The sequence below is a fragment of the Molothrus ater genome, chromosome 14, assembly GCF_012460135.2.
Source record: "Molothrus ater isolate BHLD 08-10-18 breed brown headed cowbird chromosome 14, BPBGC_Mater_1.1, whole genome shotgun sequence".
Lineage (NCBI taxonomy): Eukaryota > Metazoa > Chordata > Aves > Passeriformes > Icteridae > Molothrus > Molothrus ater.
In genome coordinates, this window is record NC_050491.2 from 3,404,476 (window position 1) to 3,476,564 (window position 72,089).

The 72,089-nt window shown below is 43.1% G+C and overlaps 1 long non-coding RNA gene across 1 annotated transcript; it reads left to right on the forward strand.

Moving 5' to 3' along the window:
- The first annotated feature begins 8,986 nt into the window (after positions 1–8,986).
- Positions 8,987–44,043, forward strand: LOC118698737 (uncharacterized). Its single transcript, XR_008508622.1, has 8 exons — positions 8,987–9,107; positions 9,920–10,083; positions 10,540–10,596; positions 29,131–29,226; positions 31,354–31,476; positions 37,374–37,469; positions 41,837–41,941; positions 43,778–44,043. It is a non-coding gene; the product is annotated as an uncharacterized LOC118698737 (long non-coding RNA).
- The last annotated feature ends 28,046 nt before the right edge of the window (positions 44,044–72,089 follow it).

The window sequence follows — 72,089 nt, forward strand, 5'->3', positions numbered from 1 at the left end:
TGCTTTGTTTAGCAAACACAAAAAAAGCTTTGTTTGTTGCTGGGTCTTTTTTAAGCTTTGCATAAAACAGTTTAAAGTGCCGTAATGCTGTGTACCTGTGATCACCTTCAGGGTCAAAATCAGTTTACAACAGATTAACCTATTTCTCTTCCCCCCACCTCACCCCTGGCTTATGATTTGCACAAATACAAATTGTTGTTGGGATGAGCACAGTCTTCCTACTTTATTCTGAACTCTGACTTTGCAAGAATCCCTAACTCTGCGGATTTCCCTGGGAGCAGTTTTCTAGAAGGCAGCACATGTGTGCCTGCCTTTCTTTGCTGCCGTTGTCCTGCTGTGTTTCAGCATTCTGAGCAAGAAGAAAACTGGTCACATGGAATTTGTAGGAGTTTGGGTAGCACTGGTGCAATTATTTTGCTTGCCCTAATGGTTAGCATTAAAAATGTGTGTGCTTAATTTAATTTTTTTATTAGGTGAAAGGCTTACAAATACAGTGTTATAGATTCTATTCTATTTCTATCTCCCTCTAAAACAAACCAAAAACCTTATTCTCTGTGATATTTCCCCATCTGCCCACTGCTTTGGGGTGGATCATACCTAAGTCTTGAAGTGAGAAATGCTCACTGAGCACTGCACTTCTTTAATAGTGAAGATCAATGAAATAACTCATTAGCAGAACAGATTCTGCATTACCTGCATTCTTTAAACTCACTGCCCGTGGAAAAGGTCACTGTCCATGGGAATATAAACATGTATTTATTCATGAATTATTATTTTATTAACCTGGAAGTAGCAGTGCAGGCAATGCAGTGCACACCCAGCCCCCCAGCGAGTGTGAGCACACATTTAACAAACCCAGGAGCTGAGTGGCTCCCCAAAACTGCTGAGGAGGTGTAGGGGAAAGACTGTCTGGTGCTGTCTTGTCACATCACACCCCAAGTCACCCAAGAAGCTCCTGAGAGTCCCATCAGGTGAAATTGTGGAGTGATGCATCACCTGGGAGAATTTGGTGTTTGGGCAGGTGATGACCCTACAGGCTCCTTTGTAAACTATTTGTAGGTTTCCCATAAGGGAGTTTTCAAAATCCTAATTGAGCAGATCATACCTGGAATCCTCAGGTGCTGAACTCAAACCAGTTCTTTTCCAAAAAGAAAAAGCTGTCTCCTCTACTCCAGGAGCCCCTTATGAAATTCTTTTGCTAAAAAGGACAGAAGAGCCAGAGTCCTGTGCCAACCTTTTAGTATTTCTGGGCTGTTTTTCTGTAGGACACTGATCCCAAAGCACTGCAAGGTCCCAGGAGCACGGGCTGAGAACTGGTGCTGTGCAGAGCTTGGGAACTGGTGCCAAGAGCTGCCTTTTCTGAGCAGGCCAGGCAGGAGCTGGGGTGGTGCCACGTTCCCTCAGCCAAGCCCCAGGCTACTGCCAGCCCTGGAAAGAGCTCTTTGGGATGGGCTGATCCTAATGGACTCACTGGCTGTTATTGATCCCTGTCCTATTTCCCAGAGCTGCTGAGCCTAAGGGAAACTCCTGAAGTGGGTCAGGCCTCCTTTCTTAGGCTGACAGGGTGAGCCCTTCCCAGCTCTGGCTGATGCTCAGAGTTGAGCCTTTTCTGAGGGCACAGGCCCTGGATGTAAGAGGAGGGTGTTGATTTTTATTCTGTGCCTGCAGCTCTGCAGTCCTGGCACTTACTGTCCCAAGGGGGCTGCCTTGGGTACAAAAGTGATGCACCAAAAGGCAGGGGGTGACTGAATTAACTGTGCTCTGAGCATGAGCATAATAACGAGCACAGACGATGGGGGCTGGCTGTGAGAGAGAACAGGAGCAGGGATTTTGGGATATAGAACCAGCAGGTCTCAGATTGGCTCAGCCATCTTTGGCTGTCTTCTGCACAATCACATTTCTCTCAAGTGTGAAGAGAGTGGGAGAATTGGTGAAACAAATAAAGACAAAGAGCCAGCAGCTCACGAGCTCCATGAATTTACTGCCTCTCCCGTGCCACCCATTAGCAGCAGGATTCCTTGGCTGCCCTTATGCTAAATCCAGTTTGGCAGGGCTGAGGCTGGAGTAAGCTCAGCTGAAGACTTTAGGGAGGTAAATGTGAGGTTAAGATGGGGAAGGTGTGTGAGAAATGATACTCACTTCCAAAAATTTAAAAGGTTTATTAAGACCTTATGAAAAATACTACAGAAGACTGAATAGAGAAAATATTATGGCACCACTGGGAGCAGAGGATTTTTCCCATCATGAGCTCATCCACACAGTGGAGGTTTTGCCTTTTAACCCTTTAGCTCCTCCAAAGTTCTGTCCATCGACTCCTCCTCCCTGTCCAGTGGTGGAGATCACTTCTTTAAACCTTGATTGGAGCTCAGGTGCTGCCATAGTAATGTCCCAAATGTCTCCCAAATGTCCCAAACCCAGGCCACCCCATAATAACAACACAAGGAGGGTACAGCATAACTATAAACCTATAAAAATTCTCTTAACATGTATTAAACATGATATAATACATTTTAATTGTCAAAGTCAGCCATGGCATCCCTCATCTGTCACAGGTGGGACTGGGGCAGGGCACTGTGCTCTGTTTGAACCTCTGGCTGCTGCAGGTGCCTCCAGCCAGGCCAGTGAATTTCCCTCTGCTCCCAGAGGTGCCCATTCCCTCTGGCCAGGGTGACCTGTGCATTCCTGACCTCCTGAGCATTCAGCAGGGCCACACAGCCCCAGACCTCCAGCACAAAGGCTGCAATCAGCTCCCCTGCTTAGCAACCATCAGCACATCAGCCTGGCCTCCTGCTCTGAGCTCCAGAGCTCAGTTCAAGGTCTCTGCCTCACCTCTCCAAGCCCTTGGCTTGGTCGTTCCCCCAGGACAGCTCTGCTGATAAAATGGGATAAATGATGATAAATACTGATTGGGAATCCTCTGTGGGAATTTCAGGGCTCTGGGAGCAAGGCAGGTTGAGCTCCTCTCTGTGCCATTCACATTCTCCAAAAAATCCCTTCACCCAGGATTTTTCTCCTGGGAAGCTGAGAGGCTTCAGAGAAAAGGAAAACAATTCTTATCTCATTTGCTTCTCCTGTGTTGTGCTCACATGTGGAATGTGTTTGGAGATTGTTTACCCACAGGTGATTGTTCCATTGCATTCTGCTGTGAGTTATTTTCACTCTTTGGCCAATCAGGGCCAAGCTGTGTTGGGACTCTGGAGAGAGTCAGGAGTTTTCATTATTATCTTTTAAGCATTCTGTAAGTGTCCTTTCTGTATTCTTTAGTATAGTATAGTATTCTTTAATATAAAATAATAAATTAGCCTTCTGAGAACATGGAGTCAGATTCATCATTCCTCCCTACCACAGGGGTCCCTGCAAATACAATACCTGTCCATGTGTAAATGGATTTTCTTGAGCATTTCTTCTTGGGCTCTGTCTTTTGCTCATATACATACAGACACGGTGGAAAAAATTTTAAATCTGCCCCAGGTATTGCTAGTATTAAAGAAAAAATGGTGCTTTTGTTTCAGTCTGTAGGTGTTTCTAAAGTATTTTAGTGCAACTGGAATAGGGCAATAAAAGCACCTAAGGAGATCTCAAGAAGCCCAAAGTTTAAGGGCTGAATCTAAGTCTGGGAATGATCCATAAAGCAAAATGCTCCAACCAGCCCCTTTGGAAAAAAATCATCCTGTAAAGCAACATTCAAACCTGCAGACTGTGACAAAGAAATAAAAAAAATATCCAAAATCCCATGTGACTAAGCAAGAGATCATCTGAGATCAAAGCCTGACTTTCAACTGGTCTGAATCCAGTTTTTATTTGGGAATGAGTTCCTAGTTCAAACATTATTATAGACCAGTCTTAGGAGGAAAAAGAAATTTAATACCAAATTGTTCTAGGAGTTCTTGCAGAAGGAAAAGTAACATAACCACCGCAGTGAATTTTGCTGCTTGGTGTCATCTTCTAGAAAAAAAAAATGGTTCCTAGCATTACTGGCTTGAATTTTGTTGGATGAAATGGAAGAGGATATTTCCTAATGATCTAAAATTACCAAAGAGGATAAGATATCGATTAGAGAATTGCACTGGTAGTTTCTAGTTTATGGTAAAGGGCTACAATAATTAAGATATCAGGTGTCATTCACAGATACCATGTTTGAAGCCCTTCAGTCTCATGCTGGTGTCAGTTTTTAACTGTGGCCCACAGCTCAGTGGCTTTTTGCTCTTTAGAGAAGAAAAAGATGAGAGAAATTCACCATCATCTGTGATGAGCTGTGAGAACAGAGCTAAGTAAGTTTTAACAATTGAAATCAGAGGGAAATGTGGTAGAGAGTGACTCTCCTCTCTTTCTTTCAGAAATCTGGTGGAAAATATGATCAATCTCTGTAGCCTCAGAGGGAATCAATTTACCTTACATAATTTCACTGTATTTCACCATTTGTGGACCATGTCTGATGTAGAACAGTCACTAAGTTTTGGGGAATTCTCTGGCACTTTCACATATAATTTCTTCCTTAATATTGTGTTTCAGATTGATCAATTAAGGTCATCTAGAAAAGAAATAAGGTTATGCAGACATGGGTCAAAGAATTGCACTTTCCTCTTTCCAGGAAAAGGTTTGAAAGCCACATCATCCTCTCCCTGTGCTGCTGTAACAATTTTGGCAACTGTGAAGAGCTGCTCCATTATATTTGTGATATAATTTGTGATAGATTATAATTTTTGATAATTTGGGGTATATTATATTTGCTCCATAATTTGTGATATAATTCTCTTTGAATAATTATCAGCAGCTTCCTCAAACACCTGACACTGGTGATTTGTAGGGCTCCAGGAATTTGTGTGTGCATTGTGAGCATGAGCTTTATTTTTATCTGGGATTTTGGGTAATTCAGGAAATTTGCCTGAACTGAAAAGCCAGATTTAATTTTTAACATCCATATAATGATTCTTGTTATGCTTTAGGCTGTAATAATGTTCTCAGGCTTTCATTTTGGTAGAAGCAAATACTTTATTCCTGAATTGGTGTGTGGGTCTCATTTATGCCCAGACTGTGATTTGATGACACAATTGGAACTGTGGATTAAGGCTTGGCATTAATTAGGATTTTTTCCTACCCATTTTTGCATCGAGGGTGTCCTGAAGGGCTGTGTCCCCTCTTTGAGTACCATGAATTCTCCCCTGTTTATTTTTCATTCACACTCCTCTGTCCTGTGCTGGAAACCAGGAATGAAGTTCCTGCAGTGTGAACTTTTTACTCTGTGTTAGGAGCTTTGGGATTTGTCCAAAAAACTGTGACCAGCTGGCTGAGGGCAGCTTGCAGAGTACTGGATACTGCTGGTGGGAACACAGCAAGGATAAAATTCTGGGGGCAGAGTGAATTTCCCCAAAGGGAAGGAAGCAGCAGCCAGCATTGCCATCATTATTATTGTTTCTGAAAACATTGAAAATGGTGAGTTTGACATTCAAGGGCCCAGTTCAGCTCCTGCCATTCAGTGCCCCAAAATTCAGCTTTTTTCCTTGGGTACCTCAGATGTGTTCATCAGAGCTCTGAAAGAGGACTTTCTAAAATCAAGGTGGCATTCTAAAAACTTCTTCTGCAGAAAACAAATTTTCACATGGTTATTGCAGGTTGGGTTGGGGTTTTCTGCCCCACCACAAACTGCTGCTGGTTCAGTCTATTTCAAAAGTATTTCATTTCTGGCAAAATATTTGCAGAGAGCAGCTCATTGCTTCAGCTGTCTAAATGGAATTTTGCATTCATTTTGTCTCACAGAATTTACAGGAGGTTATATTGTTAAAATTATTTTCTCTTCTTAAGCTGTCATTGCCCCTTTCCTTCAAAGGTTTATCTTGTGAAATACAAGTTTCCATGGAGATTTTATTTAAATATCTCCTAGCTACTGTTTAGTTCATAAATCAGAAATGTATAAACTACACTTCTTTCTTCTTTAAATGTGCAAGGAAATTTTTTTTTTTTTGAAAGAGGATGCTGTTCATTGGCTTGTCAGTCAAATGTGTATTTGCAAACACTGGGGCTGGGGTCTGGCAGAGAACAAACTCCTGGTTTGAACAGATTTAGTTTATTCATCAAAAAAGTTGGAAGTTTCTGACTGACAACACCATACTAAACAAAATATAGATCAGGTGATTTCAAACCACCAGAAATGCTTTTTTTCCCCTCCCAAAAAAGTTTTTCCATAGTTGGTTTGTGTGATATATCATGTTTTAAGAAGAAAATCTTCTATTTTAACCTAAATGAATGGAAGTCTCAGGCAGATTTGAAAAACATGAATGTAGCAAACAAAATAATCTCCTGCATATTTCTAATATGGTGAGAATATTTCTAATAATGGATAAGAATCAGCAGGAGAAACCTTTGCTTAATTAATGTCTCTATTAAACACAGGCACTGATAGAAGCCAATTTTATTAAATGATATTTGGCTATTTTATGGCATTTTGCCCCTAGTTTTAGGTCTGTCAGGGAGGAAAGGGAAGCAATGCTGTGTCCAGGTTTTTGACTCTTTGGATCAGCCCTTGCCAGCTCTCTGCCCCAGCTCATTCCACTTTTTCTGCAGTTTCCCAGACTGGCCAAATGTCTAAATTGACAAAACAGGACCAGATAATTTATCCAAAGCACCCCAGACTTCCAGTGCTTTCCCAGCAAAGAGGTGGGCAGGGAAGTGAAGGAATTTATGGCAGAAAGGAAAATCTGACCTTAGTGGGGCAGCAGAGGAGCCAGACCTGTGTAACACTCACACAGCGAGGCTTGGGCACTAAATAAATAACATTTACTCAGGGCAGTAAATAAAAAATCAGGTCTATTTTCAGCTGAAAGAAGGGAATAAAGACAAGGAGAGAGAGGATGATGAGGAATTGCTGTAATCCCTGCAGTAACCTGAGCCCAGGGATGGGATCTTGGAGCACAGTGGCAGCACCACCAGGGAAAAGAGGGGAATGCCAGGGGGTATTTCATACAGACAGCACAGGTTAGGGCTGGGTTTGGCAGCTCTTCAGGAAAATCCTGCCACTAAAACGATATTTCTGGGCAGCACTGTGCCTTTTGGAGAGAAACATCCTCTGTGAGCATTGCTGGTGTGTCCTGAGCCACAAACTCCTCTTTGAGAGCATCCTAATCCTGGCGTGGCTCATCAGAGTGTTCAGTATCCTCCCCCAGCAGCACCACAATAAATCTCTGCACAGCTTTTCCCTCCATTTCTGCCATGGGATGAGAGAGGAGAATACAACTGTGTTTTAGCAGTGAGATATTATTGCAGAGGAGTGCTGGGGAGGTAGGAAATGCCAGCTCAGGGCAGGCATTTGCTCCATCAGTTGAACAGTTGTCCCAAATGATGGCTAATCAGAGATAAAGCAGGCACCAGCAGTGCAGTTTCAGTAGTGCAGCTCCAGCAGATTTGCAAGGGAAATTCAGGTCGACAGGTGGTCCTTACCTTTGGCAGAAGGTCAAAAGAACATCACAACTTTCTTATCTCCCTGTTTTATCTGCTGAAGGTGGGGGGAACTGGGGAAGATATCTGAGTTTTTCTAACCTTGTCCATTTAAATGGAGACACACCATTGCAGGGCCTGAATGATGCTTTCAAGATTTTAAGGATGGCAAAATTAAACTTTTTTTTTTTTCCCCCACAGTACAGGGCTGCAGTTTAGAGGCTTGTTCTCTCCATGGAAAAGCTATGAATCCTGATATTCAACTCCATGAATATCTGTTTATATCTGTTTAAAAGTTACTGTGGCATTATTTTTGACAGCTTTTTTTTTTTTTTTTTGCAGAAGGAAAAGGGGTTTTAAACTATAAATTTTATTGATTCTCCTCTTCTGTATGATTTTTCCTTTATTCAAACCCTACAAAAATCTTTGTTGCACTGAATAACCTCAGTGGCTCAGGTAGGATAATGCTATAATGATTATATGAGATAATTATTGATCCACACAACCCTCAATGCCAGGTCATTGCTGGATGCCCGGGTCAGGATTTCTCACCCTCCTGCTCCCTAGGGTGGAGGTTTGGAGCACCAAAGCAGCTCCTCAGCAACATCCCTGATCATCAGCTGCAGATTTCTCCAGTCTGAGCTGTCTTTGGTGTATTGCAATATCCAGGTGTCATTCCTGGGGGATCTGTGAGCATGGGAGAAGTTTTGACCTGGTGCCAAAGTATTTGCAGGTATTTTTTCCATCAAACCACATCCACTCAGGTGGTTTTCTGTGCTCTGGGGCAGGCTGGAAGTGGGTACAGAAATCTCCAGCTGTTTTTCTGCCACCTTCTGCCACGCAGCTGGAACTGTGTGGGTAATAAAGTGGCTGCACAGCCTCTTAAAAATAATATTTTAAATGTAATTGAAGGGAAAATAATGAGAAAATTCTCAGTTGAAGAGCCAGAAAGTGCTTTGTAGAAAATGATTTGTTGTGTTCAATGATGAGCCACATAACAGCTAAATAAAAATTATAAATGTCCCTTTTCTTTTTGCAAGAGTAAAAAGTTCTGGCTCATTCATAGCATTGTTGCACAGATGGACAAGGAGGACACAAATTAAAGGTGATTAATTAAAAGAAGAGGAAGAAATAGAGGGTCAGGAGAGGCAAGTTGATGTGAAAGACAAGGAAATTTGTACTCTCTGTGCTGTGTAATTGTAATAAGTGTTCCAGCTGAATTTGTTATTTGAAATAAATGCCACAATTGTTTATCCCATGGCACAGCTACCTTGGGCTGCCAGCTGAATTTCTGATTCTAAGATAAAAACTTGTGTTTGGTCTTCCTAAATGCTGAACATCCCCTGTTCCTGTGAGCTTCAGAGACCCAACAGCCTCATCACTGTCTGCTGCTGCTTCTGGCTGAGTTTAAAGTTTAATTTTCTCCCTCTGATGGTGTTGCTGTTTCTTCCTTGGGAAATTTTGGAATACCTTTAGGTATCTTTGGATCTGCTCCTATGATAATTCTTTGAAGGCAAATATGGCTTTCAAACCATTGTTTAAAAGAACAGGAAGGTTCATTTTAAGTGTTTGATTTCCTAGTGAAGAGACTCAGCTTTGTTTTTAGAGCAGATCTATGGATCTGTGGGCAGACAAGATACGCTTGAGTTCCAGTTTACCAAGTTGGAGCAGAGCAGGTAAATCTTTGGTTCACATCTCTCACTCTTTTTTGCCTTTTTTTTTTTTTTTTAAGGAAACCTAATGAAGGTAATTGACATTTAGCAATCAGGTTTTAGGATCTTGACAGTTCTGCAATGTGGTTTCTGTCACTGCTCTGGGAAAGCAGCACTGAGGAGGAAATGGGAGCTATCATGTCGTGGGGATGAGTAACTGGCTCAGACAGAGCTTCCTTTGTGTCAGTGCTTGAAGTCACACTGCTGTCTTATTACAGCCTGTGGCTATTGCAATAAAAAGCAGGTGCAGGGGAGAAATAGGGGGAATGGGAAGGTTTTGAAAAATTCCACTTTTTTAATATATTAACACTCATTTTTTAAAAACTAACTGTAAGTCTTGGGATATGTTTGAATTCTTCAAATTTCAGTACAAAACCGACAAAATAGATTTTGTCTGCAGTGTAATAATTTACTTTATCAGCAATCTCAGCCTGAAGCAGATTTTTAGCAGTCACTCTTGGCTGTTTGTATCACTTTAATCCCACACAGGTAAATGTTGAGTTCTTAAAAAAATGTATCACTTGTCTTAAGTGCTTGTAGCTAAATATTTATGTTCTTTAACCAAATAATAAGAAACAATACCCAAGTTAAATGCTTGCCATATTCTACATCATAATTTGCTTTTGAAGAACAGTATTAAAACTAAGTACAGAGAACTGAAATGCATTCACCAATTCTCCCCGCTAATAATTTGGCCAAGTAAAAATCCTTCAGATGCTTGGCTTTCTGTGTTCAGCTTCTCATTCAATTCCTGTTTGCTGTTTGTTTTATTTAAGCTCCTTTATTTCCTTGCTGGGAAGGACTCAGCAGAACAGCCCTGGGAATTAATTACAGGCTCAGGAGTGGTGCCCCTCAGATGTCTGCACAGCTTCTCAGGCACCAGGGAAGTACAAAAGGTTCTTTTGCAGCATCTGCCCTGTCCTGCAGCAGAAAATTTCAGGTAGTTGTGTAAGTTGCTGTTGAGAGTCTGTAATTGCATTTTGCCTGGTTTGTAAATTAATTAATCAATTTGGAATTGATTAATTAATTTAAAATGAATTAAATTTAAAAAAATCTATTTAGGAGCAGCAGTCTGTGTATCCTCACAGAGAGCAATTCTAACTTCAGGCCAGTGAGCAGACCTGGCTGGGTTTGTTGTGACAGGTGACTGCTCCATTCCTGCAAAGCTGCTTTAGAGAATTGATCATCTCAGCCTTCCCTGCCTTCCCTGGGACAGCACCCTGGGTGCAGCAGGGCCAATAGGGGTGGTGGCAATTCTTTAGGGCCCTCTGACATTGATAAAGATCACTCAGCTTCTCAGCAGCAGCCCTAGGAAAGATTAAAATTAAGATTCAAACTCTCCAGGAGAGCTGGTTTGGGCAAGCATGGCTCAGCTGCTGTGGGTTTATTCCTGCAGGGTGTCATGACCGGGCTGTGGGGGCTGAGTTATCTCAGGCTGGCCAAAACCATCAAGGTGAGTTTTCCCAACGCCCCTGCTGTATCTCCATGCCTGTGTTTGCATTGCCATGCTCTGCTCTGCTGGGCTTTGGGAGCTCTCTGCAGGTGCAGCAGAATTTCCTGCAGCCCTGAGCACTCAGCTTGGGGACTCCCCATCCCTGGAGTGTCCAAGGCCAGGCTGGGCAGGGCTTGGAGCAACCTGGGATGGTGGGAGGTGTCCCTGCCCATGGCAGAGGATGGAATAGGATGAGATTTAAGGTCTCTTCCAGCCCAAACCATTCTGGGATCCTGTGCCAGGATGTCAGCTCTGGGCAGAGACACCAATGCATTTCTAAAATTCCTAAGCTTTCCTGTAGTAACTGGTGAACAAGCTTAAAATTAGTTAAATAATTATGAAACAAAAGGAATTGCCTGTGGCTTTAAATTGTCTCAGCTGAGCTTATGTGAAAAAATGTGTTAACCCTGTAAACTGAAAAATCAGGAGTTCCCTTCCCTGTGGGGTATTTAAACCTGTCTCATGCTGGGGAATACAGATGAGAAAGGCAGATATCAGCATATTTGAAATGACTGTACTTGCACCAGCCCTGGAATCAACTCTGCTTTCTATACAAGTAAAAACCTTGGATCTTTTTATTATTATTATTATTATTATTATTATTATTATTATTATTATTATTATTATTATTATTATTATTATTATTATTATTATTATTATTATTATCATCATCATCATCATCATTATTATTATTACTATGACTTCTTCTTCTTCTTCTTCTTTTTCTTCTTCTTCTTATTATTATTATACAATGCTAAAAATGTTTTGAATTGCACTAAGTTTTTCAGGGAAATAGTTTTTCATCTCATTTGCCTCTGGCACTGTTTTGAAAAGGAGTACTAACAAAAGTTTATTGCATGTACCTTGTTATCAATCTATATGAAAATGCTTCCATTCTCCCAGATTTTCCCTCTCTGGTACCACTTGTAAGATTTGTTTCTCTCTTGTATCAATGCCACCTCATTTATGTGCCTGGCATTCTGGAACTAATAGAAAGATCACAGTTAAGGTAAAAAAAAAAAAAAAAACAAACCAAAAAATCAAAGTAAGCCCTGTTTCCTTGTGCTTAAACATGTCCCACAGTCTTGACAGGTGTGAAAATTAGAGGTGTGTTGCCAATAGGTTAAATCATGGAATGGAGTGAAGATCACTGATTTTAATGTTGAAATAGTCTCAGCACTGCTTGGGAATAGCTGCTATATATCAATTACATACATAGTAGGAAGTTTGGAGACAACTGGTACTGCTAGAAATTCTGCCTGTCAAATTTGTCATAGTTTATTTAATTACAAGTATGAAGAAGAAACAACATGGTAGCTTTTCCCAGTCTCCCCCCCAAGGGCAGATGGGTATTAAAGCCAATTCAGTCTGTTTCCTGATTGCTCCAGGCTACAGAAAATTGTTCCCCAGGGAGGAGAAGTAAATCAGTTATGATCTTTAGTCTCTCAGAGGGAGATTAGAGCCACCACACTGGTGAAACAGCAGTAGGCTTCCTCTGTGTAACTGATTTCACCTTTAATCCTGCCATTGATTGAATATTGCTAAGAACACTGCCATGCATTTTAAGGTCAAACCCATGATGAACACCCCAGGGAAAGGAAGTTATTTACACAGAAAGGTAAAGACAAGCCTGGAGCTTTACTGTTTCAAAAAAGCAGTAAAACATCTCCTTTGGGGGAAAAAAAAAAAAAGAAATTATTCCAATTTCAGCCATCAACCTTGCCCACGTTTTTGTAGGGCTGCTTATCACAGTGGTATCTGATCATCTTCCAGGTAATGTGGAATAGTGAAGGCTTTTGTGGGCTTCACTGAATGTATCACTCATCTTTCTTTTCCAGGTAAGGGTTGTCCTTAATGTGAGGCTTTTACTCTTTATCTGTTGCTGTTAATTTTCCTCTTGGATTAAGTAGAGTTAGGACAAAAAGTGACATGAAAGTTGCAAGAGTGATTTTATGGCAGAAGGTGCTTTTACTGGGAGAAAAAAGGTTTTCTAAAACCTCCTGAATTTTCTGCTACTGCTGAACCTTCTCTCTTAGTCTGTCATTTCATTTTTCATATCACAGCATGGTTTTTTGTTTTTTTTTTTTTCCTTGAGCTATTATTTGTTTTTAATCAGTAAAAGAGGATTCTTCTGTCTCTGCTGGACTGGGAAGCACAAAATGTTCCTCACAGGAAAGCTTTGTGAGGTTGTATGCAAAACCTGTGTGCACAGAGCTGTGAGCATTACTGAGTACTGACCATGAAAAATGGGCACAGTGTCGTGATAGGGCTGCAGGTGAGATCTGCCACAGAGAGCTTCTCTCTTGATTTTATATTGCTGCTGGGAAACACTGATTGCTCATTGAGAGACTCATCTGCCTTTTAATGAGGATGCACCTACCCCTGGAAGGACATTGAGGGTAATTTCTTCTGCCCTGGCTGTTCAGGTAGGGCTTGTGGAGCTGCTTCTGTGACATGACACTTGATTAGGTCTGCAGATGTTAGTCTGCTGAGGATCTATAAAGATAAATCTCTTCCTTTTTCTCTGATTCTTTTGTGATTTCATATATCCAGCTGGAGCATGATTTGTTTCCAGTCCTTCACACTTGCAAAGAGCCTCCCTGGTTTTCCATCAGAGAGGTTTCCCTCTAGAGTGAGAACTTGTACTACATCTCATCATTATGAGTTCCTGTCTCTGGAATGCAGATCTGATCTCCTGGGTGATCTTGGACTCCTGTTCTATCCAAGTGTTCTTCTTACTTATACTGAACATTGTTGGGGGCAGAAATTTAGAGCCAGCTCTTAGAAGAACTTCAAAACTTTTGGGAATTCTGATAATGATATATTTAAGACCATACAAACCAGAGTGAGACCTAGAAATCCATGCAGGATAGGTACTTGGAGATAAATGACTGGACTGAACCAAAGTTGAGAAAACTTAAATTAAATGAGAGGCAGCCCTTTTTTCAAACTGCTTTATGTTTGGGACAAAATCCTGCCTTCTTCATGTGATCCCAGAATTTCTGAGGAGACTTTGGCTGGCTTAGGCCCCCCTGTGTCTGTTTGTTGCTCCCTGCCCAGGACCCATCCCACGTGATGCTGCTGGGTGCCAAATGTCCTTTATCTGCAGTTTGGGTCTGTGCCCTTTGCTGCCTCTTAATCCCAGCACTGTGGGAACCCTGTCAGGGAATTCTGGCTGTGGGACATGATTCCATCAGTGCCCACAGAGCTCCATGCTGAGCTCTGGCTGTGCCTCCCTGGTGGCTGCCCTGGGCAAGGAGGTGACCCAGCCACCTCCCCGTGGTGTCACCACACCAGGGCCTGGCCACAGCTGCAAACCAGCAGGTGCCTGGCAAATCTGGGGCTGCTCAGGACCTGCCACCTGTGGCATTCACATTCTCTGAAAAATTCCTTTGTCCAGGATTGTTCTCCTGGGAAGCTGAGAAACCTCAGAGAAAAAGGAAAACAATTCTGATCTCATTTGCTTCTCCTGTGTTGTGCTCACATGTGGAATGTGTTTGGAGATTGTTTACCCACAGGTGATTGTTTCATTGGATTCTGCTGGGAGTTGTTTTGATTCTTTGGCCAATCAGGGCCAAGCTGTGTTGGGGCTCTGGAAAGAGTCAGGAGTTTTCATTATTTTTTAGCATTCTGTAAGTATCCTTTCTGTATTCTTTAGTATAGTTTAGTATAGTGTTCTTTAATACAATATAGTATCATAAAATAATAAATTAGCCTTCTGAGAGCATGGAGTCAGATGCATCATTCCTCCCTTCATTGGGGCACCACACAAATACAACAGCCACCCCCACCTGGGCTGGTAGGGGAGGCTGAGGAGAGACTCCAGCCCATCTCCAGGGGCAGGGGCAGCAGCCATTTGGGGTGTCCCCAGCACCATCAGCACTGCAGGGCCTGCAGTGCCTCTGGGAAGGGCTGCAGAGAGGGGGCTGCTCTGCAGGTCAGAGCTTTTCCTGACCACAAACTGACCCCTGGGCTCAGGCTGACCTTCTCCTCTGAGGGCAAGGACAGCACCCAGCAAAGCTGGCCATGCTCTCAGGGGCTCTGGGTAGCACCCTGCAAAGCTGGCCATGCTCTCAGGAACTCTGGGTACCCAGCAAAGCTGGCCATGCTCTCAGGGACTCTGGGTACCCTGCAAAGCTGGCCATGCTCTCAGGGGCTCTGGGTAGCACCCAGCAAAGCTGGCCATGCTCTCAGGGACTGTGGGTAGCACCCAGCAAAGCTGGCCATGCTCTCAGGAACTCTGGGTAGCACCCAGCAAAGCTGGCCATGCTCTCAGGAACTCTGGGTACCCAGCAAAGCTGGCCATGCTCTCAGGGACTCTGGGTACCCAGCAAAGCTGGCCATGCTCTCAGGGGCTCTGGGTAGCACCCAGCAAAGCTGGCCATGCTCTCAGGGGCTCTGTGGGTAGCCCAGCAAAGCTGGCCATGCTCTCAGGGGCTCTGGGTACCCAGCAAAGCTGGCCATGCTCTCAGGGGCTCTGGGTACCCAGCAAAGCTGGCCATGCTCTCAGGGGCTCTGGGTACCCAGCAAAGCTGGCCATGCTCTCAGGGACTCTGGGTAGCAGGTCAAACCTGGCCCCTTCCTGCCCCTCACACAGGGATTTGCCTTTTAGATGGATTTTCCACCCTGTCCCCTTCTCCTGCCTGCTGCTGGGAGGAGGTTTAGGGCCAGGACTCCTGTTTGCATCCCAGGGCTCTCTGAGGGGCTGGGGGCAGCAGGCAGAGGTTGTGCCCTCCTTGGCAAGGAAGGGTCTGCAGAGTTGCACCATTTTTTGCAGCCCTCACTGTGGCAGGAGGGATTTCCTCTTCTTTTCTTGATATTTTCCTGGCTTCCTTCATGCTGGTTGCTATTCCCAAGCACTTCTCTGGCTTAGCCACAAGGTGCCATCAGCAGACACTGCTACACCAGTACTCGGGGGCTGGAGACAGAGAGAGAGAGCCAGGCAAGAACACCCTGATACTACAGAGAGGGAAAAGCTAATTAATAAAAACCATAAGCAGAAGGAGATCAAAACACAAAGGAAAACACACCAAGGACAGGCAGCTGCACCTCTGTGTCCCTTGCAGGTTTTTTGCTGCTGCACTACCAATCTCAGTTCAGATTTGGGATTTTTTGTTAAACTGGGTTCAATCCTTCTTGCCCCTAATGCCAGTGGCATCAAGCAGGGTCCCTGTGGCCCCGGTGCTGGCTGCTGGCAGAGCACAAACCACAGGGTGTGGCCCCTGCCTCCCAGGCTGACCATCTGATCCACGGCAATGAGCACATCAAGGGGAAATAATTGGAAAAGGGAGAGCAAGAATAGGCTTGGATACCATTTATTTGACTTCTTCAAATCCAGAAAAGCCATTCTCAACCTGCTTGGTCTGTTTGCTGGTAGGCAATTGGCCAATAGCACAAAATGTCTCTCCAGATCTTTCATGATTTGGTATCAATCCCACTGAGGAATGTGGTGTCTGGACCAAATTGCTCCCTGAAGCACCCTATGAACTTCAGGAATTGGAAATCCTTGGCTCAGTGAAAATAGATTTTTGCATAATATTTGATTTCCCTGGGTCAAAACAAAATAAAGACAAAATTACAACTGTCACTGCAAATCACGCCTTGTGCAAAAATGTGACATTTTGGTGCAATCCTGAAGAGCATCTTCCTGAATGTGAGAGAGAAAAGAGAATTTCCTGGTGAGATTTTGCAGTGCCCCTCTCAGGTGTCAGCTCCACACAGGCAGAGGTCTGGCAGGGCAGGTGACAGTGAATTTACAGAGCAGCTCTGGAAGGAACAGCAAACAGGAAGGGAAACCCAGGACCTACCTGAGATCCCAGCAGCAGCTCTGGTGGAGAAAGGTGTTGTTTACAGAGCAGGGCAAATTGAAGTCTTTTCAAGTGTGTGAAGCCTCTGCAGATTGTACAGTTGTTTTCTGACAGGCTGAATTTTGGAAATTGGGATGGAGGTCCTGGAAAAGCAGGTTATACTCCCTGGGGAAGGAGAGGACACAAAGATTTTCCCAACAGGAATTATTATAGTTCTGCTGGGAGCAAAAATTGGGTGGTAGGGGCTGATTGCCACTGGTCTGGAAAGGAACAGCCAGGACAGGAGTAGGTGAGAGTGGAAGAAGTGAGGAGGAGGATGAGGATGATTTTGGAGGAACTGCCGTGCCCAAAAGCACAGCACCAGTGCCAGAGCAAGGGGGTGGGTGGGAAAGCTTGGGAGGAATGTGGGGCAAGGAAGGTGAGGCATGTGCTGCCTTCCTGGATGTGAGGAACTTCTCCCTAATTGCATCTCCGAGTGCCTCTGACACAGCCTGGCTTGTTTGCCCAGTTTCCTTTTTGGCTCCTTTTACAAATTGACCCATTTGCTTCACTTTGTGTATTTTTAATTTTCCTTTGCAAAATAGCCACACTTTGGGCTCATTTGGTAAATTAATATTAGTGCTTCAATAAAGCTGCTATCAGTCCTTATTTTACACTAAATCTTTCCTACAAGTTTTTCTTTCTCCCTCCTCCTCTCTATGACTAATAGATATAATTTCAACAGTTTGACTAACTGCCGTGTTATAGAAAAGGCAGTAATTTATACTGATGTAATGGCTGTGATAAAAATCATTTGTGTGCTGATTTTATAAATTAGGTAGGAAATGTGAGTGCCTCTGAAAAATGAAGTGCTACCACATGAATTCCAGTGTTGTTAATGCTTCATACCTTTCTGCTTCATTAAACCAATTTCACGGGGAGATGAGTTAGAGGAGGAAGCTGTGCTGCTTAAGAGAGGCAACAATGGTTTATTGAAAGAAATGGGGATAAGATTAAATTAAGTGCTACTTGAGAAATATGGAAATACAAAAATATTCAAGCTTAGAGATGGTGAATTCAAAAATATGATAAGTTGGCTCTTTCATACCCAAAGAACTGTCTCATCATAATTGCATAGGCTGAATTCACAGGCTACTAATTAATATTGAAGAGTTTCTTGAACCACTCTTATAAATGAATCAGAGTGCCCTAGAACTAATTTATAACTATTTCCTTTTGGAAATCAAGACAACTTAAAATGCTGCTTTCTGTGCATTCCTATCTTAGCTGCTAAATCCTTTGAAATTATTTCTGCCGTATATCTTATATTTATTTATAATTTCACATATTCCATTTATCAGCTGAATTTAAAGGGAAGACTGAAAAAAAAAGGTGTAAGATTAAGAAGCCTTCAGGTCTGGTAAGATCCTTCTAATTTAGGATAGTGATCTGGAGCAGCCTAAAATAACTTTTCTGGCCACTTTTTGATCTGAATTTAGCTGCATTAAAACCAATGTGTTTCCGTTAGATTTATAGCAGAATTTTTTTTTTCTGATTGAAAATAAGTAATATTTTCAATATTATGTATTGTATATAGAATATGTACCTTAAGAAAGAATATGTTACTTAAGAAGAATATGTTTATGTCCACAGAAGGCCTTGGAGATCAGGTATGATCTACAACTCAGAGGCTAATTGATTTTTTACCACTTCCATAAAATAGCTGCAGCTATTTTATTCCCCCCCTGTCCCTTGAGGACGAGAAGTTTTCATTCTCAAACCACTAAACCCTATTTGTCCTGTGGATGGTGGAACATGTAAATACAAAGGGAGTCATTCATTAAATAAGAGGCTTATGCATACACAAGTTTTAAAAAATGCATAGTTTCAAAGCCCAACTGCGAGGCTGCCATTTTCCCCCAGCTCACAATGAGAACCCTGTGTACAAGTGACCCAAGTGCTGGGATTTGGGCCAGCTCCCAGATTAGCACAGAAAACACGTCCAGGCTCCATCCCCTCCTCCCCCTGATGCTAATGGGGGCTCAAACTGTGCCCATGGGGGGATCTCAGGGACAGCAGCACTGCCCTGCTTTCCCTCTGTGCTCTGGGGGTGCTGCCCACAGGATCTGCTTTGAAATAACTGGTGGTAGTTGAGACACAGACAATACAAAGCAGCTCTCCATTTGCCGGTTTCAAACTGGTTTCTTTACAGCATGCATGCTTTTTATACATTTTAACAAAACTCATCAGTTTACGCTTTACTCATTGGTCACTAGAAACAAACAAAGTGCTCATTGGAACAGGCAGTTGCAGGTTTCTCTTATTTATCCTTCTTTTTTTCTTGGTTTCTTTGTCAACTGTTGGAGTTCTGGATGCTGAGAATTTCAGGCTTTCTCTACAGACAGCCTCTGACTCCCAGGAGAGCACTGCATTTGACCTGAGGCTGTGGAAAAGGCTTCCACAATTGATTGATAGCACTAAGATTACAAGTGTGTAGTTGGTTAGAAGTGTGCAATATCACAAAGTAGAAAACTTAGAGTTTGGGCTTTTAGAATATAGTAATATATAATCAACAAGATGGAAGTTTTAGAGCAGAGGCAGGTTATTCTTCTTTACCTTCTTCTTCATTCTTCTTCATGACCTTGGTAGAAAATTCTTTCAGGGGTAAATGTGGATCCTCTTATCAAACACAGATCCTTTTATCAAACTTCTCTCTGGCTGACAGAAATTGCTGTAAAACCTCTTCCCCCATAACTCACCCCACAAAAGGGGATAATGTGCCAGGCAGCTCTGAGGCTGCATCCTGCCAAGTGCTCTCCATTCCCCAGCAGGAGGAACCAGCACTGAGGATGCTCAGCCCTTCCCTGGAGCAGCTCTGGGCTGTCACAGCACAGCTCAAGGCTCCTGCCAAGGGTCTGCCCACCAAAGTGCTGGGCACCATCCACTCCTGGTGCTGCTGGATGGCTCCAGTGGGGTCTGGCACTGGCCTGGGAGGTGTAATTCACCATTCAGCTCATCTGCAAGCACAGTGCACAGCACTCTTAGCACTCTCTTACTGCTCTTCCTCTCTTTCTTCAAAATCTGTGGAAGGAAGGAGGGAATAGGATAGCAATAAAAATGGATTTCCTGCCAGTGCAAAAATACTGAGAGTCCAAATCCTTTGGCACTGCACATAACAAAAAGTTATAATCTTGGAATTCGAAATGATGAGATTTTCTAAAAATAGCCATTTGCTTTTACCTTATAGAAATAGCATGTTTTGACAATTTTTTTCAGAAAAACAAAAGGAACCTGTATGTCCCCATTAGGATTTTTAGTATAGACATCAATTTCTAAGGAAAAAAGTGCTTTGAAGCAGCCATAATTGCACAGGATGCATATGGCTTATCTTTGAATGACTCATTCAGTGAGGTTCTCCCTCCTAACTGTACCAGAATAACATTTTTCATTATCCTATAGAGATACCAGGACATTTTCTCTGCACTTTGGTGAGTTTTCAGAGGTTTGACTATGGCATTCCTTTCTCTGTGTAAGGTTGTTCCTGCCCATTTGCAGCCAATCCTTCCTTACCCTGCCTGGATGCTGAGGATGGAGCCCAGACTGGTGTGGGTGTGGTGAGCTCCTGCCTGTGGCACTGGTGTCACTGCTGGTGGTTGTCACCCAGGCTGCCAGACATCAGCTCCTGGTCCCTCTGAGCAGTCATGGGAGCTCTGCTTGCTCCTGGCAGCCTGTCACAAGTCTGAGTTTATTTTTACAAATTCAATTTCTTTCTCTCTTTGATCACATATTTGATTTTCTCCTTCTTTCTCTTTTGAATAGTGTTTTTATCCCCTCTAAGTTTGTTTTCTTTTTTTGGTCTCTTATTTTTTTCCTTACTCTTTCCCTGCCCCTTTACTTTTTCATCTCTGTACTCTGCCTTTTATCCTGCCTAAGTGAATGCAGCTTGTTTTGAGTCCAGGAATAGAAATGCTTGCCACTTTCCCTTTGCTCTGCTCCAGGCATGTGTGTAAAGCAGCAGATAAATGTTGACAGCATTTTGTCTTTGTACAAGTTGGGCTTACTGCAGGCATTGAGTGCAAATTGCAGGATAAATTCACGTGCTGAATGCTGGAGAAGAATTACTTCAAAGATCTAATAATGGGCAACTGAAGCTGCCCACAGTTGCTAAAGCATTTAGCTTAGTGAGACACTTATAAAAGGTAAACATAAGCACAGAAAAGAGCTCTGTAGTTTGCCTGTATAGATTCTTGAACTCCATTCTTTTTTGTATCAATGTGCATTTTGAATCAGTTCATTAGAAGAGAATGAAAGATAGAGGTTGGTTTACAGTGGCCACAAGATTTTGGCACATCATGAGATATCTCACTCTTTTAAACACTGAGTTGTACAAGAAAATCTCATTTTTTCTACCCCAATTGTATTATTGCCCTGGTTGGTTTTAATTTGGAGGCTTTCTAGCCTCCACATGGAAGAACTGCATGCTTGCTTTTATTAGAAACTGCTTGTGCATCTTGGGACCAGCTTTGCTGTTTAAATTAGAAGTGTTATGGGTTTTGTTTCTATATTTTAGATAATCTGAATTAATTTTAGAGATGTCATGGTAATGGGTCACTATATCCAGAAGCAGAGCTTTGTAACAAAAGTGTGGAATTCCCTGGCTTGAAGCTCTTGACCTGCACAGTTTGGGTCAGTTTTCCACAAGTCTTGCTGCTGCTGCTTCCAAATTTCCTTCTCATTGAAACCATGGCCAGACAGGAGAAGGGTCTGAAATATTCTTTATCTTGTCATAAATTAGTTCTTCTCTGTCCTTCCCAGCTGCTCTCAGCTCTACCAAGTGAATAGTTTGTGCACAGGTGTGAGATTTAAATTCTCCTCTCTTATTCCCACTGTCACATCGATGATTTCCCACCCTCAGAACTGCTGGTGCCAACACCAGGGATTGATTTGTTTTGCACAGTGGAAATGGCAGGGCTTGGTATGCTCAGCCCATGGAAAATGTGGACACAATGAAATGCTTTACTGGCTCATCTCTAGGTGAGTCTCATGCACATCTCTTGCAGGGTTATGAAACCAAACTCTCCAGAGTGCAAAACAAAAGTCTGAATAGTTCTGTGGCCCTGCTCATCAGCTGGCCAAAAATCATCAGCTCATTGGGGCTGGATGCCTCATGCTGTACATGGCACTTTCTGGAATGTTTTATTCACTCACTGAGCATTTTGAGCCGTGGAAGTGACTCATGAGCACAAATCCCAGTACATTTAGCCTTTTTCACTTTAGGATGTGTGTTTCCAGAATCAATCATTAGTTGGATTTTCCTGTCAGAATAGCACCCTCCAAATGTGTAAACTTGGTGCCAGCATCAGAACAGACTGGTAGAAAATCCTGTCTGATATCAGAATGGGGAAAATACCAAATACCTTTATTTTCTATCCCCCACTGAGATGCAAGTTGAGACTTTTGAAAACAGCATTTAAACTTTTATATATTGTTTGATTTCATAGCCAAGACATCAGTCAGAAACTTTTGGGGGCTTTTAGTGCAGCTTTTCTCCTTTAATGAAGTTGAGCCTTGCTTGTTCACCACCAGCTTTAATTAGCTCCTCACCACCCCTGTGCTTACCAAGCTGATGATGCCACTGATAAAGTAGATATAAAATTTACTCACCAAAGTTTTTTACTCATTAAAGTCTAAGCATCAATCATTTTTAAACAGCAGTGACAATCCTTGGTTAGCAGAAATGTCAAGGAGTGGGTGGAACATTCAGAACAAGGAGCTATCATGATAGCTGGGATAGAATGGGAGGGAAAACATGATCACAGCAGGGATCAGTGATCAATGATCAATGATCAATACCATTTGCAGGCAGAAAGAGGCCCCCCATTGACTCCCCCAGCCATGGGCCTGGGGTTTTCATGCTTTCTTATCTGTTGACATCAATGTTTCTCTCACGTTATTGACCTGCAGGATGGTGCTGAGAGGAAATTCTGGAGCTGGCAATAAAGTGCACAGCTCCAGAAAGGTGAGAGGAGACATGAAACTGGGATCTCAGCAGTGAGGAGGAAGAGGTGAGTGAGCAGAGCTGCCCTGACAAGCAGAACAAAGCAGTGCCATAGGAAGCAGTGCTTCTCTTGAGGGGTTTTTTCAGGAGGTTGCTGCTCTTTGCCTGTAGAAGTCCTTTTACTGTTGTTGCATACTGCAAAAGTAATATTTCTTGATGTTCTTTGGGTAGAATGATAAGTGCTTGCCTAATTCTTGCATATAAATTGGAAGACTTTTTCCTCTGTTTCCAAGGTCAATATTTTTCTGCCACAGAACTTGTTCCTTTTATAGTGTATTAGGCACATATATTGTTTCTTGGCTGTTTCCCTAATGGAGATCTATCTTGAAGCAAAATTTGTATCTTTTCAAATCATGTGGTTTTTGAAACAGGTGTGTGGCTCCCAATCTTTCTTGTATGAGGTTCTTGTTATAGTTAATATGAGGGCCTATACAATCATGGTTGTTGCCATCAGTCTCATGAGTCTGGTTTGCCTCTGTGGCTGTGACTCAAACGTGTGTGTTTGCCTTTCTCTGAAGGTGCTGCTCTTATTTTCCCTAAATGTGCCATAGTAAAAAAAAAAACAACAAACAACATGACATGGAACAATGATGACTTGTCCTGCCTTTATCCCTGTGTTTCCTTTCTGCTAGGAGAAATGCTGCACTTGAAAGTCTTGTGGTTGATGACTTAACAGAGTTTGGCATCTTCTGGCACAGCTAAATATATTTTAATGCCAGGAAAACATTTCATAGAACAATGGGCCTTCAACCCTCTGTTGGAACATTAAAAAAAAGTGTTATAAGTTAATTTTAATATTCAGCTTCTCTGTCTGTTGTGGAACTATGACTCTCCTTCCCTCTTTAAGAATTTCTAAATCAAATTATGACCTACGTAGCCTATTATACAGACCTCATAAATGGAAATAGAGCCAAAATAGGCCATCAGGAAGGTGCTGCTATAATTAGTGCTCTTGCAGAGAAAGAGAGAAAAGTATTCTGAGGTTTCTTCTTCTTTCTATGGATAAGAAATATAATAATATATTGCCTGATGATAGCATGATTCCCATGCAAATGGCAGGGGCTGGTGGCTTATTTAACAGGCCTGGCCTGTAGCAAGCCTCCCTTCCCCGCTTCAGTTCAAAATTGATTATTTTAATACAGAATTCCTGAATGAAAGAGGTTCTTGGCCTTTTCCTGGGCTGTTGAATAATGTATGTGGGAGAAAGCAAATAGAAGCAGAGGGTCTCAGCTGCTGGAACAATGGGCTGAGCACAGAGCTGAGGGGGCACATTAGTTTATCATTGCCTTGTCAATCCTCATAGGCTGGGAATCGTGGGATAGCCTGGAAAGAAGCAGCTGCTGAACGTGTGGTAAACTGACCGGGGCACTTTGGAGAGACCACTGCATTTACACATCTGAAAACAAGATATTGATTTTCCCCACAAAGCTGGGCAGAAATAGCCATCCTGGAAAAAAAAAAAAATATATATATATCTGGATCGTGGCTCGTTTGCAAAGCCCTGGCGCTTTCCTGGCTGTGCCCAGGGCTGGGAGCTTCCTCGTGATGGGGCTTGCAAATCTAAAAATAGTCTCTGCATAAACTTTGCTTTTCCTCCTCGTTGATTGACTGCCCTCCTAATCCTTTTAGTGATTCAGTACAAGTAAAATGTAAATGCAAGCGAGCTTTGTGAATGTTCACAAAAATATTTTCCCTCGATTAGTGGATTTCTCTTCTTTTTTTTTTTAATTTTTAAAGTTACATATTCCCTTTTGTGGAAGCATTTGATTGATCTTGAAGATGCCTTTGTGTGATATGCCTGATATCACAGCTCTGCCCTTTCTAGTGGAAGTGGGATTCACTTCTGAGAACCAGTTTGGGTTTAGGACACATCCTCAGGCACAAGAGTTTCTTTCAGAAGTGACAAAAATAAGAAAGTGAAGCAATGCTTGACACGGGCAGAGTGGGATGATTAATCGCTTTAAACGAGGAAAGGTTTAAGGCAGAGATGAGCACACATTTCCTGGTGATTAATATTCAGTAAGATGCTGATGTCTTGCTCTAGGCCCAGCTATCAGGATGCTTTTATGTGGCTTTATTGCCACATGTTGATGATGATTACTTTAGCTATCAGAAATCCTGTTTATGACTCAGGATTTTCTCTGCTGGGTGCATACAAGAACATGCTCACAGTGTGAATCACAACAGGTTAAGAAGTTTCAAGTGAAAATAAGTGGCCTGTCAGAGGGGACACATTTTTTGTCTGTGTAGGTCTAATTGTGGATCCAGATTCTCCACAGGGGTCATGAGCTGGTTTGTCCTCATCTCTGCAGCTTGAAGGACACAGCAAACGTGAAAAACTCTGGGGTTTATCAGCTGCTCTTATGATTCTGTCTGTCAAAAAGCAGCTGCCTCATCACTCAGCTGGTGTAAACATTGCATTTTAGCAAATGTTGTAAAAGAAATGAATATTTTGATATGGGATATCGTCCATAGGCAAAAGGAGTCCCAAAAGCAGGACAAAAGGAAGGCATGAATTTGTGCAGGGAATTTCCAGATTGTTACAAGGTTTTCCATCTGCACAGATATAGGAAATCAGGATCCTCATTGCCTTCTGGTCTGATATTGTGATGAGAGCAAGAGAAGAACTAGAACAGGATAAAAAGGTTTTTCTGCACCTTTTTAAAGTCAAGGAGTGTTTAACACCTTTAGTGTGGTTGGATTCCTCTATCAGTGAGCTGTATCACAAAATATGATCACTTCAAATCAGGGTTCTAAGTCTGCATCTGATAAATGAATAAATGCTCAGTTTTCCTGGTGCTCAGAGAAGCCAGATCCTCCTGCTGATTGTAATGAGAACTCAGTGATTTTAAAAACAGTTAATTTCATTCAGATCTGGACTCAGCACTCTGGGTATAGGCAAGTATTATCTTAATTCATTATTTCTGAGTAGGGAATCAAGGCAGATTTTGCTCTCAGATGTGATCAAGCTTAACCTATTAGGAATTCACAGATTGCGCTGTGTGGTTTCCTGACATCTCTGGGCTCTGGTTTGAGCTGGTCCCTGTGAATACCCTCCCAGCAATAACCACATCCAGAAAATGTGAGAGGAGACACTTAAATTCTGTGGTGAGAATCTCCTGACTAAGCAGCAAGGAGAAAAGGCTGAATGACATCAGCCAAAGACCAAATCTATCATTTACTGGAACTCCACATTCTATTTGCTTCAGAGATCTTCTTTTGAACAATAACAAGCTCAAAGTGCCTGATCTTTCATCCCTTTCCCTGTGACTTCAATTTTGCACTGGGTGAGCCAGAAAGGATCCTCTTAAACTGAAACAGAGGAAGGGTTGTTTCTCCTATACATTAATATAATCCTACAAAATTTACTTGAATTAATTGCACAGGCAGGAAGCAGTAACAGAACAAGATGAAATCTTGATCAAAAAGCTGCAGTTTCAGTGTCCTTCCTTGGTGAAACAAATGCCAATAATTTATAAGTCAAGAAAGCATTGGTGGAGTTTTACTGAGCACTTTTAAGACCAGCCACAGACTCTAGATTCATTAAAATCCATTAAAATTCATGACTTATAGAGTGATGTGCCTGTCAGCTTGGCTCAGTTTCCATTCTGGTGGCACAATCATGCCACTTATCCATGGGATAATCTCAGCAACATGTCCCAGGTTATATCTATTTGAATGCCTTAAATTCAAAGCAAGAACTACCCTAGAAGTGAGTATAATGAGGGAATATACAAATATAGGCAAGTGGGGTTGTAGATCCCAGACAAACCTAAAAAATCCCAGTGGAAATGATGAGCTACAACACCCTCAAATAAAAAGCCCTTGCAGAATTCCTTGTAGATGCCACCTTACTCCTCTCCCAGCTGGACAAGCCCTTGGTTCCTCTCCTGCCCTCCCTCCCTGGCCATGCCAAACCCTGCTGTGCTGGCTGTGCTACCCCACAATCTCCTTTCCCCTCTTCCCACTGCAGCTCAGGGAATTTTGTGCCTCCTTTTCCGCCAGCCTGGCCCTGGATTGCCAAGCTCCTGCAGCACCCCTTGCTCCTGGCTGCTCCCATCAGAGCCCAGCACCTTCCCCTGTGACCAGCAATGTCCTTTCCTTGTTTTGGTTCCCATTTCCCCTGTCCCAGTTTACAAAGCACTCTGCAAAGTTAAACATCAATCTGCCCTCAGCTCCCAGCCCCAGAAAAGTGCCACCCTGCTCTGAGTCCTGCCTTGCTAACAAGGCCTCTATTACAAGAAGAATAGCAATATTAAAGTAATTTTCCCAAAACATTTTCTTCTGTGCCTGTGTGGTGTGGGGGAGAAGCAAGAAGGAATACCTGCATTTTCTTCCAGAGTAAATGCTTTTCAAATTACTCATTCTGCACAGCAGCTAAATGCCTTTCATATTCCCCTAAAATTTCCTGTTAAAATAGAGGCTGATGGGTATTCTTCCATTTCAAAAGATTTTTGAAATATATGAAAAGTTTTGTTAGAGAATAATTAGTCTTGCTTTGTTTCCACTGATGTTACAAAAACATTTAGCTATTTTCCCAGAACAAGGATGCTTCATAGAATAAAGTTTTAGAAAATGTAATCCATGTGTTTTGTTTCAGACGACAGAAATAAGATTAATCAGAGCTATCTGTAGTGTAAAAGTAGTTAAATTTAACTTTAAACAGTGAGGGAGTACAGAAAGACTTTTAATGTGCTCATTCCTTCTTGCCCACAGTGTTTTGCACTGGATGCAGTCTTTCACATCAATTTTTTTAATAAAACTGGCTCAAGACATCCTGTCTTTGAAACTGTTGGTGAAAGTGCAGGGAGTGAAACATTTGATTGGGAATCTGAGTTGAGCATCCTTTTCTTTTATTTGTGTCAAATTTGTTGCTTCTGTGCCCTTCCTGCTGCGTTCACCTGCAGGTAGAGGAACCCTGGGGCCTTGTGCTCCTCCTCTCCCTGGGTCCTGGCTCTAAACCAGTGATCTCCTTCACCTGGGTCCCTTTGTCTGCTCACAGATAAGGCTTGGTCAGAAGTTAAACTTCTCTCTTCCAACTGGCTCACTGTGGTTTATCACCTTTTATTGTTCAGAGAATTGTCCCAAGTGAGTGCAATGTCACAGAGCAGCCTTTGCTACCAGAGTGCCTCTTGGCTGGTTGTTTTTAGCCCACTGCATTTTCTTGGTTGGTTCTTTTCAGTCCACTGCATTTTCTTACTGTTCCACCATGAGTTCATTTGCCAGCTGGTGATTTCCACTCCACCTCTCTTCCCTGGAGAAGTTTCTTTCCCTTGCTGGCAGCTGCAGGATGCTGGCTGTGGAAACAGGACTGTCTTCCACTCCTGGAAAGGTCACCTCACACTGGGAGGGTGAGGAGGGGCATTTGTGAGTGCTGTCCCTCTGCATTCAGAGCTGTAAATGTGTCACTTTTCCCTCAGACTGAAAATGGAGCTGGTGAAATAGAAATCCAGTTTAATGTCATCTGATGGAGCAGGATCTGCATTACTCTGGGATATCTGCCAATGCATCTTGTTGCCACACCTGAGGGCTTCATCTCAACAAGGCATTCATCAAATTCACCAATTCTTTTCATGCAGGATCAAGTATCTCCAGATGTGGCCGAGCAGTGGCTGCAGGTCCTCTCTGCACTCAGACAGGCCCACAGGGAAGAGGCTCCTTGACCTCACCTGTGGGGTGGGAGTTAAGAAATACAAACCATTTCCAGGTAATCTGGAAATTCCTCTGTTACATTCTGCACTTTTTGCTATTTTCCTGTGTGAGCCAGGCTGAAATCAAAGGCAGCTGCAGTTGAAGGTAATCAGGGGTAACTTTCTGTCAAACCTTGCTGCAGGATGTACAGCCAGAAATCAGCCTGTTCTCCGCAACCCCAGCCCTGCCACACTGTCAGGGACAAACACACCACTGGAAGTACTCACTGCAGCTTTTCCTTCATAGGGAAGGCAAACAACCTCTCTGATGGGTGAGACCTTTATACAGGTGCCCATACAAAAGTGTGGGATTCACATTCTCTGAACCTGAGAGAAGCAGAGAAAAGAACGATCAGAACAATTCTTATCTCATTTGCTGCTGCTGTGTTGTGCCAAAGCAGAATGCAATATGGAGATTGTTTACCCACAGTGATGGGGTTTTGTTTCCTTGGCCTGTCAGGGCCAAGTGTGTGTGCAGACTGTGGGTCAGCAGACAGACACAAGATTTGTTCAGTCAGTTGAGTGCTTGTGCAGTTTCAGTTTAGATGTAGTGTAATATAATATAGAATAATATAGTGTAATAAAGTAATTAATGAACCTTCCAATATCAATGGAGTCTTCCTCATAATTTTTTCCTGCACACTGGGTGCCCTGCTTTACAATCCAAAATTTCACAGCAGCTGATCTATTTAGTGAGATGACATCCCCCCCCAAATAATGCTGCAGAGGCTGTGGGTGTGCAAAGTTGTCTGTGGTTATTTGGCCAGTGAAAATGTATTTATGTGCTTGGCAGATGTTTAATGTCATCTGTCTTCAGATAAATCTGAACATCAGTAAGAGAAGATTCAGGCAGGAACATTGTCTTCCTCCATTCTCCAAAGATCTTCAGAGGTTTTGAAGGTCTGTTTGACTTTGCTTAGTTTAAGGTTCTAATGAGGAGTGACTTTTTCTATCTCCACAGCATCAGGAAACTCCTGTCCCTTGTGGTGGACAGGGATCTAAATCAGAAAGTTCATCTGGAGGCTCAGCCCTGCTCTGGTGCTGGTGCCACTCACAGGTAAGATCTGCAGGAGAGCAGAACTCTCCAGGTAACCCTTTCATAATTTTATTCTGCACAATCCAGGGGCTGCAGAACCATTTCTGATGTCCCTGGGGAGAGTGAGCCTCCTGCTCTGCTGCTGCAGCACAGACCTGAACGTGCTCAGTGTGGGGAGCCCAGAATGGGACTGTGTGCTCTGGCCCAAAAGAGTATTTATTAATGCATTAATGTGCATTAAAATAGTAATGCATCTCAACTTCTCCTGGTCAAAATGTATAGTCTGATATGGCACTATAAGAGGAGAGGTGAAAGGAAAACTCAGTCCCCATGAGGGAAAGAATTTTTACATTGACAAAGCAAAGAAAATCTCAAGAACACAAATGTTTCATATTGTTTATTGCTTCACTGATTGCTAAACCATGGAAAGAAAATTCCTGACCATTTTCTTAGAGGTCACTCCAGTTTCCCCAGTTAAGTTTTAGATTGCCTAAAATGCTAACATTTTCAATTTAATCCCTGAAATAAATACAGAGTGAAAATATTCAATTAATGGGGAAAAAAAGAGTTTAAAGCAAATTGTGGGCAACTTCTATGTAAGCTCATCTTCTGAAGGATCTCTTTATCCCAGATCTCCCTTACATTTTTTAAACTCACAGCCTAGAGCATATTTTCTTTTCCCAGCACTGCTAGAATTCAAGCTGCATCTTTAGCTGGTTTAATGGAGCCACAAGGCATCACATTAGACAGCTTTTTCCTAGTTCACAGAGGTCATATTGACATGTAACTCGTGGCATTTCCTTGTTTCCAAGATAAGATAAAGCAGAAGGGAAGTGTTCAGTTCCAGGTGAGTGGGAGAGGGCACAAGGAATGGGAAGAAGATAAGAGTGTTTGATGCAGGTGGGAATTTATCATGCAGGGTCTTTTTCCTCTCAGGTTGCAGTTGCAGAGGAGGCAGCAGCACCTCAGTCCTGCCTGAGGAATGCAAGCAAATAAAGGAATGATCCAGTGGAGGGATGAACTGTTGGTCACTCAGTGTCTCCTTTCAAATCTCATAAGGCTGCAGCAGGTTTTACCTGAGATGGAATAACTTCTGCTATTCTCTCATGCCAGAATAGCAAAATAAATGCAAGTAAAGCCTTTTAGTGGGTGGTTTTCAATCCTGTCCTCCCAGCAGAACCCAATAAATTCCACAGCTATAAAAAACTGGATTGGACTTTATCAACAGAATGCAACTTCTTTTCAGCAAAGAGATTTCTAAATCTTCTCCTTTTCTCTGTAAAGAGTTTTCTGCTCTCTTCTACACCAGTGCAGCCTCGATGGGCAGTGATGGCAGTGCAGTGTTTGCTGCTGTCCTTGCTGAGTGCAGCTGATCAATAGCACAAGGCTGGCAGATTCCCTGGCTCCAGGATCCCCCTTCCCACTGGGAACAACTGCTCTGAGCCTTTTGTGCAGCTCTTGTAGAGGTGAAGATGTTCTCTCAGTCTTTTCCTTAGGATTTTTGTAGCATTTCTTGGGCACCAGGAGGAATTTCCTCACAGAAAGTGCTGTTAAACTTTGGGACAGGCTGCCCATGGAAGTTTGGGGTCCCCATCCCTGGAGTTGTCCAAGGAACCCCTGAATGTGTCCATGAATCCCTGGAGGTGTCCAAGGAACCCCTGGATGTGTCCAAGGTGTCCATGAATCCCTGGAGGTGTCCAAGGAACCCCTGAATGTGTTCAAGGTGTCCATGAATCCCTGGAGGTGTCCAAGGAACCCCTGAATGTGTCCAAGGTGTCCATGAATCCCTGGAGGTGTCCAAGGAACCCCTGGATGTGTCCAAGGTGTCCATGAATCCCTGGAAGTGTCCAAGGAACCCCTGGATGTGTCCAAGGTGTCCATGAATCCCTGGAGGTGTCCAAGGAACCCCTGGATGTGGCACTCAGTGCCCTGGGCTGGGTGACAAAGGTGGTGGCTGGTCACAGGTTGGGCTTGATGACCTTGAAGGTCTTTGCCAACCTAAATTATTCTGTTATTTTGGGGTTTTTTGCCAACTTGTGGCTGTAAGGGACAAACTGAAGTTCATGATCAATAGATTGCACACAGATTTTTCTAATAGTGGGGTTTTTGTGCAGTTATCTTGAATATGAGCATTATTTATTCTTCCAGACTTGGGGCCCACTCTTCAGTGGATGCCATGGATTTGAAAAGCACTGGGGACAATTGTGGGCATCAAACTTCATTTCCTGAATGGCCTAAGCAGTGCACTCCCCTGTGAACTGCTGCTGCAAGGTCAGTATATCAGTAGAATATCATCTTTAAAAATGCCTTTTACTCATTCATGTGCCTTTTCTCTCGACCCTTGGATTCTCTGGTATCATTTTTTTTCTGTAAATGTCAGATTTTAGGAACAGCAGCAGCAGTTCTGAGGGTAAGGGTGAAACTCCTGCTGTTCCTGTAGCTTCTGCTGCTTGTGTGCCCCAAGCTCTCATGGCCCCTTGCTCCTTTATTGTGCAGGACACTGATTTTCATCCACAGCCCCACAGATTTTTTTTCCAAAGCTTCCAGTCCCCCAGGCAGCTTCCTCAGCCTGCTCTTGTGGCCTGCACACTTCATTTCCAGGTTTGTGATTTTTACCTTTGGCCCTCCTGACACGTGGATTTGCTCATATTTGTGCATAATTTACCAAGCCATCCAACTCACCTTGCATTGCTGGTCCAGCCTTTTTAGTTAACATTTCCCCACTCTCTGTTCTTTATCAGTGATGTTTTTATGTTTGCTTTTTCCCTGAGTCATTGATAGAAATATGAAGCAGCAGAGAACAGACCCTTGGGGACTGCACTTGAACCAGATGCTAAACATAATTTCTATTTAGCAGCATGTAGAAATGCATTATTTAACCAGAATTTAATCCACCCAGTGACACAATTTCAGGGTTTGTTGGTCTGGTTTATTAATCAAGATGTCTCCTATAAACATCACAGACATACAAACACTTTTCATCAACATCTGGCCATAAAACTGTTGGTTTTGGGTTGGTCTGACAGTGCAAGTTGTAGAGAAACCTTTGCTGATCAGCTTTGGGCCTTCCTTGTTCTCCTGTCTGTCTTTAGTTGGGGATGTGTTGTTTCATTCTCCTGGGATAATTTCCTACTCATTTTTAGACACCTCCTGATTTCACATATCCAGACATAGCTAATGAAACTCTAAAAATAATATCATTACAACCAAGAAAATAGCCATTCTCTGTACTGATGGATTACTTTCAAATAGGTAAAACAGCTGAAATGAAGATTGTCCAGATAAACAGTGTGTGGTTTGGGGTTTTTTTTGACATCTAATCATCATGCAAAGCAAGAAGATAATATTACTTTATGATATGGTCACAGGTAATGTTGAAATGTGTTAATGACTATGGGTAAAACATTGCATTAGAGTAATGCAGCACAATTATTTCTGTGTTGTTAGGTCGTATCTAAGTAGGTATCTGGAGCAGCCTTTGTTCAAGAAAGCAGAAATCTGTGAGGAATAATACCATGTGTATATTGCCTGAATATAATAAGCAGTAAATTATCCTAAAAATCTGCTGGGAGAAGTTTCTCCTCAAAAAGCACATCTCAGAGCAGCTCTGTCTCATCAATGTGCTTAAATAAAAGGGGGAAATGACCCTAATGTGGCCTGCTCCCAAGTTTTTCATCATCCAGTTAATATTTTACTAAACCATCATATTTAGGCAGAAAAAACACTTTGGTAAAACCATACTAAGTTGTTTTTCCATGAACTGCCTGCTGCTGTTTCAGTTATAGATCCTCAGTAGCTGCAGATGCAAATGAGCATTGCCAGTAACTCCTCAACAGAAAATGCAATGTATGACCTGGATACTCAATTCTGCACGCTGGAAAACTGGATAAATGATACAAATAATCCTATCTGTTCCATGGGAATTTTGATCAAAATATTTATTTTTAAAATTTATATTTAAACATTCATAAAGAATATATTATAATATATATATCTTCTATATAATTTTAAATAATTGTAATTATGAATTAAATATAGTTTTTATAATTATATATTAATTTATATATGATATAAATATAATTATAATACTATATAATACAGATATATTATAAAACATGATAGTACAATTATAATATCCATATAATATATAGTTGAAATATAATTTTAATATTTTTATATAAAAATTCTATTTAAATAAATAAATAAAATATTTATATATAAACATTATATAAAAATATAATGTATATTTATATATTTATATAATTTTTACATTATTAAATTAATTTGCTATATAATAATTTTAATTATTGAATTATTATATAACAAAGTCTTAATACATTAATATATTAATAATATATTATAATCTATATTATATACAATATATTAATAATATATTGTATATAATGTAATATAATATAATTTATATCATACAATATATTATTAATATATATAATATATAATAATATTATATTAATATAATAACAAATTACTATATTAATAATTGGTTATATATAATTAAAATTAAATTATTAGTGATTTAATTTTTATTTATTATTTAAAATATTATATATATTTATATCTATATTATATAGATATATATAATTATTTATATATATATATATATATATGTAATTTATAGAAAAATGAAGACTTTAACGGGTTTTTATAACGGGTGTTGAGCCACTGTCTTTTGTGTTAATACCAAGTTAAAAACTCACTTCTGTAAAGCCAGTGCTGATTTTTCTGCCCTTGGGGTGGGTGGTGACCCTGTGGTGGCACTCGAGGTGCAGCTGGCTCTGAGCAGGAAGGGTAGCTTTTGGAAGTGCATTCCCAAATTGGAGATTCCCAGCTGGGCTGAGCTCACCGAGGTGCAGCAGCCCCAGAGCCACCAAATCAGCTCTGACTGCCACTCTCGGACATGACAAGTCACCCAGTAAAGTGCAGCAGGACAAAAACCATATTTTTCTGAAAATCTCTGGTTAAAATGCTGCATTTCCCCAGTTTGGTTTTACATCCTGTGCTTGATAATGAGCAGGGAGAGGCAGAACACATGTGGGCACAATAAAACTCTGGCAGAGAGTGGGTTTTGCAGCCTTTTCACGGGGGAAGCCCTTGGGAAGATGATTTCTGTTGGGTGTGAGGAGCTGAAGGCACATCAAGGATGCTTTTGTGATGTAAGAACAAACACACATTGCACACAGGAGGGCTTCAGATAGGAGCCACAAAAGAAATCACACACTTGTGTATCTTTGTATCTGTTTGAAAGTACAGTTCTGGCCAAAAAACCCCTGAAAAATGCAAACCCCTGGGTTTCACACACCTAAGGAGAAAGGCTCCTCTCACAGCAGAGTTGTTCCCTCTACTTCTGGCTCAGTGCCATGCTCAGGACATGATACACAACATTTCCACAGGGATTCCAAAGTTGTTCTCAGGCTGAACCCCAGCCTTCTTCCATGCCTGAGCATCCACACACAAGGATTGCAGCAAAAACTCCTTGTAAATCTTGATACACCTGCTTGGAGTAGGGATGTGTTTCACTTTCCTTGGAGTGCTGGATAATTAGAAATGTCCAACAAGTTTATGCAGAGAAGAGTTCAGCTGCAGCTGCTTTTGCAAGGCTATTTTCCTTTTTTTTTTTTTTAAATAATTGATGGCTTTATTTAAAAATATATTTATATATGTAGTTTGGACATTGTGAGAGTCCTGTAGGAGAAATGATTGAAAGACGTCTTTGAGAATTCAAACAAGGCAAGATATAATAGTAAAAATAGCTGAAGAATATTCCAGTCTTAAGCAAATTATCCCATAATTAAGTTTTCTATGTTTTTCTGTTTAGCCATCTTATTCTTGTAGCCTTTTCTCATTCTTTCTCAGTGCAGTTAAGCAGGCAACAACTTATATGCAGGAAAATCAAAAGGAGTAATGTATATGTACATAATGGTATAAAGTTCAGGATTTTACAGCCAGGCAATGAGAAATCAACATTTAAAAAAATGAAGGCATTTGCTTTTTTTTTGTTGTTGCATGAATGTGGATTTAGGAGTTTAATTGTAAGTCCCTGAGTTGGTGTTTTGTGCCATGCAACAACCAGATCCATGCTGTGATAAAGTGGCTTCTCAAGAAGCAAGAAACTGAGGTTATCAGCTTTCAAGAAGCTGCCTTTTCTCTTACTTCTGCAGTATTTATCCCCTAAGCCTCTTGCCAAGCACAGGAGGAGAAGCAGCTGTTTAAAATTAGAGCAGTACACATGTTAACAAGTGCCTGTACATCCCCTGGCAGAGGCATGGGAATACACTGGAAAATAGCAGGCTTCTAAAGCTGCTTTTCTGCACTGCAAACTGGTGTATCTGAGAGCTCCAGGTTTCTAGGTGTGCCCTGTTTTCCAAGCAGGGCTCCTCAGCTGCCTGCACATTTTCTGTAAACCTGTCAGGGAGCTGGGCAAACGTGGAATAGGTAAAATTGGCAGAATATCCCAATTTTTTGGGCAGGATTCTGTTTTAGAGGAGTTTCTGTGATGGAAGCGCTGCTCCCATGAATGTAACATTGGGAAACTCCAATTTCTTACACAGAGGAGTTTTTATATTCAGCCAAGCACAAATGAGGGTGCTGAGCTGGTGCATGGGAATACACTGGAAAATAGCAGGCTTTTAAAGCTGCTTTACTGCACTGAGAGCTCCAGGTTTCTAGGTGTGCCCTGTTTTCCAGGCAGGGCTCCTCAGCTGCCTGCACATTTTCTGTAAACCTGCCAGGGAATAGGCAAAATTGGTGGAATATCCCAATTTTTTGGTAGGATTCTGCTTTAGAGGAGTTTCTGTGATGGAAGCGTTGCTCCCATGAATGTAACATTGGGAACCTCCAATTTCCTACACAGAGGAGTTTTTATATTCAGCCAAGCACAAATGAGGGTGCTGAGCTGGTGCCTGTGAGTGTCAGGTTCTTCTCACTGGTAGTGAGTGGCAACGTAGGAGGAAACAGCCCCAGGTTGTGCCAGGGGAGGTTTCAGTTGAAAATTAGGAAAAATTTCATTGTGCAAAGGGTTGAACAGGGAGTTCAGTGGAGTCACCATCCCTGGAAGTGTCCAAAGAACGTGTGGAGGTGGCACCTGAGGACAGTGCTGGTGCTGGGCTGATGGTTGGACTTGGTTATTTCAGAGCTCGTTCCCAGCTTGAGCAATTCCAGGTTTCCACATCTGTGATTTAGGAGCTCGGTGGGGGCAGCTTGGCCCAGTGCTCCTTCATTTTGGGCTGATTTTGCTCTCGCTGAGAGCAGGGAGAGCATCACTCACCCTTCCCCTTGCCCTGCCCCGGATGAGTTTGGACAGCTCCACACCCACCTCTGCTGCCCCTTCCCAGCTCCCAGGGCTGCCTTGTCCTCAGCAAGACCCTCTGAGCCTCCTCTCCCCCAGGGGACTGGAAACCTGAGCCTGTGAGCCTGCAGCTCCCCGGGGAAGAGCACCACATTAGCCTGGAATGATGACCTGGCCAGCAGTGTTTCCCCTGGGGTCTCTCACAAGATATTATTTCAAACCTGGGATCACCTTCCCAGAGCCTCAGGACTGAGTGTCAGCAACATCCCCTCTGTGTTTCCACACCTCTTCCACTCTATCCTTCTGTTCTCCTTTTCTTTCCCCCCTGCTCTCCTTTTCCCTTCTCAGCAGCTCTGTGTCTGGGTGAATATCTGAATATTCTTGGGCTAAATTGGTTACTGTTTGTATTCTGTAAACCCCACTCTTCCAAAAACATGGATTATTGAGGTTCTTAAATACAGGTACATTGCACTTCCCAACTGATGGTTAAGGTTTTAAAAAGTTAAAAGTTTTTAAACATTTTGCATGTTTAAAAACTTCATCCTTTTCCAAGTCCACCTAAATAAAAATCAAACAAAACACTGTAAGGTGCAAGTAATCGAGTTTTTGAAGGTGACAGTTGAAACCCATCTGTGAGAATGAATCTGTTTTACTTTTGGTTAAATCACATGGAAATTAAGGTTTTATTTTAGGCAAGTCCTTGGCTACTCCTAAGAAGCACTGTAGTATCAAAAAGCGTCTTTCCAAAGTGCTTTGGTTATGTTGCTTGTTACTCTGACAAGAGGTTGCAGAAAAAATTTAGGTTAAATTTTATGTTGCTCTCCCAGTTTCCTTAAAATTCTGTTTTTCATGTGTGATACAGCCATTAACATCTGGATGAACAAATCCATCTTGCAGAAGTGCTTCTGAATATTTAAATCCCAGCTTAATATATTGAAGGAGGAAACTTAATTATGCTGTAAGTATGCAAAAATAATTATTTCTGTTCTCAAAAAAATAGATCTTTCTGAAACAATTTGTATATAAACCTTTTTTCAGAGAGGATTGTTTAATTCCTGTTTACAAGTGTTTGGCTTTTGTAACTATGGTTTTGCTCTAAGTTTCCCCCCCTTTTCCCCTCTATTTTGCTCATTAGAAAGCCATGCTTCAACCTATTTGTTCAAACAAAGATGTTTCCTCTCAATAAATCATCAGATGAGCTATTGGCTTCATCATCTTTACTTAAACCCAAAAATATCCACATGGGTGCACAGCATTTGGCTAATTAATTTCTGATAATTTGCAGTGTTCGCAGCCAGCTGCCAGGGGCTCCTGTGAGTGTTAATCTGTTAGCCATGGTGAAATGATTGGAGATCTGCTCCTGCTGGTTGCCAGATAAATTCTTCCTATGACAATGTCACTAGGTTAATTAATTCAATTAATGACTCCCAGTGCAATGTTTTTCTTTGTCTTCTTCATTTGCCACAGGCTGCTGAACAGGTACTCCCAGGGATGGGTTCTGAAGTTGTGTCTCAGATAATGAATTATGTACCATTTCCATGTCTGGTTCTGAAGTGTCTTAATTTTTTTTAAATGAAGTTCAGTAGCAGTTAATTCCATCAGAAATCAGTTTGTTTTCTGTTTTCTCTTCAATGTAAGCAGTCAATTACCCATCAGCTTATTATTTCCAGGTACAATCATGAGTTTAGGTAACTTTACTGTTAGATAATTGTTACTCACTGTGTAACTTTGCTCTACACAAACTGTAAATTTGCTTTCACCCTTCAAAAGAGGAACTTCCAAGCTGGATCAGCCCTCAGGTGTATCTGCCTTATCACTCCAGATCTGTTCTCTGGTTTGAAATTTAAGAAGTAGAAAAATGCATTTTATTTATAGCTGATGGTTTTTTTGTTAAGGAAAAAGTGAAAGGAAGGATGTTTCCAAAGGGGACATGTGGAAAGGATCTCAGAGGCAGCCCCAAGATTCTCTGTCTTGAATGCCACCTCAGTTTGCTGGGCAAAACTGGGAGGCTTTGGAGAGAGCAGCCTTCACTTTTTAGATCAGCTCATCTAAAAATGGGAGTAAAGCACAGAGCAAGCAGTAAAATGTGAATGAAAGTCAATTTTTCTTCTCTTCAGCTAAGGAGCAAAGCAGGGGCATCATGACCTGCATCCCAGTCGTGGTCTCTGTTGATCTGGCTGTGCACCACCACTCCTGGGCCTTCCTGCAGATCCCTGTGGATTTACATTATAAATTGATATTTGTACTGAGGCCACCCTGTATTCTCCCTACTGTGTTTCCTTTCATGGCTTTGTTTTTATTCCTTTTCTTGAATACAAGGTGAAAGCATTTGAATGTCAATTTTGGGTTTGGAAAAGAGCTGAAACAAGCTGTAGATCCAAATCCCACCACCCCTGAGATCCTGCCCTGTGGCAGCTGTTTTGGCTTAGCCTCCATTTGGTAGGTGACTAAACCAGGCTTAGAATCAATTTGATCGTCTGGAGGACTGGTTTAAACCCAGTGAGGGCTCTAAAAGGCTTCCAGCAAAAGCTGTGTCTTGTCCTGGGGCAACCTGGAGGAAAAATGCAGAGAGGAACACGTTGAGCTGTTAGCAGGAGATCCAGGCTGGCTCTCAGCATCCCCCAAAAGCTGAGGAGCAGCTCACAGCTGGTGCCAGCTCTGCAGTAAAGGTGTGAACGTGGAAAACCCTCTCTCTGAAGGACCAGAGGGAGCTGCCTGTTTCATTTGCCCCACAGAGGAATATGTGGCATTTGGGGCTGGATTTTCAGAGATTCTCAGCTGGCTCCCAGTGCTTTTCTCCTGTGCCATATTCACCTCTCTGAATTGTGGATTCCAGGTCTTGAAAAAGAATTATAATGTCTGTGGTGGAGGGAAAAGGGAGGGTTTCACACCAAGGGAGGAAGAAGGGAGATCTCAGCCACTTTTTTCTGGGTTATTTTTCTATTAGTCAGCAAGCTGAAGGGTTTTGGTACAAAGCCTCACATGTGTCAAAGCCAGGACCAGGACCATGAACTGTGGATTGAGGGTGAGGTGTCCCTGCTGGTTTGGGAGGTGTCTGCTCTCCCCACACCAGGGGCACACCCTTGGCTCTGTTTCCAGGCACAGCAAGAAGCATTTTGCCTGAGTAAAGGCAAGGAGGATCAGGCTCCACAGTGCAATTTCATAAGAAAATGAAGTGGATGTGATCCTTCTCTCCAGCCCATGCAGGAAGGGAGGGAAGGGACACCTCAAGTTCACTGCTGAGCTCTGCCAGCCTCAAACAAAGCCTGCCCTGAAGTTTATGGCATCTTCTGCCACTTGTCATCTCATGAAAAGCCTATTATCCCCCCGAGGGGGAAATCACCACGTGCTTTTCTTCGAGTCCAGCCCAAACACATCATTTTTAAATAGAAACACTCTGGTGCTTGGTGCCAGGGCCCTTCAGCAGGAGCAGCTGGCCAGGAGCAGCATTTCACTGGAGCTGCTGCTCCCTGCAGCAAAGGCTGTCCTTTGTCTCTGGAGCTGAGTGAGAGAAACCAGGATATGCAAATTTGGGCCTTGGATCTTAATTATGAGCAGCAGGTGCCTGTGCAAGAGAGCTCAGGTGAGGGGGCACCCAGCTCCCTGCCTTGTACAAAGGGAGGGCTGCAAAGTTCTAATTAATTAGCCACCTTAATGAGGGCCTTGTCTGCTGCTCCAGCTTGGTTTTCTCCACAAAGAGCAGTTTAAAAAGCAGTGATGCAGCTCAGCCTCTGAAGAGCAGCAAGAGACAGCAGCAAGGATGAAATTACCACGATGAACCACAAGAAATCAATTTGTGGCAGTGCAGACTGTGATGGATCATCCTGCTGGAGAAATTAATTGTCTGAGGAACATTTCTTCAGGATGCCTTGACCAGAGGAGCATCTTCCCAGTGTGTTGGTAAACCTAAATCTTTGGGGAGATAACTCTGTTTACCTTTTACTGATTTAAAAATGGGTAATTATGATGGTTCTTTTCGAATTTTTGTCAGCACGCCACTAATCACACTGCAAGCATTAAGGTCAGGCAGGTTGGGGGCATAATTCATGGCTAAAATAATGTGTAATTAGTGTTGGGCTGCTGTGGCTCTGCCTCATGTCTGACAGGCACAGGTAAGGGAGGGCACACAGGGATGGTGCCTCCAGACCAGGTAAAATCCACATTTTGTCCAGTCTGAACCCTTGTCTGAATGGAAAATTCAGTTTCTATGTCCATTCAATGATGTTTTTTGTAGAAGGGTGTAAATATTGTACCATTTATTGAAAAATTAACCATTACTTTTCCTTTTTGTTCAAGTTACCAATCTGTTTTGTAATTAAATGAATAAAAGCCAAGGTAGACACTGTGGTTTCAGCTGATTTAAGGTCATGCTGCTGTGTGAGAGAGAGAATCTCAGGGCCTGGTTGTGTGATGCTGCCCTGGTCCTGGCTTTGACACGTGTGAGGCTTTGTACCAAAACCCTTCAGCTTGCTGACTAATAGAAAAATAACCCAGAAAAAAGTGGCTGAGATCTTCCTTCTTCCTCCCTTGGTGTGAAACCCTCCCTTTTCCCCCCACCACGGACATCATAATTCTATTTTAATTAGGGAAGTTTAAGTAGTAGCAGACAGGAACCCCCCATGTGGACAGTAGGGAATAAGCTGGAAAATATATTTTAGTGGAGTGTAGTATTTTGGGTGGAGACCTTGGGCCATTTCTGGCACAACCCAGTTTTTTTATTACACAGCTCTTGGACTGGAGCAGGTTCTGTTTGCAGCCTTTCAATCAGTCCTCTTCCCAAACTCCTTTTTAGTTTTCTTTCTTCCTTCTTTCCCCTCCAACTGTGGCAATATCCAAGCAGACATCTGGGCCCTGATTATGCACACCTTGTGTGGCCACTGGGGCTGCTGCAAAGTGGGTGTTAAACAGCATCGTTCTTATGTGGCAGAGCTTTACACCCCTGGGTAAATGATTACCTGAGCTCCAGAGAAATGAACTGCCAGCCTCAGTGCAGTTCTGCCACAAATCTGGAGCCGTGAAGTTTGAAGGAATCAAATCCTTTCCTCCTTTGGAAAACAAAATCAGACCCAAAAGAAATATAAAATCCCCACATGTGGAGGAAAGGCATTTGGCTGGTTTACAGCAGGATAGCTGAATGGGTGACTTCACATGGGAAACAGTCTACATAAACAAATAATCATTAAACAAAACCACTTTACTTCTCTAGCCCTGCTGCTTCTTGCACAGCAACAATCCCTGATTTGTTTTGCAGTAGGAAACTTTGGGATATGGGTATAAGTTTAAAATTGTGACATCCTATTCATTTGTAATTCTTTCCATGGCCAGGAATATTCCTGAGTGAGAACTGAAGCATCTCTGCTTGTTTGGAGGAAACACAGGACAAAACACTTCAAGCCACTTTGAACAGGATAAATGGATGAAGGCTTCAAGGTAGGATCATCTGTTTATTTACACCCATTGTCTCCTTGTTTCCCACACAAATATATTCTGTGTTTAAAATGTATAAAGCTGGGCAAGCCCTTCTCACGCTGTTCCCAGTAAAATATTGCTCACTGCATCTCTCCTGACAAATAGGGCTCTTGTTGTCCAACTTTCCCTCTGCTGAGGTTAATGATTAAGTGGTTCAGGAGGTTAATTCCTGCAGATAGTGTTGTCTTTGCCTTGAACAGATGTTGGTAGTGCTTTAATGTGGTTATCAAACTCCGCTGCCCTTCATCCTTTGCTCTGTGCAGCCCTGGGCTTTGTTCCCCGTGCATTCCTGGCCCCCTCTATGGAGATCCAGCAGAGCTGAACATCCCATGGCCTCGGGGCTGCCTCCCCCGGGGTCAGCCGGGCAATGCCCAGATCTGCCACCCAAACCCAGAACAGCCACAGCTGGAAATGTGCGGCAGTGCAGGATGCCCACTGGGGCTCATCTGGAAAGCCACTCACAGCTTTGACATCATCCCAAGCCCCCACAGGGCAGAGCTTCACCCCAAAATCTGCCCCCCCCCCCCCCCCCCTCCTCCTCAGCACCTCCTGTCTTGCCAGGAAATGAATTTCCAGCGTGTCTGAAGAGTTCTGTGCTGTAACCAGCACCCTCAGCAGCCTGGTAAAACCCCAGGGGCTGGACCAATATTTGCAGCCTGGAGCTGCATCATTACAGGAGCTGCTGGATGTGGGCAGGAGTCCTTTCTTCCCACAGCCACTGCCTCATAACCAGCCAGCAGCAGCTAAAAAATTTAAAAAACCCAACCAAACCAGAAAATCCAAAAAACAACAACAAAAAAACCCACAAAAACAAACAAACAACAAAACCCCAAAAAACCCACCTCCCCCAAAAAACCAACCAACCAAACAAAAAAAACCACCCAAAAAACCCACCAAAAAAAACCCCAACCAAACAAAAAAACCTCCAAAATAAAAAAAAAAAAAAAAAACAAAAACCCAAGAACCCCTCCCAAAACTTTATGATTTCTATAAACAGACCTTGAAAGGGTTAATTTTAGGCTGGCCTCAAGCTGGGATTGATATAGTTGAATTTGATATATTTGATATATTTGAATTATCTTTGAATTTGATATATTTGAATGTCTGCCAATGCCATAAATGAAACATCATCTTGGATTTTACCTGGTTGTCATTCTTTGTGAAATTGCCTCCTGTCCTCTCCCTGCACAGCTCCAGACCTGCTGGCAGGAATCCTGTTGGGGTTAAGATCATCTAACCTCACTCAATCTGAAATATGACAGTATAATTTTAATGATGGCACTGGTTTTCTTATAATGTGCATTTTGGTATCACTAACTGACAAATTGTATCCAGATCAAATACAATATAAAAGACTGGATTTTAATTTGGGGAAAAATACTGTTAATTTGAAGGAGTTAACTGGTTTATGGAATCACAAGAACCTTGTGTTTCTGTATTATGGAGATTTAAAGAAAAATAATTCACAACTTCAAAGAGAAGCAGGGTCCTGTGACCAAAATACACATTGGTATTTTAAATAAGAAGATGCAAAAAAAAAGAATACAAACTTTATGATTTCTATAAATAGTCCTTGAAATGATTAATTTTAGGCTGGGATTAGTTATATTTGAATGTCAATCCTTCCAGTGCCACAAGTGAAACATCATCTTAGACTTTACCAATTTGTCATAATTTGTGAAACTGTAAATGGAGAGGAATTGTGGCTTTTTGCTTCTGTTTCCTTCCAAGCTGGGATGAAACTCGTTGACCTGTCCTTGATTAAAAACTCCTTCCTTGTCTTTCCTTGTCTTCCAGCTGAGCATCTTGCTCTCTCTACTGATGCCTTAAGGAGCTGGAGCAGAGGCTAAATGGAGTTTAGGGGAATAAAGAGGAGATTTATTGAAGATATAAAGAGGATATTTACTGAAGAACCTTCAAAGGCCACACCCTGGCAGTAGCAGAGCCACAGCTGTGGCTGTGCCTGGATGGCTCCAAGATGGAAGCAGAAGAGGGCTTGGTCACCAGATCTCACACTTTGATCAGTTCTGCTCCATTTGCATCTTGGAGTTCATTGTCCAATTCCAGCTCCAGCCCCTGCAGTCCCACCCTGCTTGTTTTTCTCTCTCAGCCGACGGTGTTTGTGCTCTTGGGCTGAGATTTGGATGATTTGTCCTTGGTCCCCAGCTGGAGCAGGAATTGTTTTGTGTCCCTGCTCTGTGAAGAGACCTCACCATCCCCTCATATGAAACCCAGACCCACATCTTACTGTCCCTTACATGAAACCCAGACCCACACACCAAAGCAGCAAAAAATACAAAAAAAGAGCAAAAAAATAAAAGCTACACCCCGAGGTATCACTGCCTTTGCTCCTTGCTTCTTGGGGTTCACTCCCTGTGTTTGCTGTTGGTGCTACAGGAGATCCAGCTCTGATTCAAAGTGATGAGAGCCAGAGGAGCTCAGCCCTGAGGAGTTCCCAGGGGCAGACAGGAGCCAGGTGGGCACGGAGCAGCAAGGGTCTGGCTGGGGACATTGGTCAGTGACACTGAACTGGGCCCAGGCTTCCCAAAGTGCTCCTCTTCACCCTGCTGGAGCTGGAGCTGGGATTCCCAGAGGTTTCCACAACAATGGAGTTAAAAAGCTCCTTTCCCTATGGATGACTTATGTTTAGCCAAGAGTCTGGATTGGGGTAAAGCTCTCTGAGCTGCTTGTGTCAAACCTGGGACTTAGAGAATCATAGAATGGTTTGGGTTGCAAGGGACCTTAAAAGTCGTCTCATTCCATCCCTGCCATGGCAGGGACACCTTCCACTGTCCCAGGCTGCTCCAAGCCCTGTCCAGCCTGGCCCTGGGTATTTCCAGGGATCCAGGGGCAGCCACAGCTGCTCTGGGCACCTGTGCCAGGGCCTCACATCCTCACAGGGGAGACCTTGCTCCTAACATCTTCTCTAAACCTTTTTTCCCTTACTTTAAATCCATTCCCATTTGTTACTCCATGCTCTTCTAAAAAGTCTCTCCATCTTTCCTGCAGGCTCCATTCAGGCCCTGGAAGGCCACAGTGAGGTCACTCCAAACCCTTCTCTTTTCCAGGCTGAGTAATCCCAGCTCTCTCAGCCTCTCCCTGCTCAAGAGCTGCTCCTGCCCTCTGACCATCTCGGTGACCTCCTCTGGACTCGTCTATGCCTGATGTGAGATGAAACTTGTAGTGATTTTCTAAAGCCCTGGAGGAGCAGCCTCTCAAATGTTTCTGTGGAGGAGCACAGGCACAGAAAGATGGGATAGCAGGGAATGGAAGGGACAGGGCTGGGGACAGGAGCAGGAGCAGGGGAAAGACAGGGGACAGGAGCAGGGACAGGAGCAGGAGGAAGCAGGAGGAAGGAGTGGGGATAGGAGAAGTGACAGGAGGGTGGACAGGAGCAGGGGCAGGAGATAGGGGCAGGGGACAGGGGATAGGGGCGGGGACAGGGGACGGGGCAGGGACAGGGGATAGGGGCAGGGGACAGGGGACAGGAGCAGGGACAGGGGACAGGAGCGGGGACAGGGGATAGGGATAGGGGCAGGGGACAGGGGACAGGAGCGGGGACAGGGGATAGGGACAGGGGACAGGGGACAGGAGCGGGGACAGGAGCGGGGACAGGGGACAGGAGCGGGGACAGGGGATAGGGATAGGGGCAGGGGACAGGGGACAGGAGCGGGGACAGGCCGTGCAATTCCTCCCCTCGAACAGCAGAGGGCGCAGCAGGGCCCGGCCCGTCGGAGCCTCGAGGCGAGGAAAAATGATGGAAAACGGGCAAAATGCGGAAATTAACGCTTTTATCTGCTTTATACAGTGCCTGACACATAAGGAGAACGCAGTAACCACACAGGGCTGGCTGCAGTACGATCAAAAGAGCGGCTGTGTTTCAAACTCACAGAAAATCGCTGTACCCCACAACATAATCCCTTCCACTCTATCCCTGCCTCTTTGGGGCCACTGTCCCTGGGAATGAACTGGAATGACTGGGACACTGCCCAGCCTGAGCAGAAGCAGGGACATGTCACAGGGAGTGGGTCTGGCTTTCCCTGGGGCTGTGTTTCTCCCCGGTGAGGGTGGTGCCCCTGTGTGTGCCCTGCACTGGGATGTGAATTCTCATTTCTCCATGTCTGCACAGGGCAGGGACTCCAGAGGATGGGCACGCTCTAATTTGGGTGTGGATGGGTTCAGATTTCTCCTGTGGTGGATCTGTGTCTCTGTGATATTTTCTGAAAAATCCACTCTGCCCAGGATTTTCTCCTGGGAAGCTGAGAAGCCTCAGAGAGGAATGAAAACAATAATTATCTGATTGCTGCTCCTGTGTTTGCTGCTTTGGAAGGTGGTCTGGAGATTGTTTACCAACAGGTGAATGTTTGATTGGTTTCATGTGAATTGTTTTAATTGTTTTAACTTAATGGCCAATCACAGCCAGCTGTGTCGGACTCTCTGAGTCAGGAGTTTTTATTATTCATTCTTGTTAAGCCTTCTGATGTATCCTTTCTCTTTCTTTAGTATAGTTTTAGTATGGCATAATATAATATAATATAATATAATATAATATAATATAATATAATATAATATAATATAATATAATATAATATAATATAATATAATATAATATAATATAATATAATATAATATAATATAATATAATATAATATAATATAATATAATATAATATATCAGCCTTCTGAGAACATGGAGTCAGATTCTCATCTCTCACCTCGTCCTGGGGACCCTCACAAACACTACAGATCTGTTGTGCTGTAATTGGTGTTGCTGAGCTCTGGGAGCAGATGAAGGCTGTGATGAGTGTGGCTCCCTCTGAGGATGCCTGGCTGGCCCTGATCCTTCAGGAATGTCTCCTTTACCAGGACATGTGTTTAAAAAAAGCCTGGATGTGGCACTGGGCACCAGGGTTTAGTTGAGGTGTCAGGAACGGGTTGGATTCAATGATCTTGAAGGTCTCTTCCAACCTTGTCTCTTCCATAAAACACTGTATGTTTTATGTGTATCTTTTTGGGAAAATGACAAGTTATTTCCTGCAGCAGATTCTGTGATTCTGTGACTCAGGGGTGATCCTTGTAGAAAAGCAGCCCCTTGTCCCTGCTGCTGATTTCCAGCTTCCAAAACACATCATCAACCTCAGCTGGCTGAAAAGTAGCCCAGCAAAGATAAGGAAATGATCCTTTTTCAGCTGGAGCAATTTCCCAGCTTGGCTCATCACAGAACTGCACAGTTGCCTGTGCTGTTGTGGCACGGGAGGAACAGGATGGAGGGAGGGATGTGATTCTTAGCCCTGGTGCTGAGCAAAGCTTGTTCTGAATTAGAATTTATGCCAAAAATTAAAAAAAATTTGGTTGCCATCCCTGGAAGTATAAAATCCATGTTCAGCAGTTTCCCACAATGGGGGAGAAATGAATTTCAGAAAGAAGAACAGCTTTTGTTTTGGAATCTTCCAAGGGGAATTGAGCCCAGACCTCCACCTGACAGGGCTGGGGGATGTGATTACTTAGCCAGAGCTGCAGGGCCAAGCCCTCTCACACCACAGGAGCCTGGAGAAGCTGGGAGGAGAGTTAATTAACCATCCAGCACAGAGGAATGATCTCGGTGCTGGGAAAAGAAAGCTGCTAAATAAAGGGAGCTGGTGCAGAGGAATGAGGGAATTAGGCTGGTCAGTGGAGCAGAGCAGGCAGCTCTGAAGAGGAAAAGCACCAGGAGCTGCAAGGGGCAGGAGGAGTTTCCCCAAGGTCCTTGTGAAGGGTTTGGTGGAGGTGTTCCAGCATTTGGGATGTGACACCAAGGTATGAGGAATGGAAATGCTTCCTGAAATGAGATTATTTATATAAATCCATATCTTCACAATTTCTCCTAAGGAAGTTTTGGATGAGTTTTGCTATAGAAAAATGAGCTTCTCTGGTTTTTCTGAAAGGATTAAGCACTTTCAGTAAAAATCTCCATCATCTCTAAAGGTCATTCTTAATAAAGTCACAAGGAGCAAGGAGGAAATAGGTCCCAGTTGACAGGTCCCTGGAAATAGAAACCTGGAAAACTGGATTAATTTTCAGTATGGCATTGACTCCCTGAGTGCCTGAGCAAATAATTTCCATTCCTCATGCCTTGGTTTCCTCAAAGTCCTTGTGAAGGGTTTGGTGGAGGTGTTCCAGCGTTTGGGATGTGTCACCAAGGTTCTGCTGGGGGTGACAGAGAGCAGTGACACCGAGTTTAGGCCTTGCCTTAACTCAGATCACTCACAGGATGGTTTGGGTGGGAAGGGACCTTATTCCAGCCCCTTGCCATGGGCAGGGACACCTTCCCCAAGGCTACAGTGAAGAAATTCAAGTCATGTTCGAAAAGAATTGTACAAAGCTCAGTGGAAAGGAGAAAAGTGAACTACAAGTAAGAGATCTGGTGGAGTTTGAGAATGGAGATCAGTAATTTCTCTTTAGCTGAGGTGCTACAACGGAGCAGAACATCTGGAAGTATTTTTCGTCATGACTGTCAAGGCATGAGAAAAACTCCAGGTTCATTTTTGTCCCCTTGATTGCAGGTGGGAATTTTCAAAGTCAGCTGAGACAGTGGGGCACAAAGATTACAGTGAGATTAAAAACCAGCTGAATTCTTACAGGCATCATCAGGTCCCTCTGGAAAGCCTTGTTGGCCCGCCAATGTATGTTTTATGTGTATCTTTTTGGAGAAATGATGAGTTATTTCCTGCAGCAGAGCATGGCAGGTCTCAGGTTCTGTGCAAGGCCTTTTCAGATCCCTGTTTACTTGTGGTGCCCCTGTTATTTAAAGTCTGCTGCACTCTGGAGGATGAAAATATTTGTGGGGCAAAGACATGCCTTGGATGTCTTTTCTTTGCCCACATCCCTGGGTGAGGCATTTCTGCACTTTGAAACGAGGAAAGTTCCCAACAGAAATGTTCAATTAACTGTTAAACACTCTCATCAATTCAGGGATCATTTCCAAATCTGATGGATGAGTTCAAAATCTCCAATTCATTCTAACCATCAGGCGGAAAAACAGTTGAACTCCTGAGGAGAAAAGAGCAGATAAATGCTGGAATGAACTTGCATATCTTTGAGAGGTGCAGTGCTCTGCAGACAGTGAGTTATGAACAGGAAAACTTCCCAAGTGTGTACTGTAAGCAGAATAATAATGGGCAATGGCTCAAGCTAAAGGTTTTTTCCCCTCTGGATTCATTTAGATCCCAGTTTAAAAGGCATGGAGTTTGTTTTTGTGTACACACAGGGAGAGTCTCACACCATGCACAATTAAATTATTTTCCATGACAGTAAAAAAAAAAATAAAAAAAAAATCTATTAAAACCATGAATCTAAAAAGTATGCAAATATTCAAGTGGAAGAGGAGAAGCTGAAAGAGGACTTTATGATTTCTTGGCCAAGTGAGTAATTTATTGAACTCTCAAAATTAATGCCAATTTTAAGTTATTTGGACAGTTAGGATATGGTGTGGATTTTTAATCATGTCTGTTTCTCACAGGTGCATCCAAAGGATTTACACTGCAGGAACTTCTGAGAGAGTTTTTAATTAATGCAACCTGTAAGGCAGTGAAAAGTGAGTGGAAAAAAATGCAATTCCCTGCTCCATAATGGTGGGGTTCTGTTTTGTGTCAGCAGTGCTCTTAAACTCACTGACTCTATATTTTATTAAAAATAGGTTATGTAACATGAAAAAACATAGTGGAGTATATTTTTCTGAATCCCATCACAGTTTCCTGCAATTCTGCATTATGCATGAACAGATTCAATTATATTTCTATGAGATTTTTAGACTCTGGCTCCTCTGGTTTCCATTCAGACCTGCATTTTGAATATGCTGAGCTATGAATTAAAAACCCAAATGCAAACAAAACCAGCAGTAGGTTCACTGATAGCAGTGGAAAATCTTTTTTTTCCTGCTAATATCCATCCTGTTACTTTTCAGTGTATCCAGATTCCAGCCATTTCAGCTCTTATGGAGTGATGTGACCTGGCATAAGTGAGCTATTCAACACAGAATAGAGGTCAGTGTGTTTGCTTAAACAATCATTTAAATAGTAATAATTTTAATACAAAAATGTATCCCAGCTGCTCAATGCATTCCCAGGAGCACAGTGTCCATTCTGTGCTTAGGTAGGGGTGTATGGAAAAGGCCAGGAAGCTGGAAAGGAAGGAAGAGTTCTGCCTCCCATTTTGCAAGCAGAAAATTCTGTCACTGAGGGATCAAGAGACAAATCCAGGCTGATTCAGGGAGCTGGTAAATGACCTAAACTGAGCCTGACATGAGTGAGACTCAGGGTGCTCTTCCATGGTGCAGCTGAGCTGCTGAAGCTGCAGCTCCTGCTGGAGAAGGAGATTCACTGAAAAAGGAGATTCACTGAAAAAGGAGATTCACTGAGCCAGGGCAGCAGCCCAACGAGCCAAAACCCCAACTCACGCCTCTGCTGGGAGTGGGAGGGAGGAGAAGGACACAGGGCTCCCCTCACTGTGCCCTGCTGTGTCTGTCTGGGCAGGCTTTGTGAGCCCGTCCCAGCACCAGTCCCAGGGCAGCAGAGGGTTGAGGATGCAAAGGGATCCTGCCCTGCTTCCCACCACCACCACCCCTCCCTGGATCTGCTCTGCCAGCCCCAGCACAGCTGCTTGGATTTCACCCTTAGATCTGTGTGCATTGATTTCACATCAGCACTGAAATCAGTTCCACTGTGAGATAAATACACTGTGGGCACAGGGAAATAAGTTCAGCTGGCAGAAAATGGCATTTATGGTATGAGTGTATCACCTCCTATAGCTTTGAAATAATCAACTCTTTGAAATAATAAACTTCACTAATTGACCCAAATGTAAGTATTAAAAATAAACAGATCAGCACCACTTTGCTTGGTTTTTACAGAATAAAAGGCTCCTGTTATTTTCAGAGCCTGATTTTTCCATTTCCCTTAATGCCCTGACCTCTCTTTACTGGCCCACTTATTAGTAACACTCACTTTTGGGAGATTGTAACATTGCTGAAAGCACAGAAAATACAATTCCTGCAGCCATTAATCCTTGTCTTGATGCTACCTCCACAGCACAATGCCTCTCTCTTTTACTCCTGCCTTTTTTCCTCCCTCTTTTTCTTCCCCTTTTTTATCCCCTCTGTTTACCCCGGTGGAGCCACTCCACGAGGTAATTCCCTTTGTGACCAGCTTGCTGCAAACTACCTCCTATTTACACTGGCTGCAATTTTCAATTAAAGACAAGAACTTAACTTTAGTGGAGGGTCCTATAGAGTCCAGCGTTTGGGACTTATGATTTGCTTTCCCAGCTTGAGACTTTGAAGTTGGGAAGCTGGAGAGAGAGGCTGGATGAGGTGGCAAAGTGTCTTTCACAGAAGAGCTTTAAGGCAGAAAACATGTTAACCCCCAGGCTCTGGGGCTGGGCAAAAACAAAAGGTAGGGAAACAAATCTCATGCAGAAATGAGGTACAGGCCTGGTAGTCAGAAACATGATTTAAGTGGCCGAGTTAGCCTTTGTACAGTATGGTAATGTCAGCACATAAAAACTGGGCTGCTTTTAACGAATATCCTGAGGTGTCCAGTCTAAACCGATTAGGCTTGAAGCAGAGGACTGTGAAATGCCACTTAACATGCTGGTTTAAGCTTATAAAAACCAACTGTAGGCTGAAGGAACTGTAAGCTTTTTGTTTACTAAATAAGCAGGACACACGAGAAATTATGGTCAGACAAGGAGAAGAACTTTAATGTACAAAATTCCCTTTACAGTTTCTCCTTTAACTCTGTGTACATTGGGATAGCTTAGGAGATTGCAAATTATTATTTTTTTTAATTTAAAAGATGGCAGGTGCCATTTATTTTGTCTGTACCTATCACAGAGTAGATCATGTAAATTGGGAGATTTTCTGGCTACATGAAATTATATATTATATCTGTATCTCTTATAGTAGACAGGAAACAGTCCTGATTATTTTTGATCCTCTCAGCCCCCAGCTGAAGAAAAACCATATCTAAACCAACCTTTTTTCTTCAATTTCTGTCAGCTCATCAAGCTTTAAACCCCTTACATGCTGTCTGCTAATAAGAATTAAATCATGTAATAGCCAGTGGATAAATTAGCTGAGCACAAACCCAATGCTTTATTTAACAATTTTTATCATTATTTCGAAGCATCCAAGAAGAACAGGGTCTGAAAAGTTTTAAATCTGAATTAGCTTAACTACTTGTGACAAGTTTACACATGAGAGACATGGAGACTGTGTTCTACTTGCTACTTTGAGTTTCATCCTGGCTTTCTGTTTGAAAGATCCCAGCCAAAGTTAAATCAACCCACCCTTTGCTGATTTCCAACATTAGACATGTCCCCAGCTCTTTTTTTTTTTTTTTTTTAACCTTGCTTTCAGGCTGACTTTCTCCCAATTGAAATTCAGTTCCTGAATGGTCGGTTTTTCCCTTGCTTCTAAACGTTGATAAAAAAGGGTTTTCTTCACTCCCTCAATTTGATGTGACAGGGCCCTGACATGAATAATGGACGTGTTTCTTTCACAGGCAAATCAACTTAATTTAGCATGCTTTTATACTTTCAATAGCAAAGCCACAAGCCTGTAAATTCCATGAGATCCTTTAGGTTTGCAGAAATCTTTAGAATTAGCAGAAAATGTATAAAGTAAACAGCACTTATTTTGTCAAAATACTTGAATAACTTTTATACAGGAGCTAGAGATGAATATATCACTGCCTAATCAGATTGTGATTTACATGCAGTTGAGGATGGGCTGCCTGGGTTCAGCCTGCCCTTTTGCTCAGGGAGAAAAGAGGGATAGGAGAGCTGAATAGTCACAAATATTAAATAGAATTAAAATCCCAAACTTTCTTCTGAAGGTGAAGGAGAAAAGTGGAATTTGAAGAAGAGGTTTATGCAATAGAGGCTCTGTCAGAGCTCCATTCTCTGCCCATCTCCCTGGAGAAGTTGCTGCTTTGCAGCTCAAGAAATGAGGAGAGAAAAAAAAAGAATATTATTTATTATTTACAGAGGAGGGTGAGACACCAAAACAATCCACCAGCTTTAGAAAACAAGCTGCCTGTGTGCACTGACAGGTATTGTCTGGGAGGGGTCAGACCCCCGGAGCCCCAATGTCACAGTTTCACCTGTGGCACCTCCATCTCTGCCTCACTTTGCTGCTCAAGGTGTGCTGAAGCAGTGCTGGAACATTTCCTTTGTGCTGAACAACAGCAAAACTCCTCTTTGAAGCTTCAGAGAGCAACTTTGGGCTCCTCCTCAGCCATGTGGTTCCAGCATGTACCAGGACTCCTGGTTCCTCCCTCCTGACCCACCATAAATCTCCTGTGAAGCTAACAAATGCAAGGGGGAGCTCTGCTCTCTTCTCCCACAGAAAGCCAAGGAGTGGAAATGAGGGGAACTCTCTCAGCTTGCCCTTTTCACCTTTAGGGCTCATCTCCCACCACTGCTGCTGGCAGAGAGCAGCCTGGTGACACTATCAAAGGAAAATAGAGGTTAATTCTATTGTCATTACTTATTATTGGAACATCAGGCAACTGTAACAGCTCATTCATTAAAATACCCTGATAGTGCTGAGAGTGGATCAGTGAGTAGGAAATAGGTTGGTTTGGGGCTGCTAAATGCTAAAAACCATTCTGTTTGCATAACAGAGTGTTAAAAAGGAAATCCTTTCTTTGTACTATTACATAAATAAAAGAGAAACTAGTTTAGAAAAGGGTCTTCTCCAAGGAAATGCTGCTGGACTGGAAGGCATCAGGCTGGGTAGGGGAAAGCCAGCCCACAGAGATGCTCTGCTGCATTCAGCCTTGCTTGCCTTGATGCAATCAGTGTGGCTAAGGGGATCCCACATACCTCCAGGTCTGTCTGTAATAAGTAGTTAAGCAGCCAATTAGAGGAACCAACAATTACAAATTGGGAAGAGGAGAACAAGGGAAGAAGAAAGGGAGTGAGTCAAGGTAGGCTGCAATCCCTTTGAGAAGGTTTCTAACATTAACTCCCAGAGAATTACGTTCTACCCTACCTTGAGTGATTTGTTTCCCCCCTTCCTCCCCCTTCTCCTTTTCCTACTGGTTGGGTCAGTTAATTGGCTGATTAACCCGCAATTACCTCTGGGACCAGCTCTATATAGGGTCTCTTTTAATCGAGAATTTTATTGACAAAGGCACCAGAGCAAATTCATCTCTGGTGTGAGCTTGCTGCAGTGAATGGCCTGACACCCAGGACAGAGTTGATCCATTGTACCACAGGCACTGTGTGTTTAAAGCATTTGATTAACTTGGAACTTTGAAAATGACATTCCTTTTCTGTAAGACCTGTTCATTTTGGGCAGGAGCAGGAACAGGAGCTCGGGAGGGAAGTCAGTCAGACAGGAGATGTCTGGAGCAGCAGTATCCTGCTCTGGGGGATGGCAGAACAGCTACACAGGGTGACTCCTCCCTTGTTCTCAGGCTGGCACTGCTGCAGGCTGGCTGGCATGGGATTTTACCTCAGCCTGTGCCCAGTGAGTCACTGGCAGCCCAGGAGGGTGGGAGACATCCCTTATCATTGGTCTGGTGTGCCAAGCCAGGGGCTGGTGCTCCTGACAGTGTTTGGGGACTCAGCATAGAGAGTAAAGCAGCTCAGCTGTCCCTGGTGCCTCTTCAGGCCCTGTTTAGACCATTTTTTACATCACTCTCAATCTCCTTGTTGCTGGCACTCTGCTGGATTCCTGCAGCCCTATCCAGCCCCGTGTCTGTGCAGCAGGAACCAAACCCAGTGCATTTATTGCAGCAGAAAGCTTTGGTGGGACACTGCAATTAGGAATCCTCCATTCTTGCATGTGCCTGTGCTGCCTGGAGCTGCTGCCTCCTGCTCTGCTGGGAGGGGAATGCTGAGCTGGGCTGGAGCCCCCACATGGTTACCAGGCAGTGGGGAAAGCACGATGCAGGAGGGGATGGAGATCCTGCTCTGGGAGGGCTCAGACCAAAGGGCCAGCTCTGAGCGCTGCAGCCAAAAGGCAGAGGATCAGATTATTGAGGGATCTGGCAAATTCCCTAGAACACTGGGGCCTGGCAGGAACACATCCCTCCCTGCATGAAAGGGGCTCTGTGTTTTACAGTTTCAAACAGCTCACGGGTTAAAGATGGGCTGGAACAGGAATGTGGGATCTCTGTGGGGAGGGAAATGGGAGAGGGAATGGCTCTTTCCCTTGCTATGCAAGGACCAAAAGAATTCCTGCTGCAGATGAGGCAGTGGCAGGTTTAGCAGCAGATCTGTGTCTGCCATCCTGATTGTGGAGCTCCAGGTGCTGCGAGGAGCAGCACAGGTGAGGCAAAGCAGTTTTGCAAATGTAGACACAAAAGGCAGAGGTAGAAGTCACTAAAGTGACAGTGGATGTTTTATAGAGGTAGAGGAAAGGAGATGGGGCACAGAATTGCATCTTGTCCCTCTGCAGCTGTCCAGAATCAGGGATGGCACCCTCTGTAGCCAGCAATGCCAGCTGGAAATGTCCCTGTTTCTACCTGGAGGTCACCTCTGTGTGGGTGCTCACTCTCAGTCCTGTGGGGATTTACATCATGTAAATGTTTTCTTGCTACAGACCAAACTTTCCTGGCTAATCCATGCTGTCTTGCTAAAAATGTTTATGATACAGGTCCCTATAATATGGGGATAATATATAAATGTTATGTCATATATAAATGTCATATAATATATAAATCATATAATAAATCTTTATGATATAAGTCCCTATATAACAAAAAATGCTGGTATTTTTAATAAAGCCAAGTTAATCCTTTCTCTTTCAAACTTTTGCACTTGGAATGAAAGGAGATTTGGGCTGGAAAAAGCAGAGAAAAAGAGAGGGAAATCACTTTTTTTTCCTAATGAAAACATGCTATCTGGTTCAGGGAGCAACTGAACAAAATCAGTGGAAGAAAAGCCTTATCATAATTGGTCTCCTTACAAAAGATATTTGCTTGCTGAAAAAACTCTGTTACCCTCAGAGTGATAAGAAACTTGTAATGGAATTCCCAGGATCTGAGGGATGTGGTTATCAGAGGGAGAGAGTAGCTTTGCCTATCTTTGAAGTAAATTCAATCCCACGAGGTATTTTTGAGTCTGAGAACACCTGATACCCAGTTTACATGTGAACTAGAGAACAATACATTTGAATTATCATCACAGTGATAAAATGTGTTCCTCAGATCCAGACAAAGCTTGTCACTTTGGTGGGCACAGCTCTGGATTTCCCTGGAATACAGCTCATCCTAAAGCTGGATATTTCTCTGTGTGGTGGAGGGACTTAGGGGAGAGCTCACCCAGAAACTTTGTGGATTACAAAAAACATTCCTGTCTTTAATGCTAAAGGCTTCAGAAGCCTCAGATTAAGGACAGATATTCCTCAGATGCCAAATGGGCTGCACTGAGGCAGGAGGCCAGACAAAATTCTCTTTATAACCTTTCAATAGCAGTATATTTGCCTTATAAATTAAGATCCATATTTACAGGCAGGAGCAATAACTCTGTTGCTGGCCATGAAGGGAGGAAGGAAGTGCAGGCAGAGGGTCAGGAGTGCAGCTGTGCCTCTGATCCATCTCTGTGTGAGAGCTGGTGCTTCTTTACTCCTCCTTCCTTCACCTCTGCTCTTTCCACAAACCATTAGAAAAGGTTTTCAGCCATGCAGAGTATGAAGGGAATGGGGGGCATTTCCAGGAACACATCCCAGGACCAGCTAAAATCAGAGTTTGCTATAGGCTAGAAAAGTTCTTTCCATCCTGAGCCAGTGGAGATCTCTAAGCCAAGAGGTGGGTGCTGTGCTGGGCATAAACACTTAAACATTCCAGGTCTTTTGTCCTTGCAAAGGGAATGGGGGAAAAGAGATTTTGTGTCAATTGCTGGGTGGAAGATGATCTGGAGAAGGCACAGCTGGCCCTCTGCAGCAAAAGACACCAGTTAGGGGCTTCCTCTGTCTAGGAGAATGCACAACCTGTTAGAAATGAGAAATAAAAATGATTTCTCACAGCTTTTGAAACTCTGCTTGTCCTGAGCTGGACAACTGTCAGAGTGATGGTGGAAAGGTGTGGTTAGTGTGGTTTTGGGGCTTGCTAGAGAAACAAGGACCTGGATGCACTATGTAAAAACCAAAGGAGTATTTTAAGTGTATAATATAAGTGTATCCTATTCTTGTATTGATGGCTTCATGTGTATTATTTATTATATAAGAGTATCTTGTTCTTATCCCCTACTCATTTGATGTCTCTTAATGTTGTGCTGCCTCCAACGTTATATTCTGGTGGGGTGGAGGGACAGGGGGCCTTTAATGGGTGCTAATTTGTACCTCCATGGTGTGATCAACTCACTAGGAGTGAAAGTGGCCTCTTCTCAAAGGTGTGGCATGGCAGATCCTCTCCCAGTGCAGCCTGGGGTTCAGGCAGCTTTTATTCACTGCTAAGCATGGGTCAGATCTACAAGGAGTGACAGCTTAGGCAGCCCATCATAACAGCAGTAAAGACATCACAGAGCAGGACAAGAGGAAGAGAACTGGTTGGTTTTCAGTTAATCAGTCAGTTCTGCCCCTGGGATGGGCTGTGCCTCTGCCCTGCAGCTCTCCTGGCCAGCAGCTGCTCCTTCCCACCTGTGCCAGGAGTGACCACCATAGCATAAACAAGCTGGCAGCAATGATAGATAGTCCCCTTCATAAAAAACCAGAAATGCAGGAGTCCAGTGCTCCTGTTTCCCTTCTCCTGCCCCCATGCATCCCTGCAGAGGCTCAGAACAGACGAGCCCACTATTACAATGTTGTCAGGGCCCTGCTAGTTCTCTAGTTCATATCCTTGTTCATGCTGTTTGCTAAGTACTTGTTCACTGTGACAGCTTTCAGCAAAACAGAACACACTGAATGCTTCTTTCCAAACAGCTCTGTCCTGCTGGGCTTCAAGTGAAACAAGCCCTTCAGACTCCATCATGTGAACTTTTCATAAGGAACAATCTCCTTTAGACAATTCCTTTCAGAGATACTATCCGTGAAACTGGGACTTGGGGATGAGGTGACATCACAGCCTTCTTCCTCTGGCCAGGGTCATGGCCACCAAAGTTGTATTTGTTAGGAGGCCTCCACATGGCATGGTGCATGATTTCTTTAATTACCTAATGTTTCTCCATTAAAAAAAAAATTAAAAAAATCTGCAACCACTTGAAAGTGTATTTTAGTATGTTTTCTGTTGGAAGAAAAGGCTTTTGTGCAGGCAGTCAGATCCTGGCTTGTGAAAATCAGAACTGATTAATGAAAACATAACTAGCCTGCAGTTAAATCTTAAAGGCAGATGTGCCAGAGCTGGTGGACCAAGGCAGGCAGATCTTTGCTGTTTCCCTGGTTGGTATCTGCTCCTTGTGCCATCCCCTGTGGGCTCACCTGTGCCAAGTGTGCAAAAAAAGCAGGAGGTTTGAAGAGCAAGGCAAGGTGTGCATGTTCTTACCACTGAATTAGCACAAAAATGGGGCAGAAAAGGCTGGGTTAGAGAGTCTGGGAGTGTGCAAAATGTTCATGTGCACTTCAGCACAAAGAACTTGGCCCTGTGGGTCTCCTCCTGCCTCACTGCTGAGGGGAGACCTTAAAAAAGTCCCACCACTTTTCCAGGAGGTGAAATTGGACCTGCTGATCCATGAAAGGTGTGCCAACCCAAATATCTGCCATGCCTGGGGAGGGGAGGAAAAGTAATGTAGCAAAAGAGAAGCACTCACATGGAGGAAACTGGGGGGAAAGAAAAGTGTCAGGGTTAGGGTTGGATGCAGAAAATGGTCCTTTGGATAGTGGTGAGTCCCATTGGTATAGGAATGGATATTTAGATGGCTTTGTGCTTTTAAGCATTCCTGGTTTGTTCAGTTAAATATGAAAGAAGATATCTAATGAGCAGTTTGATATTTTATTCTGGTATTTCTCTTTTATACTGTGTCAAAGAATTGTTCTTTGCACTGCATTACAAATAAAGAAAACTCCAAAGTGCATTAAGAAGGCATTGCCCTTAAATAACTTAAAATGCTAATTGGAAAACAAATCTAAGAAAAATGTCCTGCAGCCCAAGCAGTGTTTGGTCCCTCATGAGGATGTGTTAATAGTGTGTCAGCTGCCCAGTGGTGACATTTGGAGCTGGAAGCTCTTTGTTTATCCAACTTCCATGATGAAATGGATGAGAATTATGAGCTCCAAAATGTGTCTTTCCATTAACACTGTTGTAAAAGATGTTGTTTTTTAAGTCAGATGGTGGTTTTTTCCCCCCTCTGTGCTTCTCTAAATGTTATTTTCTGAGCCAGGTTTGATTTGTGTGGCTGAGTCAATCTGCTGGCCAAATTTAAAAGGCAAGTGATTTATATGAAATGAGTACATATGTTATTGTCTATAACATATGTACTCTTTAAGATACTTTCTGTATCATCTTTGGATGAAATTAATTGTATAGACTGAAAATTTTACTTGGTTATGTCCAGGAGTAGCAATTTAATTTTTTCAACTTCCTATAAATCTTCATTCATTTTCAGTCAGACCAGGGAATTCCATCACTCTTTTTGTCTGGCCAATAATTCAGGACTAAGTACGTGCAACACCAAAGCAGCAGCTCTCTCCTTTTATTCCACATACTTCTAATGAGAAATATTCATTCACAATTGCAAAAAGTTGTGCATTTTGCCTGCAGGGTTGGAGATGAAGTCAGTAAAATTGGGGCAAGCTTGGGGCATAAGTTGCTCATGATCCTGTGGGAATTTATGCACACGTGGAGTTGTCCCTGTTGCTGCTGTCATGGAAGGAATTCCTCTTCCCAGCTGCATCCCACCTTAATGAGAAACCACTTCCATGTGTAATTTCACAGGTATTTCTGTGTCCAAATAAAGAAGGAAAGATTGAGGACAAATATTAAAGATATTGAACAGTCAGTAGCTCTGCTAGATTTTGGTTGGAGCATTTACAAATGCTCAGTACTTGTAATTCCCTCACTGGTATGGAAAAGGGAGACCATCCTGAAACTCAAGTGTTTATGTCTGTTTCTTTTCCTTTTCACAGCTCAGTGCTGTGCAATTCCCACTGAGGGCACTGGGGTTTTTTTAACACCCTAATCTAAGATATCAAAATAATTTAAGCAACAATTAGTGACTAATAATTAATCCTGCTAAAGAAGAAGAAAAAAAAGAACAACAGAAGGAAAAGACCTTTGAAGAGTCTCAGAATGTTTACAAATCAATTTGCCTTAATGTCTATTCTAAATATAACCATAATGAATTCATACTTGGCATTAATAATATTGCTCTGGAGTGGTTTGCCTTAAAATGTTCATTGTATCCTAAGCTGTCCAGGTCACATTCAGCAGGGACAGGCAGTGATAACCAACCAATTTCAGGGTCAGCCAGGTGTGGGAGCTGGTCACAGAGCTTGGGCTGTGTAGTACAGGACCTCATAAATAACAATTTGCTTCTGTTTTGTGTCCGTTAAACTGATATCAGAAGGAAAGGAGAGCAGGAAGAGAAATGTCTGCATGTGGAGAACTCCAACACGGAGTTATCTGCAATCACCTATTGCATTTGTTTGTGCTGTGCAGAGAAGAATAACTCCTGTGCTCAGCAATTTCTCTTTAAAAGCAGAGAGGAGTAACTCCTGTGCTCGACTGTTTCCCTATAAAACAGAGAAGAGTAACTCCTGTGCTCAGCTATTTCCCTATAAAACAGAGGAGAGTAACTTCTCTGCTGGACTATTTCCCTCGAAAAGCAAAGAGTAACTCCTGTGCTCGGCTATTTCCCTATAAAGCAGAGAGGAGCAACTCCTGTGCTCCACTGTTTCCCTCGAAAAACACAGAGGAATAACTCCTGTGCTCGACTATTTCCCTCTAAAAGCAAAGAGTAACTCCTGTGCTCAGCTATTTCCCTCTAAAAACTGAGAAGAGTAACTCCTGTGCTCCACTATTTCCCTATAAAGCAGACAAGAGTAACTCCTGTGCTCGGCTATTTCCCTATAAAGCAGACAAGAGTAACTCCTGTGCTCGGCTATTTCCCTTTAAAACTCATCGCAGGTTTCAAGTGCAGCCTGGAATAAACACAAACAAACGTGGTATTCATTCAGCCGGGGATTTCTCGCATTCTCTCACCCCTCTCCAAACTGCGGAACGCACGTTTCCAAGCGGGGGGATGAGGGGGCGCTGGGATTGGGTTTTTTTTTTTTCTAAGCAACCCTTGCTTTTTCACGATTCATTAAACCCTTTCTCCCTCGCGTGTAATTGGACCCCTCTCATTTACATGCATGAGGGATGCAGAACTCTGCGAGAGGTGCTGTGGTCAGGAGGGGGGGACAAAATAAACCAGAGAAGAGAGGAGGCGAGCCAGGGTGAAGGAGACACGGGAAAAGTTGGCCAGGGAGAGGCGAGCAGAGCCCGGGGGCAGTGCCAGGGCTGGGGAAGGGAGGGATGCTGGCGATGCTGCCTCGCCTGACCCCGGCGCTGGCTCTGCCCAAACCCGTCCGTGCAGCGAGCTGAGACAGTGTTATATAATAATATAATATAATATAATATAATATAATATAATATAATATAATATAATATAATATAATATAATATAATATAATATAATATAATATAATATAATATAATATAATATAATATAATATAATATAATATATAACATAATATAATATATAACAAAATATAACGTAATATAACATAACATAATATAATACAACATAACATAATTAATATAAGACATATTATAATATTGGATTTTTACAAGTATTTAAATAGATTTTATATGTATGGTATTAAAGTAGCTTTGCTATGAAGATATGGTTTTTATTTCTGTTGTTAATTAAGTTTAGACCTAGTAGGGAAATAGCTGATATAAATATGCTTGTGTTAAAATGCCTGTTTAGATGAGATAACATCTACTGAATATATAATAGACACTTACTACAGATGTGCCAACTATCAACACACTGTCTAAAAAGAGTACAGATCAAAGCCCAAAACTAAAAAAAAATGCATAAACAAAATTATAAGTAAATAAAAATATTAAGATTCCATAAAAATAATAATAAACAGACAAATAAGAAAATATAAATAAGTAATAAAATATACTAATAAATAATAAAAGATATAAAGAAACAATAAAACATGTAAATAATATAAACAACAATATATCATAAAATGAGTATATATAAATTAAATAAAATAAATATTTTTATTTTAATATTATAATAATAAATAAAATATGAATATGTAATAAAATATTTATATCTAAAAATAAAAATAAAACTATATATAAAATAAAAATTATAAAAATCAACTAAAACCACAACCAAAGAATATACATACTCTAAAATAGCACACCTGAAGAAGAACAATACAAAACAGTTCTTAGAATATGTAAACTAGTTTTAAGAAAAGTTTACTATACATAATTTTTTGTGAATATGTAACAAACTAATACAATAGAAATAGTATAGAAAAGGTGTTTCCAAAATACCAACTGTGCTCTTGGCTGAGTGCTAAGGCACACCCAGCCAAAACACCTTTACTCTATAGTCTCTGTCTCCTACTGCCCTTTATTAAACTTTTACATTTTCACAGGAGATTAGATGTGTTTCTCACAGGCAGCAAACAGTCTGTCTGCCTGGGAGACTCTGCACCTGATGAATTAATTAATTAATTAATAATTATGGCTGGTAGAGTGTTCAGGTGCAGGCTCCATGGCTCACACCCCACCTGCCAAGGCTGAACCAGCAATTTTGGGATGCTGGAAGGGACCAGACCCCATTCCTCCCTTCCTTTGCACTACAAAAAAATAACTCCTCACACCCAATGGATTTTTTCCTTGCAAGACAATGTCAGAATTTCAGTAAGCTTGTTCGTGGTGGGGAAAAGCCTCCAGCCAGAGGGTGAAATATTTAGCTGGTGTTTTATATTGCGAAATGTCTACTTAGGAAAGTGCACCTTGCTCTTAGGAGAAACTGCTCCTCTCCTTCTCTGCACAGGCTCTGTGGTTTTCATCTCTGCCCAGCTCTTAAAGTTGCTGTGGCAATGCTGAGCTGTGCTTAAAAAAAGCTCTAACATCATGTCTCCCACTGGCACTCCTGATTTATCAGCAAGGTGCAGATATAATCAAGCTTGTTAAGACATAGATACTGAATAGCAAAGCTTATTTTTAAGCTGTGTTTTTGGCTATATAATGCATGGGACAGACTGCCTGGATATGTCAGACAAAAAATGAGGGTCTGGTGTCTGTCCTGCAGAAGAACCATTCCCTCCCCAGGAATACTTGCTCTCCCTGCCAGCCCTGCCCAGGGCTGCTCTTTCCAGCCCTCCCTCAGGGGAAGAAGCAGGAATGATGCTTTTCCTGGTAGAAAGAACACGAGAAGCTGACTGGTGCTGTGGGCAGAGTGTAAAGATCTTTACATTCCAGAGGAATTTGTGAGAAGGGACTCTGCATGGCATGGAGCCCTGGTAATTCACCTCTAGAGACAGCAGTTGGCTTTACATGTCTTAAGAGATGCTGCTTTATGGTGGTAATAATTTGGTAATTTTTAAACCCTTAAGAGAAAACAAGGAATGTGATATGACCCCCTAGTGTAGCACTTAGAACTGCATCTTTTGTTAAGATTTTTTTTTAGCTTTTATTTTTCTAATGATTTTTTTTTTAACAAGTTGATTACTTTTGATGGAAGTAAAATATTGACACACTATCAGGGCTAATATTTGTTTGTCGATGGGAAAAGTTTTGAAGGAATGAAATAAAAAGAGTACATAGATATATTAATGAGCATTTCTTCTAAGCTCTTACTTTATATGCTCAAGCCCATCTTTTAGCTTAACTTTTATTTAAAAAGTTGAAAGAAATGAGGAAATCCCCGCAGAGAACAGCCAGCCACACTTCTGAATTTCAATGTGTCCTTCTAGACAAGCGCCTTTTATTTTAAATGGTAAAGTTGTTGCTTTAATCAGGAGAACAATCCTTATATATTAGTTGTACTGCCTTATAATTGTAGGAGCTAAATGATACACAAAACTGGATACACATCTTTGCAGGCTGATTAATGGGGAGGACTGAAAGCAAAAGTAAACACTAACCTTGCAAAATGAAAGAAGTTAAAAGATAAGTGTTAAGGACCTTTTCCTTTTTTTTTTTCTTTTTTTTTTTCTTTTTGAGAATAAAACAAGATTTAGTAGCTTTCCACTTAATTTAAATGAAAAGAATCGCTACCTTACATATTGCACTGATAATGTGGGGGAGAGCGAAAACAAAACCTCCTTTGTGGCACTGACACCTCCTTTAGTTGTTGTGAAGAAACTTTTCCCCTCGGTATCTGCTAACCAATTCTAATTAATGCTGCACATTCCTCCACTGAAATCATTTAATGCATAACAAGGGGGTGGAAAAGGAAAAAAAAAAAAAAAAAAAGAGAGAGAGAGAGGGAGAAAGAGAGAGAGGGAAGAGATTCTCAATGCTGATGATTGCCCTGTTCGAATTATGGGAGTGAAAGCCCGGGCCCCCCTAACCTACTGTCTATAAAGCAGAGCTTTGAAAGAGAGCTGCGCCCTACAAAAGCTGTCAATCTCCCCTGCCCCGAAAGGCTGGGTTCACATGGATTCCAGTGACAGCCCTCCTCCCCCACACACAATACATCAATCTGTCTGTCCCCCGAGCACCCAGGGCCCATTGTCCGCCCGCAGGTGCCTCATACAGCACCCATGGCCGCCCTGGGAACGGCCCCACAAAGGCCAGGCCGGGCAGATGGGCTGGGGGGAACGGGGCAGCCCACGCCTGCTCGGGGGTTTGGCTTTTTTGGGGTGTCTCTGCTGCACATTGGCACCTTCCATCCCCCTTGGCAAGGGGCTTTGGTGCTTGGCTGCTGGTGTAGGAGCATCAGGGGGTAGGACGGTGGGGATGGATGGAGACAGAGATCTCTGCAGCCAGGTCTGGAATTTGGGGTTTATTGCAAAGGGCCTGGGTGCAGGGCCCTGCTGGGAGCTGCCAGGCACAGCTCAGGGCAGGACTGAGAGGGGGAGAGAGGATGAGAGGGTAAGAGAGTAAAAGGGCAGGAGAGTAAAAGCATAAGAGAGCAAGGTTCCCATTACAATACAATAAATCTTCTTCTGTGCTGAATATTCTAATTCTCACTAACCAATCTAGTACAAGATACAAATCCTATAGCATTTCCATACAGCCTATAAGAATCATTACATTACCATACTGTGTTACATTTTAAACCCTACAAACTCCTCTTTGGGCCCCTTCTGCCAAGCTGGCAGGGTCTGCTCTGACCCTTGGGCCTGTCTGCAAGCAGAGGGTGTTGTTCCATCAAAAGGGGATCACCTTCAGCTGGCCATGCCATTGTTTTCCAGTTGTTCAGTAACTGAGGTATCTCAAAGCTTGCTTTCATTTCAATCTCGCTCATAGTTTCTATATTCTCAAAATCTCTTGCCAGGCAATCACATTTATAAGGCTTTCCTGCTTCATCTTCCCCAACATGCTGGTATCTGGAAAAACGGGAGGTAAGATGGATGGTGGCGCTTCTGAGGGGTCAGGAAATACAGAGAGAGAGGCTGCTCCTGCCCAGGGAGCTGGGAGGGAGCTCCAACTCTCTTCCCAACATCTTCATGGGCAAACAAGCCTTGGAGAGCTGTCTGTCCTGAATTACCTCTGTCTGTCTGCACAAGGGCAAGTGGGCACCCATCTGTCCAGTCCTGGTGGCCCTGGGAGGAGCTGACTGCTCACTTGGCCTTGGGCAGTGAAGGTCTGGCCCAGAACAGCATCCCAGGTTTTCTGGTATAAACTGCTTTGTCACTTGGTGTCTCAGCTGGCCTCCATGTGAAGTGGAGTGAAGGTTTTGCTCTCCTTTCCTTGTTGATAGGAACTATGAATTTTGGGAGATGGGGACATGTCTGTGTGATTGTACAGGAGGAAATTCCTGCCTTAAATCAGTGGCAGCAGTAATGTGGATGAGACAGAAAAGCTGCTGAGGCACAGTGATAAAGGTGACACTGTTTCTCCTGCTGCTGGCCATGTTCTTGCCCTGTCCCCCTTTAGATCTGCAGGATTGGGTCAGTTCTGGAGAATCCAGAGGACAGCCATGGAGCCTGGTGTGACAAGGACAAGGAGGCTGAACATGGAGAAGAGGGAGCTCAGCCCTCACATGCTGCTTGCCACATGAGGTGTGTAAATGGCTGCTACTGCTGGGTTTTCCCAACTCTTTAGAGCACAGGATTTCTAATCTCTTCCACTGGAAATGCACTGTCTTTTCCAGAAGAATTGTAACTCTAAATTTGCTTAACACCCTTGCCTTTACTGATGTTAAAATTAGCATGAAAAAGCTGCTTTCAATTCCCCTTTACATATATTACAAATAAGGAGGCAAACAAAAAATAACAGCATAAGCTTGACTTCCTAAAGCTCCTTCCCAGATTATTTTGTTCTAGGGGGTCCAGGGAGTTTCCCTTTCTCCTCAGCAGTGCCACAGCTCCATGCTCCAGAGCTGCCAAACCTCAGCTGCAGGTTTGGCTGGGTGCTGAGGACATCCCAGAGCTCCTGGTGTGGCTCCTGCAGCCCTGAGCTGAGTGCTGCCTAATTGCTCAAGTATTTCCTTTGCACTTGCTGAGGTTCTGCTTCAGCAGCTGCAAATTAAAGTGACACTGCAATTCAAGCCAGCACAATGAAATGATGCTCCTGCTGCTTTGATGTTGGTCCTGAGATAGATAACTCCTTAAAACTAAGAAAAAAAGAGGAGCTGCTGACTAATTTGGTACTAAGCATCAGCCAGAGATCAAAGATGACCACATGCAGAGCCTGCTTGTAGGAGTGGTGATGGCATCTGTAGGTGAAGACAGGTAAAAATCCCCTGCTTCACCTGCAGCAGTTAAGAGTGTTCCACTTTGCTGGCTGAACAGCTGCATTCCATCTTTCATTTCATGTGGGTGTTTTACAAACACCAGCCAGAGCTGGGGCTGGGAGAAACAGCAGCGCAGCACAGTCCAGGTGAGCCTATGGACAAAAGTGTTTGGCTTTGAGCTTATTTAAGGAAAATATCCCAGATTTTCCCAGGAAAAATATCCCAGGATGCTCTGCTGCAGTGAAGCAAGGAGCTGAGTGTCTGAGCAGAAATGGTTTCATGGCTATTGACATTTTCTCAGTTTGGACTGACAGAGCAGCTTCAGGCAGATTTTGAGTCTCCTGCCAAGACACATGGCAAATTGACTTGTTTAACAATTTCTTACAGTATGAGACAAATGATCCCCTTGCCTGATACTTCTGGTTTCCTCCATTCCTTTTGAAGACTAGATGAGTGTATTCTTCAGTGTATCAGAACATAGAAAAGCTTAGATGATCCAAGTTGAGCTTTATTTACAACAGCTTCCTACTGATGTCAATAGTAACTTTGTTCTGGATTCAAGGGCAGGACCAAGTCTTGTATTAGAGGCTTACAGCAATTCTCAACCTCACTTCTGTCAATGTTGCTGTCAAGTTGCAACTTTTGTTTCCTTTTCAGGACTGGGTTGGCTCCAAAACCCCTCAGAAATTCAGTGTTTATTGTAGTTCACTGAAGACAGGTGTGTTCAGCCTCTACTGGGACAGGGCAACAGTGCAAAATAAAAATTACCTGGATAGCATCTTTGCCTTTCTTCTGGACTTCAGTTTTTAAATTGTTGTGGTGTCCTGGGGTGACTTTATGATGCTGAGTTGGATCCCCATCCACCTGTTTAGCCCAGAAATAAGTTTTGTGCCTTTAAAACTAGATCTGAGAGTGAAGTGGGAGGCAGAAGGAAAAGCAGGGCAATTTTTTGCAGCTGTATTCAAAACCACAGAGATAACAGCTTCAGTTTTGCATGTTGCCTGCAGCACAGACAGGGAGCAGGAGAGAGCTGTACTTTGCTTTTAGTTGGTGTTTTTTAGCCAGCTGAGGTAGAGAAGTTCCCCAGACGTGGCTTTTCTTTCCCTGGAACTGTTCAGCCCTGCTCTGGACTGAAAACCCAGAAGAACACCAGGGGCTCACACCTGTGACCCACCAGGGACAGGATGTGGCATTCCAGCACAGGAGGGACTGAGACACCCACAAAAAGGACTCTCTCTGAATTTGCCATCTCTTCAGAACAATGAGAGTTCCATTGTTTGATCTTATTCATTTTTTCATGTTTGTGAGTACTTTGCTTGTTAAATAAAGAGTTCTTTCCACTTTTCTTGAAGGAGGTTTATGTCCTCAACAGGAGGGAAGGAAGGGCTGCTGAATTTTGCCCTTCAGGGAAACATCTTCCCTTTGGAATTTCCCTTCCAAATTTATCCCAAACCAGGACATGTGGCCACCAGTGATGTGGAAATGTTTCCATGAAGGCAGCAGTCCACCAAAGGTTTTTTAGACACTCTTGCCTTGAGCAGGCAAAAGCCTCCCTGATGTTCCTGACCTCTTTGCTGTGATTATCTGCACAAGAAGTCAGGGTCTGGCAGCTCTGGCTACACAGTGCTCTGAGTTAAGCTTTGTTCTCCCAAACTTAAACACCTGAGAAGCAGTTTAGATGTACAGGAATAAAGTCATGTAAATATGACACCTCTCTTTAGAGGTAGCTGCTGTCACTCAACAATAAATAAAAACCTACAAGGCTGGATCTTTAAAATACCTATCTTCTTCTTTCTTAAATAAGCAACTCTTGCATAGCCACAAGTTAAAAATAAAGGCACAACCTGGATGTTAAGATGAGCTCAGTAAGATCTGATGTACAATTTGCAGTGAGGAAAGTGGAGCTGAGCTATGGAAGTGATTCATTACCCCTGCATTCAGCTCCAGCACAGTGTTGCAGACAGTTATTCTGGGCCTTAATTGCTTCTGTTAACATCATATTCTAGAGCTCATTAGTGATAAACAATGTGTATTAATATCACTCAGACAAGAACTAAAGATTAAGGTGGAAATCCATTTGCAGTGATGGCCATTAGTCAATTCAGAGCTGTTGAATGATGCTTGAGAATCTAATATGAATTGGGAGAGTCAATATTTCATCAGGCAGATCCTCTCATCTGCCTGTGAAAAGTTCTTTGTCTAAAAAAAAGTTACTTAATGAAAAGTGTGTGCTTGAAAAGGACACACACAAAGTGCTGCCCTGCTGCTCCCCTGCAGTTTCAGTCCTGAAGGGTGGGTAAGGCCTGGTTTGGGTCTGATGGAAGCAGCTTCCATCATCATGATTCTCTCAGTGCAGGTCTGATGGGAGCATGCCATCATGATTCTCCCAGTGCAGGTCTGGCCCAGTGTTGCCAAATTAATTATTTTCAAATGTAGAGACTTCTCAGCTTCAGTTCCATTTTCTGGCCCAAGCAGGTCACTTTTTGTAAGTGAATATACACTGGGATTTCTCCAGATGTGACTGACTGAGGGCAGGATTTATTGCTTAGTTTGTTCTTAATTAATACTGGGGAGACCCCACAAATGGCTCAGCACCAGGGGGATGAACATGAGCAGCACCCGTGGCACAAATCATCTCTTCACACACAGAAGTGTTGCCTGCTCCCTTCTCACACATCATTCCTTCTCTCCTTCTTCGTCAGTGCCAGAAAATGTCCATTTCTCTTCATAACTTTGCTTTGAGTATATTTTTCTTTATGATGTAGAAGATCCCCAGTGCTGGAGCCTGTGTCATCTGAGGAACAAACATGGTGTGGGTGATGGAAAGGCAAAGCAGCAGCTTCAGTCCTGCAGTGGGCCAGCTGTAGAATTTTGTACTAAGATCTGGAGTATCTTCAGAGAGTTCAAAGAAAAACAAAACTTTAAAATTAAATTTAAGAAACAGGTTTTTTTTAGTTTATTTAAAAAAAATAGTAGAGAGGCAGCATGATTGTTGAGTTACTCATAAATCAGGAGGTCTGGAAAGGAGTTTATAAACACACATAGCCCAGCTACAAGCAGGAATTTCCTACCTCCAGTGAAGGTGTGATTTCCTCATAATAAGAAGGTTGTACACTGAAAGGTGTTGCTGGGGTGGGCTCATAAAGTATCCTTGTTTGGAATACCTCTCCAAGATCAAATTTGTTCAGCTCTGGGAAAAATGTTGTAACCTGTTGGTGCAGGAGGTCAGACAAGATGATCCCAATGCTGCCCATCTCAGCCCTCAGAACCCAAACTTCTGTGGAAGTTGGGAAAGTGCTAAAAAATCAGCTGGATGTGTTTGAATGAAACAACCTGTGAATTCTCTTGGCAAGTTCCATGTGTCAATTGCCTGTCCCTCACCAAAGGAACACAAATTTCTGCTACTATTTATTTGTTTGTTTGCTTGTTATCAGGGAAGTGATTGAACTAAAGGAATTCCTCCACCCTACACCTAAGAAAGCCAAAGATTTCTGCTATCGGAGATCACCTTTTCCCCATGCCCAATGTCTGCAGAGGTGTTTGGGCTGATAATTGCTAATGTCAGCACAACGACCTCATGTTTAGCCTCGGTTTTTATTTATTCTCCAGCGCGATCATTATTTTCTCTTTTCAGCAGCATTCAGAGGGCATTTCAGTTTACAGGAGGCTGCAGGGCTGAGTGAGCGGCTGCCTTTGCCAACCCTCCGGGCTTTTCAGAGCACAAACGCCTCGAGTTACCCCTCTCACTTGGCTCAGCGAGCGGCTCGAGGTGTCCAAAGCCCACGGCTAATCCTGCCTTTATCCCCATCCTGCCTTTATCCCCCCGGCTGCGGGATGCCCGGGGCTGCACTGCCGCGGCAACGGGACAGCGGGGCGGGTGGGGACAGCGGGAACCAGCTGGGGACACTGGGCTGGGGACACCGGGAACTGCCGGGCTGGGGACACCGGGAACTGCCGGGCTGGGGACACTGGGCTGGGGACACTGGGAACTGCCGGGCTGGGGACACCGAGAACTGCCCGGGCTGGGGACACCGGGAACCGCCAGGGCTGGGGACACCGGGAACCAGCTGGGGACACCGGGAACTGCCGGGCTGGGGACACCGGGAACCAGCTGGGGACACTGGGTTGGGGACACCGGGAACTGCCCAATTGGGGAAACCGGGAACTGCCCTGTCTGGGGACAGCGGGCTGGGGACACCGGGAACCGCCACCTGCGGGCAGGAGTGCCGCCTGCTGCGGCTGGCACAACGGGCAGGGGGCTCCGGGAGCTGGTACAATCTGAGCCCCGTGCTTTAGGAGTGGGTACCACACTGAGCTGGGTGTTTAGGAGGAGGTTTCACCCCGAGCTGGGTGTTTTAGGAGCGGGTTCCATACTGAGCTGGTGTTTTAGGAGCAGGTTCCACACTGAACAGGATGCTTTAGGAGCAGTTTCCGTACTGAGCTGGTGTTTTAGGAGCAGGTTCCACCCCAAGCTGCATGCTTAGGAGCAGGTTCCACCCTTAGCTGGATGGTCTGGGTGCAGGGTCCACCCTTTGCTTTAGGACCAGGTTCCACCCAGAGCAGGGTGTTTTAGGAGCAGGTTCCACACTGAGCAGGGTGCTCTGGGTGCAGGTTCCACCATGTTCTTTAGGAGCAGGTTCCACACTGAACATGATGCTTTAGGAGCAGGTTCCATCCGGAGCAAGGTGTTTTAGGAGCAGGTTCCACCTTGAGTTGGTGTTTTAGGAGCAGGTTCCACACCAAGTTAGTGTTTTAGACATAGGTTCCACACTGAAATGGATGCTTTAGGAGCAGGTTCCACAATGAATAGGATGTTTCAGGAACAGGTTCCACACTGAGTAGGATGTTTTAAGAGCAGGTTCCACCTTGAGCTGATGTTTAGGAGCAGCTTCCACCCTGAATTGGTGTTTTAGGAGTACACACTGAGCAGGATGTTTTAGGAACAGGTTCCACACTGAGCTAGTGTTTTAGGAGCAGCTTCCATCTGGAGCAAGGTGTTTTAAGGAGCAGGTTCCACACTGCTGGGTGTTTTAAGGACCAGGTTCCACACTGAGCAGGATGCTTTAGGAGCTGGCAGTAACCACGTGTAATACATTAATTCACCCCCATGCCCAGATTTTTCCAGGCTAGAGGTCAGGTAATGCCCTCCTCAGCTGCCACTGGTGTTCAGGGTGCTGCAGGAGGAGATGGGATTGCTACAATTGGTCTAGGAATTGCATATGAGCTCTCTCCTGTTTTGATTTTTAAAGAAAATTTTATTTGT